This window comes from Ictalurus furcatus, chromosome 23 (genome assembly GCF_023375685.1).
Source record: "Ictalurus furcatus strain D&B chromosome 23, Billie_1.0, whole genome shotgun sequence".
In the NCBI taxonomy this organism is placed as follows: domain Eukaryota; kingdom Metazoa; phylum Chordata; class Actinopteri; order Siluriformes; family Ictaluridae; genus Ictalurus; species Ictalurus furcatus.
In genome coordinates this window covers 12,954,824-13,009,273 of record NC_071277.1, presented here as the reverse complement: position 1 = coordinate 13,009,273, position 54,450 = coordinate 12,954,824, and the positions used below count along the sequence as shown (strand labels likewise).

At 40.1% G+C, this 54,450-nt stretch overlaps 4 protein-coding genes across 5 annotated transcripts in view; 3 read left to right on the top strand and 1 right to left on the bottom strand.

Moving 5' to 3' along the window:
* Window positions 1–609: 609 nt before the first annotated feature.
* On the top strand, window positions 610–28,214 carry virma (vir like m6A methyltransferase associated). 2 transcript variants are annotated; one of them, XM_053611503.1, is made up of 23 exons: window positions 610–683; window positions 3,416–3,528; window positions 6,139–6,225; window positions 6,452–6,500; window positions 9,564–9,729; window positions 9,873–9,992; window positions 10,668–10,871; window positions 11,353–12,535; window positions 14,655–15,188; window positions 15,287–15,441; window positions 16,617–16,699; window positions 17,917–18,010; window positions 20,173–20,714; window positions 21,856–22,091; window positions 22,263–22,742; window positions 22,854–22,992; window positions 23,199–23,315; window positions 24,765–24,925; window positions 25,031–25,127; window positions 25,330–25,496; window positions 25,767–26,113; window positions 26,218–26,361; window positions 27,879–28,214. In XM_053611503.1, the coding sequence occupies exons 1-23, from the start codon at window positions 621–623 to the stop codon at window positions 28,064–28,066; spliced, it is 5,469 nt and encodes a 1,822-aa protein (XP_053467478.1). In that variant the 5' UTR covers window positions 610–620; the 3' UTR covers window positions 28,067–28,214. The 2 variants fall into 2 exon arrangements, with proteins under 2 accessions (XP_053467478.1, XP_053467477.1); XM_053611502.1 differs by having other exon boundaries at window positions 10,668–10,901.
* Window positions 28,215–28,332: 118 nt separating this feature from the next.
* Window positions 28,333–39,955, bottom strand: rnf41l (ring finger protein 41, like). Its single transcript, XM_053611505.1, has 9 exons — window positions 39,906–39,955; window positions 39,654–39,761; window positions 38,211–38,417; window positions 35,851–36,027; window positions 33,992–34,017; window positions 33,817–33,843; window positions 33,470–33,632; window positions 29,665–29,785; window positions 28,333–29,461 (listed from the first exon to the last, which is right to left on the bottom strand). Exons 1-9 carry the CDS (start codon window positions 39,938–39,940, stop codon window positions 29,213–29,215), a joined length of 1,113 nt encoding a protein of 370 aa, XP_053467480.1. The 5' UTR covers window positions 39,941–39,955; the 3' UTR covers window positions 28,333–29,212.
* A 10,275-nt stretch (window positions 39,956–50,230) lies between these two features.
* Window positions 50,231–54,450, top strand: part of rad54b (RAD54 homolog B) — a 22,572-nt gene continuing 18,352 nt past the window's right edge. Inside the window, exon 1 of the mRNA XM_053611887.1 lies at window positions 50,231–50,352. The gene's annotated coding sequence lies outside the window, so the exon portion shown is untranslated. The remainder of the gene's footprint in view (window positions 50,353–54,450) is intronic.
* LOC128599869 (fibrinogen silencer-binding protein) overlaps window positions 54,323–54,450 on the top strand; it is a 3,494-nt gene continuing 3,366 nt past the window's right edge. The window contains exon 1 of the mRNA XM_053611888.1: window positions 54,323–54,450. This exon is cut by the window's right edge and continues 466 nt beyond it. The gene's annotated coding sequence lies outside the window, so the exon portion shown is untranslated.

Here is a 54,450-nt window from a genome sequence, read left to right as displayed (position 1 = left end):
CATGGGGAGAACATGCAAACTCCTAAGAGTGGAGGCGGGACTCTAACCCCCAATCTCGGAGACACGAGGTAAACCTGCTAACCACTATCCAAAAGCCACCGTGCCACCCTAGGAATAATAACTAAATAATAATAATAATAAAAATAAACATGAAAGTAAGGAAAAAAGGGAAGGAAGAGGGCATTACTCAAATGAAGAATTTACACATCCATTAAAGTGAAGAGTTTGTAGGCCGTGCAAATTATACATATCGTAAGTGTTTTTATGTTAACAGAAAGTGAAACTGTACTCAAATAATGTTTTATTTCTGCTTAGAATACAAAAACATGTTTACATTTCTACATTTGTGACTACAGAATCTACACAGAAAAGGAATTAAATTTATAATAAAGCAAGCACTCGGATCTGCTTCAAAATATCCACAAAGAACACTTTCTGGATTAAATGAAAAACCATGCAAAACAGTACTTAAGATAAACAAACTAACATGTTTCCAACACTGCAGAGTTTCACTGCTGTCACTGAATGACCAAAAGAAACGAAGAGGAGTTTAGAAGCTCAGGTTGTGGTGACCCGGAAGTGACATTTTAGCAGGAAGTACAAATGACCGAGAAACAAAGATGGCGGGTGATTCCTCAATGGAGCTTCTGTTTTTAGAAACGTTTAAGCATCAAAGCGCAGAGGTAAATGACAGAATCCTGCATATTTAATTATTTCGCAGGGCAGTTTCAATAAAATGTTGTGTGCAAAGTTCGCGTGCTTAATTTTTTGTCGATGTGCTTTGTAAACAAAGCAAGCGAGTTAGCAGCGTGGCTAAATGCACTAGCATGTCGGGACATCCAAAAGCGAAGACTGCGGTAATAATTAGCATGTTAAAGTGGTAAAAGTACTAATCCCAGTGACCTGTTATTCTTTTAAAGTAAGCATTACTGCTGTATTTAGAGCTCATGGACTTTCAGACTGCGCGTGAATCTGTAGACGGATAAAAATTGATGGCTGTAAACACTGGCAGACTGCAGAGTAGGTAGATAACTGACTCTTGTCTAATTTTTACAATCCATGTGCTGTAATTTACATCGTGGATACAAACAAGATTTGATTATTGCCCTTGCAAGGCACTCTGTCTTCCACACTCTTAAAAGTCACTCATTTTAATACCTGAATGTAAATATACAGATCTGCACATCCTCCATCAGTTCCATCTAAGGGCTGTGTTCATAACTTTCACATGTATTTTGTTGAAGGAACTAGTTTGAAAGTAATGTTCTGTCTCTGAAAGGTTTGATCAAGTGGTATGTTATGTAAAGAGAAAAAAAAAACATGAAAATAATCCTAGAGGACTTACTGACTACGTTTACATGGACAGTAATAATCTAATTATTGACCTTATTCTGAATAAGACAATATTCTTACAGATTACAGTGTTCACATGAGTTGGTTTTAGAATACTCCTTTCATGTACCCGTTTTACATGTTATAGAACAATGATCGATTAACGACACACGTCATTACGTCCCCATGCCACGCCATCTGACGTTCCCACCAGAATTTCACATATTAACGTACAGTTCGTCTTTGTTATGGTACCGTATAGAATTTTGGGTGTTTTTATTTTTAATTTTACGAAAGCTTCAAGTGCAGTTAATTATTTGTCATGCTGTACGTGCAAATAGACGACTGCTTGAAGCCATGGGCTGCATCTGCAAATGCGTACTTACCTACTATATAGTAGCCAAAATGTATGGATTTCTCCTACTATATAGTCGGTAAGTATGCGGTTTCGGACACAGCTGTGTCCTGTCACAAAATGCGGTGAAAACTCCCACACGATCCTAATAGTGTGATTAAGGTGTTTAGATGTCTGTAGTGCGACTAAAACAGGAATACTCCACATGTCCTAATTTGATTTGTGTTTACTTCGAGTATGACTTTAGTCGGATTAAGGTAATCAATAATCGCTGTTTACATGCTAGTTTCTTAATTAGATTATCGTCTTAATCGGTTTAATATCTGACTATTGTTGTCCGTGTAAACGTACTGAATGTTACCTCTCCAAAGCTGAGTATTTTCCAAAATCATGTCCCATAGTGGTGTATTCCTATTATACTACAGCAGTTTGTCCATGATTATAATCTTTAATTTATTAATGAATGTTTTTTTTTTTAATGCATGTATATATTTACGTTTAATGTCGCTGAATGTCTGTGTGAGGTTATTTCCTGTTATTGCTTGTTATCGACTCTTTTGTTCCTTTTTCTTATGCTTAATAAAACAAAAATAATAGCAAAATTTAATTGTCCTGAATCCTGAAGACTTTCCTGTGCTGAAAAGCTTACTGAGTGTAAAAAATAAATGGATAAATTAATCAACACCACCTGACTAATCAGAGTAGAGAATTGAGGAGTGCTGTGGTATAAAGTTGTTTGATTTTTGACCTGCTCTTTCAATTTTATTTTATTTTATAGGTTTGCACCAATCCTACTTATTCGATGCTTGATACAGTTGATATTAGTGCCCTGTGTTTTTTTTGTTTTTTGTTTTTTTTGGATGATGTTGATCTGAAACTAACCATTAACTAGCCATTGTTCAGCCAGTTTCTGTTGTCAAGTTATGCAGGCGTGAAGTCAGGTTGCTTTTAGACAATTTCATCTAATATCTCTTTTGAGGATGTTCCCTGTAACCCGAAAATTTAAGGAACAACACTTATCTCACATTTGACTGTTACAAAGGGCTGTTATTGGAGTTCTGTTTTGATAAACCATGAAATGTTCTTGTGTAGGTTTTGACCATAGCAACTGTAACATATTTTTCTTAAAGAGCAGCTGTTTGATTAAAGCAGAGGTGTCCAATCTTATCCGCAAAGGGCCGGTGTGGGTACAGGTTTTCATTCCAGCCAATCAGGAGCCACACCTGATTCCACCTGTTTAATCAGTTGATCTTGGCTTTCAATAGACTCAGGTGTGGCTTCTGCTTGGTTGGAATGAAAACCTGCACCCACACTGGCCCTTTCCGGATAAGATTGGACACCCCTGGTTTAAAGATCTTTTTATTCGTCGGCTATTTCAAATTATGCACCGCGTCTGCTGTATACTTACAGTAGAAATCATAGCGAGTGCATTAATATGAACCGTGAATCTTTCTCTAGTTTTTCACTAATGTTGTTGGAGAAAATTGAATTTTAGAAAAATGAGTTAGACCAGTCAGTTGCCTAAATACATTTGTAGAAATGGCTTTCCTGTCTATCAGTATAATAAAGTTGTCACTTAGAGAAACATAAAATGGTGATAAACGAGCCAAGAATGAACTGTTTGTTTAATAGAAGATACCGAATATCTTTTCTAGGTCTATCTTGTAGTTGGTTGAAATTCTCTTGTGTAAACGTCATAGTTCTGTGTGTATATTTTTTCTGCTGTAGTTCACAAATGTGGATGTGGTACGGTTTCCGTATGGTGTAATGATCACAGAAGTCAGAATCATCCCTCCAGGTATCAAAGCACACAGCAACCTCCCGGACAGCAGAGCTTTTGGGTAAGAAAACAAATTGTGTTTTTTTGCTGCTGATTTATCTCTGGCTTTAGGACTAAAAATTATTAAATGGCTATTAATGTATACTGAAAGGCAAAAAAAAAAACTAATTACAAAATTAAAAAAAAATAAAATCAAAGATTTTTTAAAAAACATCTATTTACTAAAGTACGGTTTTACTAAACCTTTTTGGTTGGATGATTAATGTACATTTCTAAATAAAAATATGTTCGATGTAACACAATAATCAGAGTTGCTCTTTTTTCTTTTCTTTTTTTTCTCGTGGCTGAATCACGAGTTCTTTTGAGCCTAAAATCAGACCTGACATTCGTTGTTGTTGATTTGTGGATGTGGGATGTTATTGTGCTGGAAGGTGTAATTATTATTTATCTTCAGCTGTCTAACAGAGGCTTGCAGGTTCTGTGCCAAAATAGACTGGTATTTAGCGCTTGCTGTGATTCCCCTTATCTAGACTAGTGCCCCAGTCCCAGCTGAAGAGAAGCAGCCTCATAGCACAATGCTGCCACCACCATGCTTCACTGTGTGTATGGTGTTCTTTGGGAGATAAGCTGTTTTCTTTTGTGCCAAAAATATCTCTTAGACTTATGCCCAAAAAGTTCCACCTTGGTCTCAATAAACCATAGCACATTTTAACTCATGCTTTGGGGTGATTGTATTTAAAATTTTTATATATATATATATATATATATATATATATATATATATATATATATATATATATTTTAATCAAAGTTTTGGTGGGCTTGGAGGTTTTCCTTTGTCAGAAAGGGTTTCCGTCTAGGCCCCCTATGTGTAGCTATGTTTATGTCCAAACATGTGAAGAATAGGATAGATTGTTGTCAAGCACAGCATACTTGTCAGCTGCTTTAATGTTGCTGGGGGTTTCTTGGTAGCAAATACTTCATATAATTTTGGAGGGACGCCTTGTTCTCGGTAATGTCACTGTGGTACCCCATTTTTCCATGGTATATCTGATGTCTTGGAAATTCTTTTGTAACCCTCTCCTGATCGATACCTTTCGACAGCGAGATGCATACCGTGTAAGCTCTTTGCGGACCATGGCTTCAGCAGTCATGTGAAACCAAGAAGAGAAATCCAGAAAATCTTACAGAAACCGCTGATCTTTATTTGGGGTTAAGCAGAATAATGGTGTTGATGGCAGGTGTATACTTACATTTGAATGTGATTGGTTCATTCTGAGCATGCCCCATTATAAGTGTGTGCACACTTATGCAACCAGGTAATTGTAAGTTTTTATTTGATTTTCACTTGAATTTAGTTTTTTGCTAAATCAAAAAAAAAAAAAAGGTGGGAAAAACATCTGATGTGATTTATCATGGTTTCAATTTTTTTTTTTTACATTACAAAAGCTTGCCGCTTTAACTGGGATGTGTAGACTTTTTATATCCACTGGTAATATTAGCGACATTAAAATACTGTAGGTAAATCAGAGGTTTCTGGTAAAATTCTGTTTCTGTAGTTTTTGCGCTTAGGTTTGTCATAATTCACCTTGCATAACTTGTGATCCAAATCATATTGTCCCAAATTTGAATGCGTTCAAAGTAATTAAAATAAACTCCTAAAAGAATTTGGCAGCCCTGCCCTGAACCATTTTAGTCATTGCACAACATCACTGACAGTTACACAGTAGTTTTTTTGTTTTGTTGAGTTAATAAAGTACGTAGTCGTTATCACACGCAAAATTCTGAAATATTACATTAATCTGACTTTGGAGTTACATTTCACGTGTTTTATTCCCTTCGTTGTTTTTACACACACGTCATAACATATCATAAGAAACATGACAGACATGTAAACTCCGTGTATCCAAGACAAGGAACTTGACACAAGCCTCCATCATTAAAGTTAGTCTGGTTTCTTTAAGTAAACATTGTGGTTACTTTAATAGTTTTAGCTGAAAGACCAGGACTTGGCTTTTTGTGTGTCTTAGGTTTCTTCTGTTCTCACTCTTCTTAGGTGTCACATGCACCACACCCCTTAATCTCCTGCTTTCAGTTATGACTCACCTATCTGTGTGTTTGTCTTCTCTTCTGGCTTGGTCTACTTACCTTGTCTACTTTTCCTAATAAACTGATTTAGATTTAGAAATGATAAAAATTTAGCTCAGTTCATTTAGGACCAGATTATTTCTGGTGATGTATGTGGTTATGCCTTTTAAACATGGTTCATGAAATGCATGTTTTGTTCTGTTTGTGAATTGCAACAGTGAAATATTTTGTACTTTCATTGTTTGGTGTTTTGTGGGTTGAGAGAAGCATTGCACTTGTTTCAAACGTTTTAAAATCGTATAAAATCTATAGAATAGTTACTCATTACTCATCTGAGGAAGAAATTAGATAGGGATTAAAAGGAATTAGCTCTAAGGTCTTTGCCAGTGTGGCTATGTTGTATTGTATTGTATTGTATTGTATTGTATTGGTATGTGAGTAGAATATATGTTGGTCATGTCTTAGTGTTTTTTTGTTTGTTTGTTTTTTCTCTCAAACCATAGGAAAGTGCATGTGTATGCTGGGGCGTTGTCAAGCTTGGATTTGAGTTCTGATATGCTTGTGTGTGTGTGTGTGTTTTCAGAGAAACTGCTCCTCATGCATTCCAGTTGGACCTGTTCTTTAACAATGTGTCCAAACCCAGCACCCCAGTGTTTGACCGGTTGGGCAGGTACTACACACACACACACACACACTCACACACACACACACCCAACACACCAGTGTGCAAACACTTATGAATGCCAACAGTCACAACTATTATACACTTATTTAATAGTTGTGTCTTTCCATTTAAAAATGAAAAATGTTTTTTTTTCTACATTAAACTCTTGATACACTTTCCTGAACGTACTCGTCATACCTTTAAAGTTCTACATGTCATTTATTTCCCCTAGCTTGGAGTACGATGAGAACAAATCAATTGTCTTCAGGCCTAATGGAAAGGTGAGAGATATGTAGACTACTTCTTTGTATAATATTCTCTCCCTTTAGTAGATTTTTACGAGCTCCATTTTTTTACATGGCGGTTTACAGGGCTGTGTTTCTGGGGGAAAAAAGCCCTTGTCCTTTAATAATTGTTGCTTATGGAGTGTTTTGTCTTTTTGTCTTCAGTTTAACATGTGCTACACTGACTGGACTTTCCAGCTTTAAGATGTCTATGCAAACTATCAGTTGTTTGCATGCTTGACATAATACTTTTTACCTCTTAACACTACAAGTGTTTCTCAAGTAGTAGATCAGACATCTTATCTTTTGAGATGGAAAGTGATCCAATAGCATAAAATCAGACATGGTTTGATTTTTAAAATTTTTTATGAGACATGTTTCAGTTAACAGAGGAAGAAGAATTCTATGCTGGTAGACATGTTGTGTATGAAGAGAACTACATGTTTGCATATTAGACAGTCCCTTTGCCCCTCCCCTCCACGCTACAGTGTTTCTGAAAAAGCTCAGATGTGCTCCCTTTTAGAGAGAGAAAGTGATGTTACAGGATAGGGTTATACCGTGTTGCTTGGAATTTTCTATATTTCTTCATAAATATAACCAAAAACAACATCAGATTTTCACACAAGGATGAACTTGTGCACTTTAAATGGAACTTTTTGGTTTAAATGAGAAGCGTTATATTTGGAGAAAGGAAAACACTGCATTCCAGTTTAAGAACGTTATGCTATCTGTGAAACATGGTGGTGGTAATATCATGATGTGGGCCTGTTGTGCTGTATCCGGGCAAGGACGGCTTGCCATCATTGATGGAACATTGAATTCTGAATTGTACCAGCGAATTGTAAAGGAAAATGTCAGGACATCTGTCCATGAACTGAATCCCAAGAGAAAGTGGGTAATGCAGCAAGACAACAACCCTAAGCACACGAGTCATTCTACCAAAGAATGGTTAACCCTCTTACCCCTTAGTTCCCACAGTATTATGTGCCACAACCCTATATTCCCCATAGAAACAGCACGCCAACCCTGAGTTCCCAGGCCAAAATTGGCCCCAAAATCAACATTTTAATTTTAACATTTTTAGGCCTTGAAACAACTTATAATAATGTATTTGTGTAATATTACTTTGAGAATGAAGCAGTTCAGTGTTTTTACTCCACTTAGAGCACAATTCTTAACTAGAGAAATGACGAAAAATGCTCGCTAAAATCCTTATACTCATTTAGAAGTACCATACGAGCATCAGCGTGGTCAATGCCTTTGAATAAATTCAAGTAAATAATAAATAAATAAATAAATAAATGCACTTTAGCGCCAAAAGTCAAGTTTCTGGTGATAATCAGACCAGCAGGTAGTGTTTTCACGAATGCACAGAAATGGTCCCGTTATGACTCCAGACCCCTGCAGTGTCAGTCGCACTGGTTGATGCTGAAGATGAAGACGGATCAGGGTCTGAATCAGGAGAGTTTGCGTCTCTCAGTTTCGGTTTCAACATCGCCTGAACTTTCACTGCTGTCACTATCTAGAATCCTCGCTCTTGCCTGTGTAACTGTGTATGTTTTCTTTTTTTTTCACTGTTTTAGATGTACCTGTGTTCACTGTAGGTGTAACTTTAGCTGGAACACGATTAGCTTTTCGCTTTGACATTTTTAGTTCACTTCTACTATTACACCAATATTCACGCTTGGATCTTCATTGTAATGCCGGCGTAATAACGTAATCCTGTCGTGACGTCATGACGTCATCAACCTTCTGGGTTAAAAAATAATAATTAAATAAGTAAGGAATCATAGCAGAATAATGCCGGTACACTGGCCTTACGGGGGTAACGTTTACACTGTAAAGCCGGTATATCAGCCTTACGGGTATTTGGCATAGACGACCAAGCCGGTATATCGTCCTTACGGGAATAGATCAAAGACGGGCAAGCCGGTTTTTCGGCCATACGGGGTAAGAGGGTTAAAGAAAAATGAAGTTAATGTTTTGGAACGGCCAAGTCAAAGTCCTGAACTTAATCCAATAGAAATGTTGTGGACGAACCAGAAGCAAGCAGTTCATGTGAGGAAACCCACCAACATCCCAGAGTTGAAGCTGTTCTGTACTGAGGAATGATCTAAAATTCCTCCAAGCCGATGTACAGGACTGATGAACAGTTACCGGAAATGTTTAGTTGCAGTTATTGCTGCACAGTGGGGTCACACCAGATACTGACAGCAAAGGTTCACATACTTTTGCCACTCACAGATATGTAATATTGGATCAATTTCCTCAATAAAACTATGACCAAGTATAATATTTTTGTCTCATTTATGTAACTGAGTTCTCTTTATCTACTTTTAGGACTTGTGTGAAAATCTGATGATGTTTTAGCTCATATTTATGCAGAAATATAGAAAATTCTAAAGTGTTCACAAAGCACCACTGTATTTTCCTCTTTTGAGCGTGGTCCACAGAGTATTTGGTCATGTTCCCACTCTGTGTTCATATTCAGAATTTGGAACAAATGAAACAACAATAAGAAACATGACCTTATTTTTATGTGTGTAGAAAGGCTTTACATAGACAAAAGAATACAAGAAAATAGGGCAAACGTTGACAGAAATTGACAGAAACGTTGACAGAGTGGATAGCTCACATCTGTAACGGATTTTATATAGTGATAAATGTCAAATGTACACCAGTACACATCGCATTAAGTTTTTCTATTTTCCAGCTTTTAACTCCTGTCTGTCTGTGATCAGTGTTTTCTTTTTGGTTCCTTGTATGATTTCAGGCCATAATTGTCACTGAGCTGCAGCATTGAGTTCAAATTCCTGCTGTCCTCGTGATTTTTAACTTAGAAACGATTTACTAATCCTGAAGATCTACAGTATTGTTGCACAAGACAGTCTTTTCAGTAGGTTTGAAGGATACGTTCGAACACTAAATGTAATAAAGGACACAGTGACCCCAGTTTAGACCTGTGGAATAAACAGGCTATAGTATGGGTCCTACAGGTACAGTATGTGTTATTCGTGAGCTGGATAATAAGATGTGACCTCGCTCGATTGTTTTGTCTAGATAAATACAGATGGGTTGGTGCTGCGCGGCTGGTATACATGCCTCACTTTGGCGGTGTACGGTACGGCCGAACGCTCACATGGCCACGACCGCGATTCTCCGCCCCCGCCCCCTCCACCTCCACCGCAACAGCAGACCCCAACCTCCAAGAGGAATGTCAAGCATGGTCAGTATATCTGTTATTTACACATGCATGAACAGTATTAGAAATAAACAATCCTTCTTTCATTAAGGCTCTGTCTGTCGTAAGTGTATATCGTTTTTATTTTCACATAGTGTATTTGTTGTGTGTGTGTGTGTGTGTGTCAGAGTGGGATAATGAGGAGCAGTTTAATGGCAGCCCACCCAGACCACAACCCAGAGGCCCTCGGACCCCACCAGGGCCTCCGCCCCCAGATGATGATGATGAGGATGCGCTGCCTGTACCAGGTGTGTGTGAAATTTCCAGAATGAAATTTTTTGCCTGTGAACAGTTTTGTTATTCTTCATATGTGATTTTTTTATGTTATTTTAATTCAAAGTGGCACATTTATTTAAAAAAAACTGAAAGAGCAACTTTTCAAGCAACATAAAGTTAGTATATTACTTAGGTAATGGTATGGTAATGGTATGGTAAAAAAAAACTGAAAGAGCAACTTTTCAAGCAACATAAAGTTAGTATATTACTTAGGTAATGGCCTTAGGCTGGCCAAAAAGTGTATAACATGACTGCTTGTTGTAGCAGTTTGTGCATTCCTACGAAATCAGCTAAAATCCACCAGTTTTCTGCAGCTCCTGACTGCACAGCTGGTAATATTATTACACCCTCTCATACTCTACTTAAATTTGAAGTGGTGGAAATGCTGATTTTCCTGTCTTTTTTTTTTTAGGCTATTGGTTCTGGATGATTTAATAGTTTATTGCTATTTTTTAAAAATGATAAATCTGCAGCAGGGAAAAGTTAGTATCGCACAGGCATGGTGGCTACAGTAGTGCTGTAATAGAATGGAATTACCCCCATAAAAATGATATGTACATGCGCGAATACTCATTTTAATTTTATTTATTTTCAAGAACTCATTTTTGAACCGTTCCTTCAAAAACAATAAATCGCTCGTGTCGTAGGCCCGGTGAAGGAGGAGAGCATGGAGCGAGGGGACGATGACTTGGAGCCTGTTTCTCCTGAACGAAACTCCCTCCCTCCTGATGATACATACTCAGACCAGGAACCGGAGGAAGAAGAAGGAGCAGGGGAGGATGACGACGACGATGCCCACTCTGAGGGAAGTGAGCCGGAGGAGGAGGAGGAGGAAGATGATGAAGAAGAGGGTGAGGAGGAGATGGAGGATGATGGTGAAGGTAGGGGAGGCACAGCACGGTGTGTGTCCCTCAGGCGTGTGTGCGGATGTGTTTCTCCCAGCATGCTCCCACATTAACCTGAGAGAGCAGAGAGGAAGTCACTAAAATCACACCTGCATGTTAAACTGCCTCTCCCTGAGCTACAGCATAGACGTGGCACTTGTTTCTATGGGTTTTAGTATGTCCCTGTCCCTGTACTCCGGCTCATACGCATCCTGCTTTGCGTAGAAGTATGGCTGTGTAGTTATTTCCGTGATGAAAGCAAGTATACTCTTGAGATGTTGCATGCGTGCTGGGCATACTTTAATTTTCTTATTAGTTTTTGTTGTTTCACCAGAATTAACTTGTAGCTTATTCTGTGTGTGTGTGTGTGTGTGTGTGTGTGTGTGTGTGTGCGCGCCCCCCACCTCCCTCACCAGTTCTAGATGTTAACTTTTTCCCCTTACTTTAGGTGACGATGGCTACGAACAAATTTCCAGTGACGAGGAGGATCTCGAGAGTGGGGCGTTTAAACTGCCAGCCTTCGACCTTGACTGCACCCCTGAGGACCTCGCATCTCTACCCACTGTCCAATACGATCCATATGAACGGGAACTCCGCCCCCTCCAGCACTTCACTGCACCCCATATCACGCGCTACGAGGCCGAATTGAATTGTCTTAAGGTGACAGACCTTCAGGACCAAACGTCGCAGTGGACCGAGTCTGCCGCTAAGTTGTCAGAACTGCTAGAGGCCTGGAGGGACGGACCAGAGTCGGAGCGTGGTGCAGGCTGGGTAACAGCATTAGAGGAAGTTTCTGCTTTGCTAGTGAAAGGATTGAGCTTCTTGGCGGTTAAAGACCCAGAGGGCCAAAAGGAGCAGCTGAAACTGCTGGTTGAATGGACGTCCACAGCTCTGAGTCTCGACTCGGCCCTGGCACAGCCCATTGCCTTGAACCTGCGCCAGCTGAAAGCAGGCGCCAAACTGGCATCTTCTTTGGCTGACTGTGGTACTCAGACTGTGCAGGCCCTACTGGAGAAAGGAATCATGGGTCTTCTTCTGGACCTCCTGTTTGCTGATCATGTGTCATCCACACTGAAACTCAGCATTCTGCGCTCCCTCGACAGCATCATAAGCGAACCACTTGGCATGGAGGCGTTGATTAGAGTGGGCCAACAAGACAGCGAAGGGACCAGTGGCTACCAGCGTCTGCTCGAGCTCTTTCTGTTGGACCAGACCGTCCGAGTGGCGACGGCAGGTGCTGCCATCGTGCAGAAGGGACATTTTTACGAAGTGCTGACTGATCTTCAGAAAACGGCGGGTGTGTGGGCTGAGCACCATCCTGCAGAAGGTGAGGCTGGAGAAAGAGAAGGAGGTGAGAGGGAGAGAGAAAGCACAGACAGAGAGGGAGAGGAGGGAGAAAGGGAAAACATCGAGGCAGAGCCAGAGAGCCCAATGGACATGGACACGCTGCTGGAATCGAATTCTCTATCAGAGGCTGATTTGGACAAGCTGCAAGGTTTGCTAGAAGAGTTGCTCCACCTGCTGGAAACAGCGCCTCACTGCATGGTGCAGCCACCTGGCAAGGCTTTTCCCACGACTGCGCGCATTACTGGACCTCCGGAGCGAGATGATCCTTACCCAACTCTCTATAGGTGATTCACACACCCCCACGCCCTAGGTGTTAATCAGGCTCATGCTAGCTAAATGTAGCTAATTCTAGCGAGATGTAGTAAACCTCTGCATAAAACTTTCTGTACGACTTGTAAAATGTGTATATCTCCTATTAACTGTTTAATGAAGCTTTATTATAATTGTTGGTCATTTTTGAGATCGTTAGGACCGTGTTAGCCAAATCTATTGGACTTGCGCACACACACACACACATACATTTTTGAAAGACATACAGGCTCTGGTATGTTTCCTGATTTCTGCTCTTGCATGAAAGCAGTGTTTAGATTATTAGTCTAGGATTTGTTATAACCAAAGGTACTCAATGTAAGATTATTTCTTGTAAGGCCTATGAGGTTTAGTGTCCTCCATATTGTTAATCGTGGACATGCAGACCTGTTACAAGACCAGTAAGGTCTGGTATGTTCTGTAAGTAAGGTCTGTTAGATGTTAATAAATGCAGGGGGCATTCAGTTTTATATACTGCATTTTTTAAAATGCTGATTAAATAAATAGAGTTTATTTCAGTTGCATACATGAATTTACAGAAAACTGTTCAAACCTCAGACTTAAAAGTAAGTCCAAAAGAATCTGTAAATTAAAACGAATAAGACTAGCTTTTCAATTAGGACAAGAGTAATAGTATTCTTTAAAAGGAGGAGCTTTGTCTGTGTCTGTGGTAGGCGATGCACTGTTATGGCTGAGAGTTTTGTGTACAGTTGAGGTCATAAGTTTACATTACCCCTTGCAAAATCTGCAAAGTATAAAAAATATATTTTTTTAAATAAGAGGAATCTTAAAAAATCCATTTTGTTTATTATTTTGTACTGCCAGATGTTTACATATAGTCCACAAGTAGGGATGGGTGATATCATTTGCGATATACCTGTAGAAATTCTCCCCACAATAAGAATTAGTCTTCCTGTGATAATAATGATAAAGCCTAGTTGATGACGTATTTCTGTGTGCGACCCATTCGCAGCTCACGTGCAGAGCGAAAACAGGTACGGCGGAAGGCGGATATGAAGCTGAGGACGAGTTTATCGCTAAACGAGGAGCTACCTCTACAATCTGGAACTGGTTTTATTACAGAAAATCAGTTTTACTTTTAGGTCAATGTTTGTGTTTCTGAGGCTCTCAAGATCACAGCTGTCACTTGTAGCCAAAAACAGTGGTGAATTGTACTATATTTATATCGTCACTGATATCGTTATTTCAGTAAATACCAGAAAATATCGTGATATAGTTTTAAGTCAATATCGCCCATCCTTATCCCCAAGACACAATAATAACTGAATTTACACAAATGAACCCGTTCAAAAGTTTACATACACTTGATTCTTAATCCTGTGTGTCGTTACCTGGATGATCCACAACTGTGTTTATGTTTTGTGAAAGTTGTTCATGAGTCTTTTGTTTGTCCTGAGCAGTTAAACTGCCCACTGTTCTTCAGAAAAATCCTCCAGGTCCTTCACATTCTTTGCTTTTCCAGCATATTCTGCATATTTGACCTCTTTCCAACAGCGACTATATGATGTTGAGATCCATCTTTTCACACTGAGGATGACTGAGGGACTCGTACACAACTATTACAAAACAGTGCAAACATTCACTGATGCTCAATAAGGCAACACGATACATTAAGTGGCAGGGGGTGTAAACTTTTGAACAGGACGATCGGTGTAAATTGTTATTTTGTTTAAAGATCTTATTTTTAAGAATTTTCTTTGTAGCATCTGAAGGGCAGTGCTAAATGTAAAAAAAACATGATCCCTCTTATTTTCAAGGTGTGTGTAAACTTATGACCTCAGCTGTAAATCGGACGTGCTTTGAATGCACTTGGTAATTTACGGGTGTCTGGTATTTAATAACAGACGCATGTGAGTGTGAAGATATTCTGTGTTACTAAAACTTTTGTAAAGCTGCCGAAATTCTTCGTTGAGTTTTGAGCTGTGAAATCATTTACACACGACTTTACTGAAAGATTAATAACCTGATTGTCATTTATTTGATCATGTTTGCCAGATATTGGATATATCTACAAAGTCTAATAAATCTGTGTAAAATTTTTTTTTTTTTTTTTTTTTTTTTTTTTTTTTACAGGTATATGCATGCTGCGCACTTTTTGGAGTCATTGGCGGTTGTCTTGACCTCTCCGGCCACTTGCAGCCACGTGGGAGTACTGCAGGCCGTGCGAGAGCTGCTGCGCTTCTTGTCCCAATCCCAGCAGGGACTCTTATTCCTCCTGAGCCAGCACGAGCCCACTAACATCCTGCTGCGTCTGCTCACACCTCTCACACACGTGGCTCCCCTCACACACCTAGCTCACCTGGCCCCAATGACCCCTCTGTTGGAGCCAGAGGGGGAGGAAGCTGCCACTGGCACCGAGAGCTCGCTGGATGATGGCTTTTGGGTGTGGTTAATGCAGGCCTTGCACGCCTTGCAAGCTGTCGCCGAGCTGAATGGCCTGGAGCTCGAGGAAGGTGACAATCCAGAAGTACTGTCCACACTCCACAGCTTGTATCTGATCAGTTTTAGCAGCACGGGACGAAATGCTGTCTCACACGTCCTCAGCCTGGACGTTAATCTCAGCTGCCTGGTCAACCTGCTCGAGCATCATGCCAAAGAGGGGCAAGGGTGAGCACACATACACACACCCCTCAGTAGACACAAGCAGAACAAGCTGGGGTTTCTCCTGCATATATGCGCTTCAATGTATTGATTTTCATTTTTAGGGAGGGAAAAGCCAGAAAGTCTGTAACATACAACTATGCCTGCATGCTTGTGCTGCTGGTTGTCCAGTCCTCTGCTGAGCTGAGAATGATGGAACATTTTGCGGCTCCGTTACTCACTATATGCAAAGCCGACGAGAACAATGCAAAACTTCAAGGTGAGACGGAAACCTGCTTCCCAGCAGCTTAAAAATCTTACCAAAGCCATTCAGGAATCTATACTATGGACAGACTGAACATGAAGGATGTGAAAATGTTTTATTTAAGGTACTATGTTGTGAGATTTTGAAGTGTTATTATAAAGTATATTCAATTCAAAAGAATGTTTTTATGCTAAAATATTGAGTCATTAAGTCGAAGTTCACTGACGTATATCAAAATAAGGACATAATATTTTGAGAAAAGTTATTAATTTGAAATAATGACGCTGCACTCAAAATGTTTTCCAAAATTCGTAATATGTAAAAATAAATAAATAAATAATGACGACATAGCACTTCAACATATTTTTTCCACAACAGTTGTTGGAAATAACGTTAAGTCAAAGTAATAAGATACTATGTGTTGAACTAATGAAGTAACTTGAAATAATGTTTTAGTCTAAATGTCTAGTCTAAATGTCTAGTCACGATTAGTCTAAATTGTGAGATTATAAGGAATTCGGTCGAAATAATGGGTTGTCAAAATTGAAATAACAAAATAACATGTTGAGACAATGACAAGACGTTCTACAACCTGTATTCAAAATGAGTTTGGTCAAAATAAGAAGATAAGTATGTGGAAATAATGAATTAAGGCATTATGTATTATTTGTCTGTATTATGTATCTTGCACTTCAGGGCGTGTGTTACTATACAGTAAAGAAAAGCATAAATCTCATGTTAACTTTGTAATAGGGCTGGGCGATATGTCAAAAATATCTTCTCATGATACTTGAGGACATTACATACATGATGTGTATCACGATATATAATTTAGCTAACAAAGTTTTTATTACTGTTTTATCTGCAAAACAGTAGTCAAATAAACCACATTAAACTGAGTTTCATGCTATTTTTCTTTAATGCCTACAAAGACAAAGAAGATAAATGACGTCAAATCGACGGCATCCATTCAGTAACATTTAATTTGTAATTATTAAGAATGTAAAAAAAACCCCAAACCAAAACATCACCATACCAACGATATCTCAGAAAAGTGTATTGCATAATCAATAATCAGGATAGCGATATTATATTGATATATCACCCAGAGCTACTTAGTAAACAATCTATAATTGATATTGTTTTTTCTAGGTTAATTTGGTGATGTGACTTTTTTTTGTTTGTTTCAGAGTTGAGTAAATGTCTGGAGCCACTGGAGAAACTACGTTTTGATATGAGCGGCATTCCAGCCCTTATTGACTACATCAAACAGGTCTGTTTATCAACTACAATAGAACATGGTATAAGACTTTAAAATGATTTACTGAAAGAAAGGAAAGTTGGATATTAGAGCAACACCATATTTTCAGCAGAGTTAGGGTGTTTTTAAAAAAAAAAAAAAAAAAAAATTATTTATTTAATATAAATGTACTTTGAGCCTGTCGTTAAGTACATAACCATATACTCACTGGCCAATTTATTAGGAAAGTCTGTATGCAATTCAATTTCATGCAATTACCCAATCAGCCAATCATGTGTCAGCTATGCAGTTCATTAAATCATGCAGATACAGTTGAAGAGCTTCAGTTAAGCTTCACACCACTCATAGGAATCAGGGTCAAAATGCTGTGCTTCAAACGTCTGAGAATTTCACTACGGTATTTTTGTCGGTGCCAAACTGGCTGGTTTAAGTATTTCAGAAACTGCTGATCCCCTGGGATGTTCATGCACAGCAATCTGTAGAGATTACACAAAATGTTGGGGGGGGGGGGGGGAAGAAGCATCCAATAAGCGGCAGGTGTACGGGCAGAAACGCCTTGTTGATGAGAGAGGTCGGAGGAGACCAGACTGGTTTGAGGTGACAGGAAGGCTACGGTAACTCAAATAACCATTCTATTCAATTGTGGTGAGCAGAAAAGCATATTAGAAGGCAAAAAAAACACCAAACGGTTGGACTACAACAGCAGATTACATCTGTTTCTGGTCCTGTCAATCAAAAAGAGGAATCTGAGGCTACAGTGGCCTCAGGCTGGACAGTTGAAGATGGGGGGAAAAACAGTGCCTGATCTTTTTTCAATCTTCAATCAAATCTTTCAATCTCTTCAAAACCTTTCTTTTTTTTCCCCCTTTATTCTGATGTTTGATGTTAAATGTTTTATTAACTGAAGTTTTTGACCGGTATCTGCCTGATTTTATGCATTGCTCTGCTGCCACATTATTGGCTGATTGGAAAATTGCATGTGTATCCTGACTGTTGTAACAGGACATCAGGTCTCTTGGGTTTAAAGGGGAAGGCTAATTACATTTATATGTGCACACTATAATCGTCCACTTGTTTAAAAGATGTTTAAAATAAGGTAGCGCCAGTGTTTGTGTATAATTAGGACTAATGCATGTATTTATACAGTGAAACGAACCAGCAATAATATATTGTGGGCAAGCTACTTAATGACTAGCCATGCATAACTGAGATTCTGTTCTTTGTGTCAGAATCTGGAGAATGTAATGATGCCAGATGGAGTGGGCCTTGTCACTGCTCTCAGAGTGCTTTGTCACATCGCCTGTCCACCAGCTACTGTGCCAGGTGCGCGCGCACACACACACACACATGCAAACATCTTCTGTTTTTGGAACTGTATGAAATCTTTATGATAACCAGGCAAGGCCAATTCTTGTATTTTTGCTAGACACTAAAGACATTTGGATTGTAGATCAAAAGATGAATGTGAGATAATAGTTCAGAATTTCAGCTTTCATTTCCTGATATATATATGTGTGTGTGTGTGTGTGTGTATATATATATATATATATATATATATATATATATATATATATATATATATATATATATATATATACACACACACACACACACACACACACACACACATGTACATACATACACCCCCCCCCCCACACACACACACACACAGTGCCCTCCACTAATATTGGCACCCTTGGTAAATATAAGCAAAAATGCTATGAAAGCTTTATTGTTTAACCTTTTGATATTTTGTTAAAACATTCACAAACATACTCTGCTCTCATGGATATCAAAAAATTGAAAAAGAGAGAGAGAGATGTGTTAAGCAACTTGGATCATGTTGAACCCACCCATCCTTAAGTTATCAAAAATATTGGAACGTGTGAATAACAGGCGTTTCCTGTTGCCCAGATGTGCCCTGTTAGATTGATTTGTTTAAATTAATAGCTCTGATTGTTTACTCTTGGTTTGAGTCCTGGGTTTCTCCTGTAAGGTCTGCTTTTGTTGATAAACCAACATGAAGACCAGAGAGTTGTCTATAGGAAAAAAACAAGCCATTCTGAATCTGAGAAAAGGGAAAATCTATCAAAGCCATTAGTCAAGCTTTGGGCGTAGCCAATACAATAATTTGGAGTTCTGAAAAAGAAAGAAATCACTAGTGTACTGACAACCAAACAACGAACAGGTGGGCCAAGGAAAACAACAGCAGTTGATGATAAACATTGCAATTTTTAGGCAAGGAAAAATATTGGAACATGTGACTGACTGGTGTTTCCTGTTACCCAGGTGTGTCCTGTTAGGTTGATTGTTCATACAATAAATAGCTCTGATCATCTACTCTTGGTTTTAGCCGTCAGTTTCACTTGTGAACACTGCATTTGTTGTTAAAAAGGATAAGCCAACATGAAGACCAGAGAGCTGTATATGGGAGAAAAACTAGACGTTTTGAAGCTGAGGAAAGAGGGAAAATTAGTCTGAGGCATTGCACAAACATTAGGCATAGCCAATACAACAATTTGGAAAGTCCTGAAAAAGTAAGAAACCACTGATGTACTGAGCAACAGACACAGAATGGGTCGGCCAAGAACAACAACAGCTGATGACAGAAACATTGTGAGAACTGTGAAGAAAACCCCAAAATCAACAGTCGGTGACATCACCAGCAACCTCCACAGGGCAGGCGTGAAGGTGTCACGATCCCCCATTCGAAGACGACTTTGAGAGCAGAAATATAGAGGCCACACCACAATATGCAAAACACCCATAAGCAGTAAGAATCAGAAAGCCAGATTGGAATTTGCAAACAAATACAGAGATGAACCACAAAAAGTCTGGAACCAAGATTAACCTCTACCAGAGTGATAGAAAGGACAAAGTGTGGAGAAAGAAAGGACCTGCTCATGATCCAAAATATATGATCTCATCGGTCAAGCACAGTGGAGGTAGTGTCATGGCTTGGGCTTGCATGGCTGCTTCTGGAACATTCTCACTAATCTTTATTGATAGTGTAACTCATGATGGTAACAGCAGAATGAATTCAAGAGTTTACACAAACATTTTGTCTGCCAATTTACAGAGAAATGCATCTGAATTAATCGGGAGGAACTTCATCGCGCAGCAAGACAATGATCCAAAACACACTGCCAACTCAACAAAGAACTTTATCAGGGGGGAATGGTGACGAATTGGTGATGACGGTGGGTTGCTGACTTGATGGAGTTATTGAAGCAAGGGATATGCAACCAAATATTAACTGTTACTTACTTTAAGATGATCTGTTCCAATACTTTTGCTCACCTAAACATTGGGTCGTCTGCCAACAAAGGTTCCGTGTTTGAAGTCGTTAGCTTGGTTGTTCTAAGCCGTTCCAGTACTTTTGGAGGGGACTGTATGACTGTATTATGACGCTACATTCTTTAAAATAAAGCGGTGTGTGTGTAGCACTAGTGAACATTTATCATAAATCTGTTTTGTCTATATAGGTCAGCAGAAGGACCTGAAGTGGAACCAGGCCGTGATCACACTGTTCAGCGCTGAAGGAATGGACACGTTTATTAAAGTCCTCCAAAAGTTGACCTCTGTGTTACTACCCCCCTGGCGACTGCATGGACCCTTAGGCCCGACGCCACAGCGGATGATGATGATGTCACTGGCATCCTGTGCGCTGAGGCTCATGCGAGCAATGCTAAGCGAGCTGTTGCACGGCGGCGCGTGCGAGTTCAGGGATGTCCGTGTCCCGGCCGTGTGTGTTACCCTGCATACGATTGCATGCTCCACGCCGTTGGGACGCCTGGATGCCGAGGAGCTGCGCCTGCAGAACGACATCACTGATGTTTTACTGACTTTCACACACGCTGTGAGCAAGCAGGAGACAGGCTCTGAGGAAACCGTGGCAGCGAACAGCTGGTCTCTCATGCTGAAAGAGGTGCTCAACTCCATTACTGCTGCACCAGAGAACATTTACAGCAGCCTCAGTCTGTTATCAGAGCTACTGCCTTTGCCGCTGCCCATGCAGACCACACAGGTACTAAACACATACAAGTGATGCTAAACAATCTCTGTCTCTCTCTACGATGCTAAACAATCTTTGTCCCTCTCAACGATGCTAAACAATCTCTGTCCTTAGGCGTGACGAGAAGCAGAGTAAAACCCATTAGCTGTAATAAAATCACTTTTAACACACACCCTCACGTGGCATATTGTTTTTACAAAACGGCAACAAAAACAATATGATCAAATCCATTGTTAAATACATTTTACTTCATTTATTATTCATTATATTTGCAATAAAAAACATTTCCGACATGTAATATCACAATATAACAGGTATGGTATTCGGGTAATGGTTATTAGGGTATTCTACAAAAGAGCAATAGGTGCCTCCCAAATCACATACTTGTGCACTATTCTACACCATTCTGTAGTATAAATAGTGTGAGTGGTACCCGGATGATGCACATATTCAGTCGAAAAAACTAAGTGTGGCATGTTGGACACTCACCGGTCGCAGCTTTGCTTACGCAGCGGAAGAGGGGCGGGGCTACCAGGCATTGACGCTGGCTCAAATTTGCTCAGAATCAAAAATGGTTGTGTTGGGCATAAACGGTTACATTGACATAAACAGTCAAATGAAGAAATAAATTTTCGTATTCTGCTAAAGCTAGCCGCGTCGCATTAAGTATGTTTGACATCATTTGCCATCGACTTGGAAACGGCCTATACAGTGTATAGCACGTCATTTGAGCCACAGCTAACGGCTTAGTTAACAGTTTTATAGGTTTAATTCTTGGCAAATTGATATGAAACTCAATTATTGTGGTCCGAGGTGTGTGTATATCAAGGATAGAACAATGGCTTTGAATACGGCTCAGCCAATCAGAATTTAGAACCGAAACTATTTTAAACCATTTAATGACTATATAAAACTGTTATATAGTCCACTAATGTTTTGACATGCAACACCACAGCTCATCGGCAAAAAAATGTGAGCCAGAGACTTTCTGCCTTTTTGTCCAGGGCACTAACATGGTGCTTCAGGACAGGATAAAGATTATGGCTACATAAATAGACGCTTTTTTTTCACTTATTTTCCATAGTCTGTAGTAAGCTCACAAGGTTTTGCCATTTAAAGATGATATACATTGCTGTTTCTGTCTATATGGCAGGCTTTGTCAGCCCAAGACATCGGAGTGGCGATGAACACGCGTAAGCTGTGGAGTATGCACCTACATGCTCAGGCACGCACATTACAGGAGATGTTGCGGTGCGTGTGTGTGAGCAGCTGCCCAGCTCTCCTGTCCGTGCTCCGGCGAGTGTGTGTGCAGCTCTGCGACCTTGCAGCACCGACTGCCACCCTCGTCATGCGGACCCTGCTGGAGCAGCTGCACGAAGAGATACAACTGTAAGTTTATGTATCAGGATTGCACATGCATAAGTGAACAGGGCTCACGTGTGAATTCGTTGGTATTCCATTTAGGAAACGCCTGTGTGTGTGTGTATTTAATGTTTTAAGATTTGTGTGATCCCACACAAGATGTTAGTCTACTCACATTATTGTTTATATTCTGTTTAGGGAAGCCGTGACTTCGCAGTTGACAAGGCTACTAGCTCTGCTAGACTCACTGGTGTCTCAGCGCTCCTGTAAGGCAGCCATGTTGGCTCTGCTGGGCGGAGCCTTACGCGGCGAGGTGCGGAGCGAGGGGCGGCCTGAAGACAGACCAACCGAGATGCTATCGATACTGCTTGCGATGCTCATCTCACCGGTGGACGCAAACCTATCGGTGCAACAGAACACTGAACTGATAGCCTCGATCATCCAATCACTGTGTGACCAGGACATTTCTCTGATTGTGAGCGGCTCAGGGGAGGTGTGTGTGTCTGAGGCAGAGCAGTTGGCTAATGCCTTGCCTTCAAAGGACATGATGCCGTCTATATGTGACAAAATGTTGGAGGTGCTGAGACACACACACAGCAGCTACACAGTTCAGCTCACTTGCCTCAGAACCATGATGTTCCTGACTGAACATGACTATGGGCTCTATCACTTGAAGAGGTAACAATGTGCTTTTATTTAAGTGTGTATGCGGCGTATATATGCAGCAGTTCACTGATTGCTGACCTTGGTTTTTGTTATATATGCTTTAACATGCTGTTTATGTTGCAGCTCACTGAAGAAGCACGGTGCTGCCGTGGCATTGTTGCTCCGGAGAGAAATCGCATCTTTTAACAAAGAATCGGCTGAACTGATTTCGGCGCTGTTGGACTTCCTGCGGCAGATCCTCAACAATGACTCAACAACAATGGTGAACAACAGATTTCACACAATCTGTTTCACACAATTCTGGCGTCTAGTGAAGCCAGAATTGTGTGTTAACATTACGCTTCATGTATGTATGTGCGAGAGAGTGAGAGAGAGAGAGAGAGAGAGAGAGAGAGAGAGAGAGATGGGGGGGGGGGGGGGGGGGAGAGTGTAGTATGTGTTTATGAGAGCCTGTTTGTACTGTAACAGGATGAAGATATGGACTCCCGCTCTTTGGCTTTGAACGTGAGTGATATGAAACAGCTGCTCCAGTGGAAAAATGATTCCACTGAACATCCACTTGCAGAGTTGGAGAAACACATCACGGTATGAAGTGCATCGGTATAAGAGCTGATTTGACGTATTTTCCGATCCGGAAATAAATATGTTCCAATCTCGACAGTGCCACAGCCACCCATGTCCGGGAGCCGAGGCGAAACCAGCCGTGCTCTCCGAATGAAGGGAGGGCATGCTCTCTCTTCCTTGACAATCAGACTTGCACTAGCTAATTGCAGGCATCTGTGACATCTTGTATGCAGAAGAGGGCCGATAGCACTTTCCTCACCGTGTGTTACTGCCCTGTGATGCTGAGCAGATATTCAGAAAGATGTATTCGGCTGGCTTCACGTGTTACAGAGGAAGCATGCGTTAGCTCTTACCCTCCCCGGTTGACAACTGTTATATGATCGGAGAAAGCTGGACAGGTGGGTGGGAACGGTAAGGGGACCAAATTTGGCGGGAACAAAAGAAGAACATTTTACACTAGACGTGGTGAAGACACTCTTGGTGCGCTGGTATAAGAAGCGACAAAGACGTGTGTCACGTTGTGAGTGCTCTACCACGCTTTACAGGACACGAGTCCGACGTGTCAATGTAGGTAGAGTAGAGTGTGGAGTATTTAGTTCTATAGCAGTATTAATGTGCCTTGATATATAATTAAGTTACACGTATTAGGGTTTTTCCTGCTCATGATTCAGTGTGTTTTTTGTGATCGTTGCGGCCAAAAATGCTTGATGTAGCTGCAGCTTTTTTTGAGTTTTGTGTGCTTTTCTTTTTCAGAAAACTATAGGGATTGTGTAATCCTGGAGGGACTGAATTTAGCAGCCGTTCCTGAGTTGAAGTGCATGTGTTAGAATAGTTCAAATGCTAAAATGTGCAGTACTCCAGGACCAGGGTTGGGAACATGTGATTTCAATTATGGGCCCAATATAGCATAAATGCTGTTTTTTAATATGGTTTCTAGCCAGGAAGACATGCCACTTAGATATACAGCAACATATTTAAACATTATAAAATAATGTTTATAATAATTATAGTACTAATAATGTTGAGTTTGATACATACAAATCTTCGATATGAGCTATTAATTGTTATAGTCGTACAGTTTTCTTGGTTGTGAGCTTCTGTCATTTTCCATCAAATGTATTGCTTGAACGTGGACCGACGTTAACGTCGACCAACAAATCAATATTAAAATTCATTGCCAACTATTTTTATCATCCAATTTTATCGCTTTTGTCTTATTATTAGTAGTCGCAGCCCTGTACTGCCCCTAGTGTTGGTACTGCGCCACACACATCCATCTTTCTCATTTAAAACAGTATGCTGAATGAACTGCCTCCTCATCTTGCGTACATATATGCGTGCTTTTAAAGCAAGTGTAAATCTGGCATAATAAAGAAGTGCGGTCTGGCTGAGTGTGATTATTTATTTATTTGTTTTTGTTTTTTGGTTGTGTCTCTCACATCTAATGCTTGTGTGACCAAACTATCCTAGGAACTCCTTAAAGAGGATGATTCGTTGGAAGCTCTGCTTGAGAATGTGGTGGGTCTCCGACAGATTGTGGAAAGTACTGGAGAGACTATGGGCCAAACAGAACCTGAAACAGAGCCAACTCTGCCTTCTCCAGAAGCACTCCAGACCCAATTTAACAACAGGTAACAGCAGAGGAAGTCTGTCTCACCTGCTCGTCGAGTTCTTGTTAGTACTCTAATGATGTTTTTTGGTATGTCTGTGTGATTGTGTGTGCTCTCTCCCCAAAGAACCGTATATATTCTCTCTGATCTGTTGGATGATCAACTGAGGGCTCTTTGGTATCCTCCATTCCAGTCAGATGACATGGAGACAGACCAGGACATGGTGAGGGTTTGTTTTATTTGGTGTTCAATTCTACTCTATAAAACAATAGCTATAATCCTGGTACATCTGTATTATGTGAGAAAAGAGGCTGTGGCCATTAGAGGACAAAACAGATTTCCTGCTGATTTACTTGGAGATGAATGAGGTACTATGCTTCTGTATTTGTACTGAAATATGTGGAGTTTGTTTTGTTGCTTTGCAGGTTAAAGTAGACCTTGTCGCACTGGCGCAGCAGTGCTGCCCTGATCTGAACCTGAAGGCCGAGTTAGACCGTTCGATCCTGAGCGAGCCGACTTCACCAGGCCACAGCAAACCAGCAAAGGGCTTTAGACTGGGGAAGCACAAACATGAAACCTTTATCACGTCTAGGTACACACAAAACACATTCACATGCACTTTCATTCAGTGGTCAGAAATACAGGTATGGAAAAAGCTTTGCAGAGTGCATACAGAAATCCGAGCAATCACCCAAGCACAGGAATGAATGTGATTGCTGTGTCTGACCTGTTTAAAGGAGCACACCCAAGGGGAAAACATACCAGGGTTCAATTTAAACAGACTCAACACTGCATATGTGAAAGTGCCCTTCGTGTGCATAGAATAATCCTCAATAATGATTCCGTATGAATCTCTCGGCAGCGGCAAATCCGAGTACGTGGAGCCGGCGAAGCGTGCTCACATCATGGTAGCTCCTCGCGGACGTGGTCGTGGCGCTTTCAACCAGCTCTGCCGGCCGCACGACATCTTCAGGCAGCGCAAACAGAACACGAGCCGGCCCCCCTCCATGCACGTAGATGACTTCTTGGCTGCAGAGTTCAAGGAGGTGAGCCTACCCACAGGCCTGCCTCTACCCAAACGCCCTCTCAAGGGCGGCGGAGCCAAGCCACCCACTAGAGGCCTGTTTACCGGTGGAACCAGAGGACGGGGCTTCCAGAGCCACACCCGCTTCTTCACTCCACCTGCACCCAAGAGTGCACTGCTTGCCAGTATGTACAGCTGATAAAACTCAAACACATCCAGATTTTGTTGTTGCTACATTTTGATCGTTTTTGAAAATTGACATTTGCGGGGTTTTTTCTTCGCACCGAAGGTAATTATCCTCGTCGTGAGGGTGGGCGGGGCTCCGCTTGGAGTGCTCCAGTGACTGCAGTTACTCACAGAGGGACATACAGCGAACCCCGAGGAGCACAAAGTAACTTTACGAGGCCATTACCATCGAGGCAGCCGCCAACAGGTACACTCATGTAATACCCGTGTAGATATTTAATAGCTATACGGCTAGGTAGATTCGCATTACTTTTTTCATAATTATTTAATCATCTTGTTTGGCTGGAGGGAATTTGTGTCAGTCTTATTAAAGATAAGCAAGGTATTTGAAACTCCCAGATCCACCTGCAAGTAGAGGGACACAGTAAGAATAAGTACTGTGTGCACCACGTCATTCAGTGGAAACTAGGTCTAGCATGATGACGTTGAGATGTAGGCTGCGTCCGAATATCCCTACTATGCTACTACGCAGTCGGCTAAAAGCAGTACACCAAAGGAGTCGTGTGTCCGAATTCTCAGTGTTCATAAAACAGTAGGTGAGAAATACCCAGATGACCTACTGCTTCCAACACGATTCTGTAATATTGAACCACAGGACATTGTAGATACTGCACTATCCCATAATGCAACAGGACTGGCTCGGATTCTGACAGTTCAGACAGTAGTACGTCCAGAATTGTATTCATGCTTACCACTTATACTGATCAGTACATACTGTATCAGCAGTCGAGCAGTGGGTACTGAATCGAATGCAGTAGGTACTGAATCGAATGCAGTAGGTACTGTCACATTACGTGATTTCAGACGCAGTCGTAGTCTAACACAGTGGTTTTCAGAGTGGGGTCCGGTAACCCAAGAAGCATAATTGCATAGTCCCTGGTTGCAAAATGTTTGAGAACCTCTGATCTAGTAGATTATTACTTGCTAACATGTATGATAAGTTGTGCAGTCTACTGATACTAACTGATACTAAAAGTACATACACCATTAGAGATTTAGGAAAAGAGAAAGTAAATGATGCGTACCCCGAGACAGCATCCAGTTCCTCGATCCGATCCGCTTTTTCTGCTGTGTTTAATGCACTGTCTATGTTTTCTTTTTAGATAGTCGATTCGTTCTCAACATTTGGTCCAGTCCCCAAATGGCACGCCCACTGACCGAGGGACGTTTATCGCAAGCTTCCCAAAAAAAATCTCCTCCCAAACTGAATGATCATGTACCATTTATTCAACCATCGTTCGATAAGGTCGTTCTCCCCAAACTGAAATTAAACAAATTTTCAGCTTTTCCTTTGCTTCATCTGTGCTATGTTGTATTATCACTGAGGGGGGCTTCTGTGATGGCCCGTCAGCAAGTCAACAACTGATACACGCCCATCTCGCCAATTTCTACAGAAATCGCTTATCCTGACGATAAATATCGCAGACGTCCGCAGTAACAAATACTGTACAGACACGCATCCTGAAAACCAATCCCGTCTGAAAAAAGTAGTAATAAACTTTCAGTACCCTGAATACATGCTTTAAGGTTAAGCAATTCTCAACATTTATTCTCATGAATATTGCAGACATTTTACATGAGACTAATGCCTTTGAGGTTCAGATTTTTGAAGCTGGTCAGTAAACTAAAATAACAGTGGTATCAGTGGGGGGTTTTTTTGGACCTATATTTTTATTTTTACTGGTTCTTCTGTATTTTCCTCAGGTGCATACCGTTTGGCTCCACGAGACCGCGCCCCCAGAGGAAGAGGCACTGGCCTTTCCTGGTTAAGTGGAGGAGGACTTGGTGTAGGAGGTGGTGGTGTAAGTAACAGTGGGCGTGGTCAAGGGAAATTTAGCAGCAGTGGGAGCGGAGGTGGACGAGGCCGGCACGTACGCTCGTTCACCCGCTAATAACTGTAAATTATCCAAGACTCAATTATACAAGTCTAAAGGACCAACCAGGATGAAGACTTAGAGAATGAGTGGATGCATTTATTGTAATGTTGTATTTGTTTTTTATGTGCGTGTCAAAAGCTGATTAAAATTCTGTGAATATCCACTTGTGTTTTAATATCTTTTAAAGCGGACATTTGAATTTAAGCAGTTTAAAAGCGTACATTTTTATATGGAGCTCTTTGCTAGGAAGTGCTGTTTTCCAAGAAAGACATTGTGATGGATCCTTTGCAAAGTATTTTATTGTGAGCCAGTTTGAGAAAATAGACAAATAATGTGAAATAAATCATTGTGAAAATATGTGAAGGTTCCTAATTATTTAATTTGTTTTGGAAAATCATTTAGAAAACTGCTCAGATAATATGAACACCTTATGCATTTGTGAAAAATGCCACTGGAGTATTGAACCATACAGTCCCCTCTGAAAGTATTGAAACGACAAGGCCAATTCTTGTTTTCGCCGTGCACTGAAGACATTTAAGTTTGAGATCAGAAGATGAATGAGACGATAAATTTCTTGATATTTACGTCTAGATGTGTTAAACAATTTTAGTTTTTGCCACTTTTTGTTTGAACCCACCCATTTTTCGAGTGATCAGAAGTATTGGAACATGTTGACCGACAGGTGTTTCTTGTTGTCCAGGTGAACCATGTTAAATTGATTGTTTAAACAATGAACAGCACTGAATACTCTTGAGCCCTGGGTGTACATGTGAAAGAAGCTGTGGAACAGTTTGGTGATGACGGTGGGTTGCTGGCTTGATGCATTTATTGCAAGCCAGGGATATGCAACCAAATATTAAGTGCTATTTACTTTAAGACTATCTCTTCCAATACTTTTGCTCACCTAAACATTGGGTGGTCTGCCACCAAAGGTTCCGTGTTTTAAGTCGTTTAACACATCTAAATGTAAATATCAGGAAATGAAAGCTGAAATTCTCATATATCGTCTCAAACCCAGTGTTTAACAAAAACAAAAGAATTGGTCTTGCTGTTCCAATACTTTTGCAGGGGACTGTAGTTGGTTAGCAGCATGTATCTGCACCAAGAGAATCTGACAGTTAGCAGGCCCTCGAACAGCTGTGCAGTCGTGTGTGCTGGTGTTCAGAGAACCGTGATGTCTCTGCTCTTCTTCTTGAGGCAGTCTAATGTTGGGCCATGTGGATTTTGCTTGCGATGCTCCTCGTCATGACGCGTCACTGTTTGTGTGGCCGTGCCTGGTTTAAGAACCTCATTCTTCAGACGTTCCAGAAGCTCTGCTTTCTCAAGCTCCACCCTCTGCAGCTCTTTCCAACGAGTTTGCTCTGCTCCCAATAATGCACACACGTCCGACACCACACGGGACAGTTGGCCCTGAACACAAAATATGAACGGCTGTTACAAAAAGTGAATGCAAAAAAATGTTAATTAAATAAACGGTGACATTAATTTTTAATTGACAGAAAAATCTCTTACAGTAACCTGCTCACACACTGTTAATTGTGCACACTCAAGCAGGATCACCAGTAAAAGTAATATACGCTCTGTGTGTGTGTGTGTGTATATATATAGAATACCTTGAGCTCATCCACCTCGTTTTTCAGTAAGTTCTCCTTTTGCACCATGTGTCTCCTCTGAGAATCCAGCCGGGACTCCATCTCACGTCTCACTTCCACAACCTTACAATCCAGTTCAGTCCTATAAAACACACACCCCTTTAATATTCTTTAATATTATATTCTATATTACGATCTGTTTTTAGAATTCTGATAATGATGAAGGTAAATCTGAAATAGAGAACAGATACGAGTCGATCCGGCTTACGATTTATTTTCTCCTTTTTCACAAAGAACTCATCAAATTTAAAGGTTTAGTATTTTTATCACTAAAAATCAATATATAAATCATATATATACTTCTTTAAATGAGAAAATCACCATGTGGGCATTATAAGGAAAAATTTTGTTCCTGATCGATTAAAAGTCCTCTAAGTCATGTTTGCATATTTTACACATACAGTTCTGCCCAAAAGTTTGCATAACCCATGCAATCGTAATATTGTTAACAAAATAAGAGGTATCATAAAAATCCAATGTTTTTTATTTAGTCCTGTCCCAAATAAACTATTACACATAACAGATGTTTACATATAGTCCACAAGACAAGATTTATAAAATGTACCCCATTGAAAAGTTTACATACCCTTGATTAATAATACTGTGTGTTGTTATTATCCATGACTGTGTTTATGTTTTGTGATAGTTGTTCATGAGTCCCTTGTTTGTCCTGAGCAGTTAAACTGCCCACTGTTTTACTTTTCCAGCATATTATGCATATTTGACTCCTATCCAACAGCGACTATATGATGTTGAGATCCAGCTTTTCACACTGAGGAGAACTGAGGATACTCGTACACAACTATTACATAAGGTGCAAACATTCACTGATGCTCAAGAAGGTAACACGATACATTAAAAGCCAGGGGGATGTAAACTTTTGAACAGGATGATCGGTGTAAATTGTTATTGATCATGCAGTTGGCAGAACATTATGCGATGTGGACAAAACAGTAAAAGATTTTTTTCATTGCGTTGACCTGAAAATTCAACTTTTTAGGAAAGCAATGCTTTTCTATAGTCCAGTTATAAAAGTTTGCACATTGTAAAACTGATGAGCTTCAAGTTCAAATGGTGGCGGCTTGTATGTTAAGGAAAGGATAAATAAAGCTTATCAAATGGATAGTAACTGACAAAAACACTATTAAACTCTGAAGCCCTAAGAATGATTCTAATAAAAGAAACCAATGAGGGCAACAGTGTACTGTGGGCTGGTGGGATGCAGCAGTATCATCAATCAGCAACATCAGCTAGATTGTTATAACACAAATCATACATTGGGCCAAACAATACACTTTACATTTGGAATGAAAGCCATTGAAGGTTTAAGCCTGACGTAAGGAAACCGCTCATACGCTTGTTTTCATTAAGAAATGTTGCATTTCACCATCTTCCTAGTGCCACATGCTAACTATAGCCCATCTGAAGATTTAGTCAAATTCCCCTGAGAAACCCCACAGAGGACATGGTAAGTTTATTATTGTCCACATTTTCAGATGTCCTTGATGAACGCAGTGGATACCTGCACTTAAGTCAGCTAAATATTGGCAGGGACGAGGCTCCTAATGGATGTTGTATGATTGGATAAAGCTGGCTGGTATAAACGGTCTAGCAGGGTTAAGCCTTTTAGTAGAACGTTTCGATTTTTGCTACTATATTATTTACAATTAACAAATGTTTTTAAAGTGGTTTATTTTGGACCTTTTTTTTTTTTTAAAAGCACACCACCACCATCAGTGGTCATAAGGAAAATACACAGCATCATATGAGGACGTGAGGCTGGGGCTGATTTCTTTCTAGCCCAGAGTGTAGATTGAGGAAACCTATAAGTGTCAGGAGATTACCAGGTGATCTGATATTTTTCAGCCTGCTCTGCTGACACATCCCTAACACGTCATTAGCACTGATTAAGAAGGTGCATGTGAAATACAGTTACGGGTGTAATGAATGCAAATGAGGTGGAGTATTTACTCTAACCTCCTTTTTCCCCCACAAAATGCCTGGAAGAGAAACTGAAAGTGGATCCAATAAGCGCATGTTGTCCAATCAGCTATAAACTTAGCCTTTTTGATTTGAGTTAAAGGGTTAAAATTTTTCCGTTTATCCTGTTTAGTGTTTGGAGAAAATATGGCAACGCAATAGAATTACTAAGAAAAATAGAAATCACAACTGTAGCTGTCTATCAGCCTTTAACTGTGTGTGTGTGTGTGTGTAATAGTGCCCACATCATTCTTATTGTGCCACTGATGAGACATTTTTTGATCTAATGCATTGCTCAAAGCCCTAATAGTTTCGTTGTCACACTGTTGATAGATTTTAGCCGTTCTGATATCGCAACTACCCATCACTGATGATACACTTTTTTGCCTGTACAGCAAGAAAAAGTATTAGCTGTGATGACTAAAATGTGGACAAATTTAGTACAGACAAAGAAAATACTCTAGTTACTATATGCCTAGGTACTCTATATTTGTATAGTACACATATACATTTTGATGTAGTACAGTATTAGGAGTTTGGCACTATTCTGATTAGTATTGAGTTCCGTAAACGCAACAATCCAATTGCCAATCCAATTCAGATTCATTCTGATTTGAGTAGATTTTATGCTGAATCCCACCTCTGGAATATACCTGTTTTAATCGGAAATGCGTTGCATGTAAACACCGTATTCAGAAAATCCACTGAAAGGAGATATATGCGAATATTCACTCCGCAAGGAATTGTGGGTGCTAACAGATGCTTAACTGTAGGCTAGGTATTTAGGAATGGCAACTCAGGTTAAACGGACACATTTCTGGGGTGACAGTAAGACTGATTTTTTTAAAAAATCAAAAATTCTAGTAGTAATAAAATGAATAACTGAGTATACTCTATAACCAACGGCAGCATCTTGAATCTCCTGGGAAATAACAGCGGGAAAGGAAAAGAGCATGTGTACACTGGCATACTTACAACAACCATGTATACAGGAATATTGTAATGCATGTATGCATATAAACATGGTATTCGGAATATGGCTGCAACCCGAATATTCCCTTAAATGTAATTTGATGTGCATGTAAATGTAGCCAATGTTCTTGAAATAAAATTCTCCCTCTATTTCAAGGAACAAAAAACACTCTGGGATCCACTTTGTTTTATTTTCAGTTGTAAAGCCATTGTAAACAAATGGCTTCAATTGGATCATTGTTTACTTTTGTGGAACCAAGAACAGCAGCAACACCATCAGATGTAAAAATCGACAGAATGGTATGACACTGAGGCTGATGCCTTTTTAGCCCAGACTTTACATTCGGTTATGTCAAGTGATTACACAGACTGAAACACTCCCTAGATTTAGTGTCTATTGGGGCTAATTTATTTCAGCCTGCTTTACTGCTTTTTGACACATGCTTTTGGAGAAGAAACTAGAAGTAAATAGACTGAGCAAACATTATAGTGCAATCAAATGACAAATGAGAGAACTATTTCATTTAAACGGTTTAAAAGAGCTGGTTAATGGCAAGCTTTTTTGTTTAATATGCTTGCTGTTATTCGGAAGAGAAACAGATTTGACTTCATATATACCAATCATGAATAGTGTTACTGATCAATTTTTCAATGAGTGTGTTCCTATGTGTATGCGTAATAGTTATATGCCTACGATGAGACCCTAAGGCTCAACCTTAATAGTTTTATAATAGTAGCACAATATAAAGAGTTTTGAAAAAGTAAACTTGGGAGTAAGTAATGCTCATCAGAGAGATCACCTACGAGTCTCTACCTCAGCAAGTCCAGCTCAGCTCGGAGTTCAGAGATGCAGTTGTGCTGAGCCTCGTCTGCCTTTGACAGTGTGTATCCACACCCACTTGCACACACTCTGCTGCGGTACTCACACACACACAAGTGTGCTTCCAGAGAATGCTGAGACACTCGCACTGGACAACCTGAGAGACGCAGTGAGCAGAAAGAAGCATTGGCTAGGACCTGGCTTTGAAATTCTTACATTTCATACATGAAGGCAAACTAGGGCATTTTAACATTCATGTGCCTGGGTTTGTTACAAATAGAGTACAGCACAATGTGAAATCTGTGAATATGCAAGATAGTGACACCAAGATATAAACCTACCACAGCGGTAACACAAGTATTCCTCCCCTGCACACATAAATAACAAATATTTCCATAGTTAGAGTTTTGTTGAATATGAAATTAAAATCTCTAGATGAATTAGGAAGACTAACAAGATGTACTGATGTATCCATTTCATTCAGACAGGATCATTAAAAGTGAAAAGCACACTTACCATCCACTTTGTTAACACCTGTACACCTGTACATTTATGCAATTATCCAATCAGCCAATCATGTGGTAGCAGCACAATACATGAAATCATGCAGATACAGGTCAAGAGCATCAGTTAATGTAGGAAAGAATTGGGGGGGGGGGGGGGTGTCTTGGTGACGTTCACTGTGGCATGCTTGTTGGTGCCAGACAGGCTGGGTTAAGTATTTCAGAAACTGCTGATCAGGGATTTTTACACACACAATCCTCTCTAGAGTTTAAACAGAATGCTGTGAAAAACAAAAACCATCCAGAGAATGGCAGTTCTTCCGGCGCAAACCCCTTGTTGATGAGAGAGATCATGGGAAAATCGCCAGGCTGGTTCAAGCTGACAGGAAGTCTACAGTAACTCAAATAACCACTCGCTACAACTGTGGTGAGCAGAAAAGCATCTCAGCATGCACAAAACATCAAACCGTGAGGTGGAAGTTCTACAGCAGCAGAAGACCACACAGAGTACTAGTCCTGTCAGGAACAGGAATCGGAGGCTACACTGATGCACAGGTTCATGGAAACTGGGCTTTGGAAGATGTTCTCTTGGCCTGTATGTGCATTATATCATGAACTGTGCTGCTACCATATGATTGGCTGATTGGATAACTGCATGAATAAGCAGGTGTACAGGTGTTTGGTGAGTGTGTAAAGGTGCGTAATATCTTGAAAATAGGTCAATCTATGTAATCTTACCTAACATTTCTTATTACGAGATCATGATAAAACAAGGCTTGGACTCAACAACAACCCACAGACTCAACAACAACCCTGACCAGGATAGGGTTGTTGTTGAGTCTGAGCCTATGCCTTGAACACTGGGAGCAAGATGAGAGAATTCACCTGTGAATGGCAGGGATGGCACCTCAGGGCACCGTACACACACATTCACACACTCATTCACAGTGTGGCCAAATATAGCATAGTCAATCAACGTACAGGCGTCATTTTAGGAAGTATTGGACACAGAGGAAACTCACACAACACACTCCACACAAAATAGTACTCCACACAAGATAGTAAACTGAGCTCAGGATTGAACCCATGACTCTGGAGTATTAGTTTAATTTAGTATGAGTAGCTTTTATTTATAAAAAGAAGTCTGAATTGAATGGCTTAGAATTAGGCTTAATAATCCATCCATCCATACATCCATTTTCTGTACCGCTTACCCAACACAGGGTCATGGGGGAGCCTGGAGCTTATCCCAGCAGACTCGGGGTACGAGTCCCTGGACAGGGTGCCAACCCATTGCAGGACACAATCACACACACCCATTCGCACACTACGGACAATTTGGAAATGCCAATCAGCCTACAACGCATGCCTTTGGACTGGGGGAGGAAACCGGAGTACTCAGAGGAAACCCCCGAAGCACAGGGAGAACATGCAAACACTGCGCACACAGAGCGGAAGCAGGAATCAAATCCCCAACCCTGGAGGTGCGAGGCAAACGTGCTAACCACTAAGCCACCGTGGCCCGCTTACAGTAATAATCATATAATTGTTTATTCCTATTCGCGTAATGTGAAATATTACATTTTCAACAACATTCAAAATATTTTCACTGGATATCATGCCTTCAGTGTGGTTTGGTTACTCGTCGAGCTAAATGTTATATTATACTATGTTCAGGGGCCCTCTTCATTAATAATTGAAAGTATGATTGCTCTGGTAGTTATACTTTGTGGTCACTTCATTCCATAGTAATCACCTGGCACGATTGTGTGTGTGTGAGTGGGTGTGTGTATGTGTGTGTGTGTGAGTAAGCGGCAATAGCACATCATCTGACACTTGCTATCTGACATGAAATATTGTATATTAATCTACCTGATGTTGTGTGTACGTGTTCGATGTGTGTATGTACCAGCACTGCTACAATTATACAGAGCAAAGTCACACTGTTCCTCATGCCGATGAATGGACTCCAACGCACAGATGACCTCACATCCTTGTGAGCGATACATGCACTTCACCTGGAGCCTCGCCAAGTCATTCCGCATGTATCTGTAACACAGGTTATGCTGTGAAATAAATGTTATAGACATATACAATCAACATCACACCTTTTTTTTGAAGCTCTGTTGTGTCTAAACTAATTATGTAATGATGATGCATACGTATCTGGCCAAGAAACAACTGAGCAGCCAACTGTACAGTGACTTATGGTCTCAGAAAATGGGTGGTTCAAATATCCCTCACTGGCACCTGGGACAAGAAGGGTACGTGTCCGGGCTATTCTTTTATTTGACCAGCAGATAAGTAGGCTGAGTTGGCTAGCAGTCACTGGCTTTTTTTCTTCTCTCCTACGTGCTACTGGCTTGACTTTTGCTAGACAAGTTTTAATTTGGTATGTACTGTATATTTAAACACAAAGTGCTCCACGGTGGTACGACGCTCCTCAGTGCTGTAACTATAGTGCACACTACTTGTTCTGAATCCCACTGCACCTATTGCACTACACACATCAGCTTTTACTAAGAGGATTAATTACCATGCATAGATGACACATGACCATTTCTGAATCAGGAACATGTAGGTTTGAGGGTAGCACACGGTACTTGTTCTGAATCCCACCACCTGCTGCACTACATACATCAGCTGTGACTAATGATGTCTGTCTGATGAGACAACTCAGAGAACTTTTTTTCTGAATTAGGAACACACAGGTATGTGGAACCACTGACCAAAAAAAGTGCAGCGCTATGCTGTCATATAACTCTCCTGGTAATGGAAAGTCATGTATCAGTTAAACATTTAAAGAAAAAAATTAAGACTCTAGCCTGACTTGAATAACATCTTTTATGTGTGATGTGAAGGGAAAACATCACAGCTCATAGACAACAATTGTGGTGCTTCAGGTGATTTCTTTAGGGGATTAATTCAATGATTATTGCCTTGACCCCAACACGTGAATTAATATATTTGTTTGTGTCTGTTTTAATGCATTTCATTAGCACTTGCTTTATTTTCTATTTCAGCACAGCTCTGTCAGTAGTTCAGACTGTAATATTAATGATAGGTTTATATTAATGCACTAGTTCTAATACATTATCATTCCTATAGTAACAGCTCATTCACAGGGATTTGTATGGCCCCATAATCTAATAATCCATCCATCCATCCATCCATTTTCTGTACCGCTTATCCAACATAGGGACGCAGGGAGCTTGGAGCCTATTCCAGGGGACTTGGGGCACAAGGCGGCGGACACCCTGGATCCATCACAGGGCACAATTGCTCACACACTCACACACATTCACACACTACAGACAATTTGGAAATGCCAGTCAGCCTACAACGCATGTCTTTGGACTGGGGGAGGAAAGTGGAATACCTTGAGGAAACCCCTGAAGCACGGGGAGAACACGCAAGCTCCGTGCACACGGGGCAGAGACGGGATTTGAACCCCCAATCCTGGAGGTGCGAGGCAAAACTGCTAACCTCTAAGCCCCCCGCCCCATTGTTAAAAGGTTTATTTAGCATTTATGGAAGGAGTCTCCAGTGTCACAGCTTTGGAACAGTCAGAAGGTTTCCTGACATGGGAGAGTCAGATGAGTTTGCACCTTCTGGATTCTCAGCCACGTGACAAGCCGTGTTTTATCTCATTTACTTCAAGCGAGAGAATGCAGGAGAGGCTGGTGAGGAAATGACTATTGTGAATGTTCCATAACATTAAATGGTTAAAAAGTGTATCAGTAAATTTACATTTGTAATCGTAACCAAGTCACTGTGGTAGAAGCAGAATAACACACTTCGCTGTTATACGGAAATTATAGTTATATAAAAACATTTTTTTTCGTCCAGCACAGTGGTCAGTCATGTATTATTCTTTATGTTAGCTACCACTTTAGCCTTGTCAGTTAGGTTTCCTAGCAACAAATCATGCTCTTTTCTCAAGCACATTTGAGCTTCCATTTGCCTGGTGTACTAGCTAATGAATTTCTAATTTATTCACCCTGATCCCTGATTTAAAGTCGATGATGTGAACCTCTAAGTCATTGTTTAATTTCAAATCCATAGTGCTAATGCCAAACCATATGCATACTGTATGTATCATGCACAAGAATGGAGGAGGCACAGATTTACATCTTCTTGTTGTACTAAAAATGTGATTACGTGGTCTAGTCATGGCTGATCCCATGTTAGCCATGACGCTGGGCATGTTCTCAGTTGATTTGTACATGTACCTGTGGAGCGGCCGCAGGTTTGCGCTGCTAAGGGGGAGCCGGTCCTCGGGGCAGTTCCGATGGTTCCCAAGCCAGGCGTGAATGCAGGTCCTGCAGAAAGCGTGCTCACACGGAGCCTGCACAGGATCCTCCAACACGTCACGACACACACAGCACAGCAATCCTTCGTTCACGTAGCCCACAAAACGCTCCGACTCATAACCCATTCTGCACACAGGCAGACACACAAATACTGGGGATTTATATGGAGTAAACATGATGCAAAGGTACTTGAGACCAATTTAAGACAAATATTCTGAAAATCATATGGCACAGATGCCTCGAGGACTTTAACCAACCTTAAATGCTTTAACCGAATTTCAATGTCCCGCTGAGACATGACAAGTCAAAGAGCCAGGACTGCAGGGAAATGCACACGAAATGAGATTTGTAAACACTGGAATAAAGTTGGCTTGACGTTGGAGGTTCGATATTCGCGGATATGCGGAAATTAAGGGACCGTCTCTAAAGTTACATACGACATTGTTAAACACGATTCTAACTTCAATAGCATTGGAAGGGAATGACTAACAGTCATATAACCAACTTGAAAGTGTTCATCTAGGTGTCAGGTATAATGCACACCTCTTAGATTTTTTTGATATTTATCAAAATAAGCTATTAAATCATATGTAAATATTTCCATGTATTTCACTACAGAATGGGCCCATACACAAAATATACCATTATTTAAAGCTCAATAGCATTTGAAGGGAATGACTTACAGTCATATAACCAACTGGAAAGTGTTCATCTAGGTGTCAGTTATGATGCACACCTTTTAGATTTTTGATATTTAACCCTACAATGCATGAACCAAAAAAAAATTCACGAATGCATAAAGTGGGTCAAAATGACCCGTACTGGATTGAATGGTTTTCTTCCAAAAAACAGGTGTCCTATTAATGAAATAATTTATATATATACACACACACACACACACACACACGTATGTAAATTTATATATATATAAAAAAAAAATATATATATATATATATATATATATATATATACACATACATATGTGTATGTATGAATAGCATTTGTATATATACAATATACATACATATGTATGTATGAAGATATATATATATATATATATATATATATATATATAAATATATACACAGTATCTCACAAAAGTGAGTACACCCCTCACATTTTTGTAAATATTTGATTATATCTTTTCATGTGACAGCACTGAAGAAATGACACTTTGCTACAATGTAAAGTAGTGAGTGTACAGCTTGTGTAACAGTGTAAATTTGCTGTCCCCTCAAAATAACTCAACACACAGCCATTAATATCTAAACCACTGGCAACAAAAGTGAATACACCCTTAAGTGAAAATGTCCAAATTGGAGTTTTGCAAAGCTTGTAAAATGGAAAGAAAAACCTTCTTACCTGTCAGACCAGGTGATCCCCCCCTGTCTTTCTGTTTCACGCTCTCTTCTTCTTACAAGACCAACGAGGATAAGCTTTGGGTTGCCTTGGGAACAACATGGCTGCCAGCTGTTAAATGGAGACACTGAGATATCAGGGTCAAAATTCACAGTAGGAGGAGCTTCTACAACATGAGCTTTTTTTTTTAATGCATCCTCATATTCTAATGAAAAGCTATTCATAAAATAGAATGTGTGTGTAAACCAAATATACCTGTAAGGTGTGGTTGTTGTTTTTTTTTTCTGCATTAAAATGATTATCCTTTTTCTGCTGTGCAAAACACACAAGCACTCATGATACACAGTGCAGGAACCCCACAGGGAGTCTCTCTCCCATGCTGGGATCACATGACCCAAGTAAGGCTGCTGTAGTCCTGGTGATCTTACACCTGTATATCACAAGACAAACATAACAATAAGCATCAAGGGACACAGCAATTCCCAGAAAATCTAGCTCTAGCATGCCCCAGGGAAAACAAGGGCATAAGGCATGAAGAGAACACACTTACACCTTAACCTCTCTTTCTGACTAATAATCTTCAAGGTGAGCCTGAATTAAAAACATGTGTGTAGGTGACTATCTGCATGCATGTTTGGTTCATCTAAAAGATAGAAAAGTTCAAAACTTCACCTTCATTTCATCTTGGAGATTCTGAGTCACTTTCTGATATTGCGTCTGGTCCTACACAAGCTATGTTTCCATCCATGTTATTTTTATTGCGTATTTTAGGATATCACATTAGAAAATGCCGGATGGAAACACTAGATGTGAATAAAATCTCCAAAATGCGTATAAAAAATGTATGAGCTCAATTGAGGTGGATAATTTTTTTTTATTCAATAAGAAGTCATGAGCATTAACTACAATGGAAACCCATTCACCGAATACATTCCTCAATGCACATCAAAAAAAGTCATGTGACTTTGCCTCAACAAATCATGCGATTGGATAATTGGCTCAGAAAAGTAAAAATGGCGGAGAGCGAGACGCACCAGTTTCCACGGAAGTGACGATTTTGTTCTCTTAAACACGTCAGAAGGAAATGGTGCTTTATTCGCAAATGTTTTATCTGATGTTCAAATTTTTCACATAAGTTAAATCTGCAACTCCAGTTGTCCAGTTTGGGTGAGCCTGTGGCCACATGCGCCATGGTTCTCTCATGAACACGTGCCGGAGATCTATGCGGAAATGACGATATTTTGTGAATAAAGACATCATTTTAATTTTTTGCACACAAAAAACATTCGTATCGCTTCATAAAATTGTAATTAAACCACTGGAGTCACATGCATTACTCTTACGACGCATTTATGAACTTTTTGGAGCGTGAAAGTTTTGGTTACATGGACTATAAATGGGTTAGCACGTTTGCCTCACACCTCCAGGGTCGGGGGTTCGATTCCCACCGTGCCCCTGTGTATGCAGAGTTTGCATGTTCTCCCCGTGCTGCGGGGGTTTCATCCGGGTACTCCGGTTTCCTCCCCCAGTCCAAAGACATGCATGGTAGGCTGATTGGCGTGTCTAAAGTGTCCGTAGTGTATGAATATGTGTGAGTGTGTATGTGATTGTTCCCTGTGATGGATTGGCACCCTGTCCAGGGTGTACCCCGCCTTGTGCCTGATGCTCCCTGGGATAGGCTCCAGGTTCCCCCGCGACCCTGAAAAGGAGTAAGCGGTTGAAGATGGATGGATGGATGAATGGATTCTATATGTAGTTTTTGTTGTAAAAAAAAAAAAAAAGAGACCTAAAATAGGATGACCTAAAACAACATACAGTAATTGTAAAAGTAACATTTTAGTTCAGGGTTGGAGTGGATCTGGAGTCTATCCCAGGAACACTCTGGTGTGAGGCAGGAATACCCCTTGGGCATCCAATTTATCATAGCCAGTCCACCTACCAGCATGAGAACCCACAGGAGAACATGGGGAGAACATACAGAATTCCACACAGAGAGTAACCTGAGCTGAGGGTTGCACCACTCATAATTCATTAATCAATTCAAATGTTAAATATTTACTTGTTATTTCAACATTTATTCAATCATATCTGCATTAAACTATTTGTTTTCTATTCGTTTATTTCATACTGAGGCCTTGATGTGAAATAATTCCATCTGTCAACATCCATCAAAATGAAGGAGGAGCATTATCTGAAGTTGGATAAAATGTTTTTTATTTTATTTTATTTATGTTCTGTCAGAACTGCATCTGAGAAGTGTTTGAAAAGCACTGGTGTGTCAGAACAGCAAGGCGTGATATGTAAGTTTTTATTTTTGTAATGATGGAACTTTCTCAAATGTTGGTCATCTTGCCTTCTGGTAAACATCTAAAAAAAAGATGTCCACCCACTCCTTTAAGTTCCATGGCCTTGCCTCCATCCAACCCTGTCCCCAAAGTGCACGTGCACAGTCAAATGATGTAATGATGTAGCATCATGATCGATCCATGATCCAGGGCTGTAGAATTTTGTAGAATAAGCTTGATGAGCAGCTGCTTGGTTTGATATTACAGTGGTGATTCTGTAGCCCACATCCAGGCTAACAACACAAGATTTCTGTCTAGCTACTCTATATGGTGTAAAGGACTGCCCAACTTAGATATGTTACTTTTTAGACCACTTTAGTGACTGTATTTCAAAAAAGAGATTAGCAACAAATCAAGCAACTTTTAGTTAATGACTGTCCTGTATTCAGTACAGCTCTCCAGCTCACATCACACCTGCTGTTTTATGAGAGAGCAGGCTTGCTTGACTCACCACCAGTGTATAAAACCTGACTGAATTGTGCTGTTCACTCCATTCAATCACTGATCACCACTGTTCCCTCTGATCAATCACTGATCACCACTGTTCCCTCTGATCAATCACTGATCACCACTGTTCCCTCTGATCAATCACTGACCACCATTGTTCCCTCTGATCAATCACTGATCACCACTGTTCCCTCTGATCAATCACTGACCACCATTGTTCCCTCCAATCCATCACTGGTCAAGATTATTCCCTTCGATCAATCCCTGATCACCACTGTTCCCTCCGATCAATCACTGATCACCATTGTTGCCTCCAATCAATAACTGACCACCATTGTTCCCTGGACCAATCACTGCTCATCATTGTTCCCTCGACCAATTACTGATCATCATTGTTCTCTCCGACCGATCACAGATCTGTCCCATCTGCGCACTTCTTTGTTCTTCATATTAAACTCGATTTACTAATAACAAAAGCAAGTTATTCCATCCCTATCTTCAGAAAATCTTCCTACTTCATGTAACATTTTTTGATATGCAAATGATTATGATTCAGTGAATATGCAAATTAGTCCATGGCATCCTGTGTCAACTTCTTAAGACTTTGTGAGCATGCCATAGCTCCTTTCCCCTGAAAAGACTTGGCAGCACTACCTACCACACAAAATAATTACTTCTCATCCAGCAAAGTGAGCTAGGCATCAGTTTCCAAGCCCTCTCAGGTATCTCGGTGTTTAAAAGCCACAGTCTTGTCTTTCTTCATGCTGTTTATGCCACACTCTTCATTATCATCAATATTAACTCCATGTTAACAGCAGACACTGCCAGTCAGAGGTATAAGTTTACTTAAGATAAAGTTAAAACTGTCACTTGGTGAAAGTGTTTCAGACATGGCTGCTATCACAAATTACATTGTGATAAACAAGAAAAACAAAGTTGACAAAAATCCACAATCTTCACCTGTACTTACATATATTTGGATTTCTTTTATTACTGTATACTTTCCATTATACCAAATACACTGTAAACTCATTCCACACCATGTACCGCATTTATTATAGTGATGTCACCTTTGATACTAACGCTCTGAGGCATGTGTGGGGTAACCCCCCCCCAAAAAAACCCCAACAACCTCGGTACACTTTATTTCACATGTGACCAATGTCTGAAGCTCCATTTGGGCACACAACCACAGGACTACTTTAGAAACTGTTTCAACAGAAACAAAAGATATTTTAGAAATATTTAGTAGTTTATGAGATGGCTAAGAAGCAAGGAAAGGGGAGCAAAGAGAAAACTCATATCAACATATAAAGTTGTCTGTATATAAGAAACTTGTATAATTAAGCTTGGTGGCAAAATTAAAGCCACCAATGTTTCACTGTTTATTTAAATCCACATGAGCTTTACCTATGAAGTAATGGGCGATGGACGAGCGCTGGGTTAAATGTAATATGTTTACGCGTGTTTGTCAGTAGGTTCATTATAACTAAGGAATAAATCATTTGGTGGTGTGATGTTATAGGAAAATAATCAATGTTACTATTGTTACTATTGAGATAGTTACTATTAAGAGGCTGGTTCTGCAGCACCTCAGGCCTATGGTGCATAACTGCCTGGATCCACTGCAGTTTGCATACCAGGCTGATATTGGTGTGGAGGATGCTATCATCTACCTGCTTCAAAGAGCTTCCACAAACCTGTAAGGATGATTTTCTTTGATTTCTCTGGTGGTTTTAACATGGTTCAGCCACTCCGGCTGGCTGAGAAGCTTTCTGTGATGCAGGTGGACCAGGATCTTGTGGCCTGGATTACAGACTACCTCACTGACAGGCCGCAGTATGTGAGGCTGCTTGTCAGACGTGGTGACTAGTAACATTGGAGCACCCCGGGGAACTGTACTGTCTCCATTCTAGTTCACCCTCTATACCTCTGACCTCTGCTTCAATTCGTGAACGTGCCACCTATAGAAGTTTTCGGATGACTCCGCCATTATTGGCTGTATCACAGATGATAAATAGGAGGAGTACAGAGACCTTATCAAAAGCTTTATAAGATGGTGCGACAACAACCACCTCCAGCTCAACATCGGGAAAATTAAGGAGCTAGTGGTGGACTTCCGGCGCAGCAAGAAACGCCTGTCGCCATAAGTGGGGAGGGAGTGGAGATAGTGGACACCTACTAGTTCCTAGGGGTGCAACTCAATAACAAACTGGACTGGTCAGACAACACTGAGGCCCTCTATAAGAAAGGACAGAGCAGGATGTTCTTTCTGAGGAGGCTCAGGTCCTTTAATATGTGCACTAGGCTGCTACTGATGTTTTACCAGTCTGTGGTGGCCAGAGTTATCTTCTTTACTGTGGTGTGCTGTGGAGGTGGCATTGGGACTTGTGGTGCCAATAAACTGAACAAGTTGGTGAGGAAGGCCAGGTCTGTGGTAGGGATGGAACTGGACATGGAGGAGGAAGTGACTGAGAAGAGGATAAGAGGGAAGCTGAAAGCTATCATAGACGATCCTTCTACACTGTGCTGAAGAGGCTCAGGACCACATTCAGCCTTAGATTCATCCAGCCACACGCCTCCAAACCTCTGGGGGGCTCTTTCCTACCATCAGCCATCAGACTCCACAATGCAACAATACCCAGTACCTCCTACTCCACTGACTGAGTCTCACAGAAACACTCAACAGTTAACTATCATTCCACAGATACTGCACATGTATATAAATACTGAGGATATTACACATGTACATATACAAACAGAACTCTAGCATATGTACATACACACAGATCTGTTTTATTGTTCCTATTATTTCTATTATATAGGTATTTATGAAAATCATTTTTGATCTTTCTTTCTTTGATGTTACTCATCCTACTTGTGCTGCTGTGTCAATTTGAATTTTTCCTACAGGGGATCAATAAAGGTACATCTTATCTTATCTTATCTTATCTTACTAACTCAAAGTGGACTAGTTTCCTATAACAGCATGTCCCGAAGTGTTGTATTCCTCTTATACCACAGCAATGAATCTCAGCTTGTGTTTTTATTAACTACCAAGGAACTTTTTTTTAAACTATTCCTGTTATCAGCAATAAACAGTCATTCCCTCACAAGCTTCTCGCTTTTCTCTTTCTCTTGGAGTTAATAAAACAAAAATGCAGCTTAGCATGTTATCAAGAAAACCAGAAAGCACAAAGTCCTCTGTCCTGAAGACTTTACTATGGTGGAAAACTTTCTGACCGTTAAAAAGCACGGACATCATTCCATAGATGTTAAACAAACATCTCCTGTCCCCTGCAATGAGCTGTTACTATAGAAACGATAACGTATTAGAACGAGGGCATTAATATAAATCTATCATTTGATTTAAGGTCGCAATTATTATCAGAGCTGAGAAATTAATAAACATGTTCTGACCAATTGCACGGGATACCGGTACTACGGTTGTATCGCGATACTAAAGCTTCAAAATACCACCGATGCCACTGTATTTTTTAACTGTAGTATTATAATTATGGTAATACTGTAAGTAATGTTGTATGTGCAGCAGTTAATACTAATACTGTCGCTAAAAAGACACATCACTGCTTTTGCAGAATACACAGAGGTTAGTGACACTTAACATTTAACCTAAATTCTTTACCTTAATCTTTAAAGATTTCCTGTTCGCTAGTAAACTACTGTTTATTTGTATGCAAATACTAAAATTAGCCAAAGTGAGCTAACATTATGCTAACCGCTGTGTTTAAATTAGCTGTGTTTGCTAGTAAGCGAGCTAACGTTCCCAATTTTATGATGTTTTTTTTTTTGGAGTTCATTTCCAAATTCAGTTATTTATTCTTAATGTTGTGTTCATTCTGAATACTCCGAGGACATTTTCCCTTTGCATGATTTCATTGCTCTAGGGAACAATAGATGAAATATGTGGAACATTGAATTAGTTGCTTGCCAACTGTATGATTGTTTCTGAGTTTGTCCAATAGCCAGTTATTCATTCTCATTAATAAAATATTCAAGAGGAAAATCTGGATTGTCTGTTTTCATTTGATCAAATATCTTTGTATTTCTGTAAACTTGGTTCATTTTGTGGATTTGAATTATGAATTAACACAATATTGTGTGGTATCATGATACTTCAGCTGGTATTGTATCGTAAGATATGTTTATGGTATCGTGACAACCCTACACTGTTCTAGATATATGCTATTACCGCATTGTCTTTATACAGCGTTATAATAATGTTATCAGTTGATTAAAAAAAAGAGAAAATAACGTTACAATGCTTTGAAAAGTATCCTAAACCCTATGGAGGACCAAACCTGCAGAAATTACAAACAAACAAACAAACAAACAAACAAACAAACAAATAAATAAATAAACAAATGTAATAGGAAAATAAATAAAGGAACAAAGGACTAGATAAAACAAATATAATTCAATTTAATCCTAAATTTATTTTTGTATTACTTTTTTCCTTCATTTGCTATTTTATTTTTTTTTTATTGTTTTTAATTTTAATTGATTTATTCTTTTGTTTATTTTCCATTTAATTTCTATTTGATATATCTCCTACCAGAGCATCCAGTTCAGCGTATTCCAAAGTTGAGAACAGGTGGCTTACTCCAAGAGAATAAATCACAAACTTATTATTAACCACACAACACACACAGCAATATAAGAATAAATATAAAAAGAAATAAAAATGTTGACTACATGTCATAATAAATAATAAATATATATAAAAATAAATGAATGCATAAATAACTAAATATAAAATAATTACAAAAAAATAATAAAAGAATAAATAAATAAAAGTTCAAAAGAATACAAATTTAAAAATTAACTAAATACAGAAATAAAAATGAAGGAAAAAATAATTAATTAAAAATTCATTATATTTGTTTTATTAAGTCATTTATTCCTTTATTTGTTTTCCTATTATTACATCCATCCATCTATCCTTCTATCTATCTTTAATTTCTGCAGGTTTGGTCTTTCAAAAACCCCCACTTCCGCTAGCACACAGTAAATTACTATCTGCACTTTGTGCAAACCACTATCTGGCACTAACCTGCACTTTTTCCTTTAAAAATAAATTATATATATATATATATATATATAAAGCTTCGAATAATGAACTCAACATTTTGGAGAAAACCTCGGTTAGTTTCGTTTGAGAAGTATCAAATCAATGAGCTCAACATGGACACTTGCCCTCTCCAAGATGACAGCACAGTTGACGTGTCTGGTTTTGCCAAATGAGGCATCTGGTATTTCAACTTACCGAAACTGCTTTAAAATATATTTCAAGCTCCATGAAGAGTCCCTTTACACTGTTGCTCATGTATATCTTACATATCTAGTACTCTAGTGGTATTACTTAAAAAAACAAAAAACAAAAAAGACCCTTTCTCTCCGCATTTTCCCCTCAACCAATCAAAACTATATACGTCATTTCCGGTTGAAACCGCGCATTTTGAGAGGGACGCAGCCTTCATTAGCGTTTTAGTGGTTAACCTAGCTGCAAAATAATGACTGAATCGGCGTAAATACAGAATACAGACAAAACAGGCAAGTTATTAGTTTTGACAAGTAATGTTTCTAAAAGATTTGTCATATTAAATGCTTGTAGTGGAATCAGGAAGTTACAGTTCTCTGCACGCGCTTCTCAGTAATGTAGCTGTTTACTTATCTGTCTGAGTGAAACACGTGCTTTTACACTAATTACTTACTTTGTATGTTAGTTAGTTAGTTAGTTAGTTAGTTAGTTAGATAAACAGCTTTGACAGACAACTTTACTTTATGATTCATTTGTGTGGAAAAAACATTCACCACATATCATGTTGCCTCTGAAGAAGACTTTGATTGACACAGACTCATATTTAAAAGTATCATTAAATCAGTCTGATTTTTATCTTCAGTAAGTGCTTTATCAGGGTCAGGGAGGATCTGGAGCTGTTCCCAGGAACACTGAGCGTGAGGCAAGGATAAACCCTGGTTGCGATGCGAGGGCATCATGGTGACTCACACAGGGACAGTTTAGAGTAGCCAGTGTACCTGACGACATGTTTTGTTTTGTGAGGTGGGAGGAAACCAGAGAACCAAGAGGAAACCCGCACAGACACAGAGAGAAACTCAACGAATGTTAACCCGAGCTCAGGATCGAACTGTGGATCCTGGCGCTGTTAGGCAGCAGCACTATACGCTGTGTGGTATCCTATACACAGTGTGCACAGGATACCTCTAATGGCTTGTGTTCATTGTGATTATCATGTTCCTCACCAGCTACAACAGGATGCGCAGATCTGCGGCACCGAGTCAGCTCCTCCACGGCAATGCTGCAAAGAAGCCGCGGTTTGTGCCTCCTACCCCGGTGCACATCGGTGCAGTTCCCAACTCGAACCCAGGGCCAGTGCCAACATCCAACACCGTGCCAATGTCGAGACCAGGACAAGAACCAATGTCCGCACTGAAACCAGCACCTGGCAGTGTCCTTAACAAGGTTCTGCTAATAACCTTTTCTGTAAACCTTCTGAGTTTGTGTGAAGGGAGAGTTGCCTTGCACAGCTAGATCAGTGTGGCTATCAACCGTCTGATTATGGATGCAGTGACCTGTGCGTTTTGCTAAACGATCAGCGTCTATGGATATCTGCCATTAGTCAGGACACTGGCTTAATTGTCAGTGCATGTTGAATAAAGATTTAGAAATAATAAATACTTTTATATCACAGTGCTGTTGAACTCAAATCCGATCTGAGGTGTCGATTAATTTAAAATAACAGCAGCTCTGACATTAGTGGTGGCTATAATACAAACGACAGGTCTATATTAATGTGCTCGTTCTAATACGTCATCATTTCTACTGAAACAGCTCATACACATGGACTTGCATGGTGAACGCTCTATAATCTAAGAGATAAAAATATTTAAAAAAATGTTTTGTTCATAGGGCTGGGCGATATGACAAATATCATTATGATACTTGAGGACGTTTCTACAATACGCTATGTGTATCACGATATATAATTCAGCTAACAAACTGTCCACAAAACAGTAGTAAAATAAACAATAAAAGTTCAAATTAATTTCACAATACTTTTATTTAATGGCTACAAAGACAAAAAAGATAAAATAAAATAATATATATTTTTTTTAAAGTTGCGTCAAATCAGCATTCATTCAGTACAATTTAATTTGTATATAAAAAAAACACACACAAAAAAAATACATCACCATACCAACGATATCTCAGAAAAGTGTATCGTGTAATCATTTATCACAATATCGATATTGTATTGATATATCGCCCAGCCGTAATTGTTCGGTAAAGAAAAACGTGTAATCGTTGATGATGTGAAGCTTTCTGCAAAATCTCGTTTGTCAGCGCTTTGCTTTTTTTTTCACCACAGGATAGTCTTCAGGACAGAGGACTTTACTCTTTCCGGCTCTTTAGTAACATGTCTTATTAAGTTCAAGAGAGAAAGAAGAAAAACAGCTAGCCTCTTGATTAAATTACTAGACATTTTGCAAGACCTGTATGACTGAATAGAAATAGTAGCTGGTTTTCAATTTTCAAGGTCCGGCTGCATTTATAGCACACTAGGCCTCTGCTAAAACCTGGAACCACTCGGAACTGATCCATAATCTCTGCACTATTAATTAAAGCTGTTTTCCTGTGCAGGTGCAGAAGAACTTGTCTGAGAGTACTGGAGATACTCCAGCTGTTGCCGGAGTCCCAGCAGTGGGTAGGGCTTTAGCCAGGGTTCTGAGTGTCGTTGCTCAGGAAGAGGGGAAAGAAAATGACCTGGAGTCTCTAAGCTTCCCTCTGGAATCAGGGCAGCTCCCAGATTCGCCCTCGCCACAACAGCTAGATCTACCTAGTACACACACCAGCACCATAACAACCGGTAAGATTCACCATTTGGTTTTTATTTTCTTAATAGTGGAGCTGCAGCAGTTGAGTAGATTAACACCACTGTGATCATTGGGTGCAGTGTTGCTTCTGATCTTATTTATTATTATTCTTTATTTTTTTGCACATGACTGTAGACACTTTTGGCCACTCTCAACTACTGCTGCAGTTATTTCTGATTATATCCACTTGCATTCGTTTCTAATAAACTTCACTGGACCAGTTCCCCAAAATAAATACATGTTGTTTGAACTCTATTAAGAAGGTCTTTCTTTTTTAATAAACACACAAAAAGAAAATTTTTGCCATGTTTAGGCTTCTCATTTGGGTTTAGAAAAGCCAGGATCAGTCAGACTGAATGCAAATCAAGTTAGACTGTTCACTTAAACATGAAAAGAAGGCACAGTCACAGTCAAGTCCACCTAGACTAACGTAAACCTTCAGAAACCCTGCAAAGGGAAGCCATTAGAAAACGAGTGTGTGCAGTGCTCTGTTCTTTCGGGAACTAAAATGGAGCAACCTTATTATTAAGTAGTGGTCAAAAGCTGTGTGCTTTTTCTCTTTGTTCCTCGGTCTTCAGTTCCGACCGCTCACTCCGGCTCGCGTGAGAGTAAAAACGTCCATGCCCACAGCCTGCAGTCCTGCAGGGTTCCAGAATGGACGCATACTATGAAACTTTGAGATACTCGGACATTGTTGCTGCATCCCAGTTCGCTTACTTAAACTATGTACTCTTTTTGTGAAGAAAAAAGTACATACTTATGAGTGTGTAGCAAAAGAGTGCACAAGTACTGGGACATACTAACACGTCATGTAACGGAAGAGAATGTTGTTGCCTAGTTATGCACACTGTCACCGTAAACACACTCCTCATTGCATTTCAGCCTTTCTTCATTCATTATTCCTTATCTAATTTATACTAAATAATTTAATTACCGTTCCCTTGATTTATTTTTCCACATTTCATTTACATCTCTCTAAAAGCATTACACTCGTCCACCATGTTTACAGGCTGCATTCGGCAAAGCAAACTGTCACAAAGCTCCTCCTCCCTAGTAGGTGAATCGGGACACAGGATATGTCTCGCTTTGCTACAGCCACCCCAGACTAGCTCTGTGTCCCACCTTAGCCACTCCAGATTACTGTAGCTCCTTGGCCACCCCAGATTACTGTAGCTCCTTGTCCCACCTTGGCCACCCCAGATTACTGTAGCTCCTTGGCCACCCCAGATTACTGTAGCTCCCTGTCCCTCCTTGGCCACCCCAGATTACTGTAGCTCCCTGTCCCACCTTCACCACCCCAGATTACTGTAGTGCCCTGTCCCACCTTCACCACCCCAGATTACTGTAGTGCCCTGTCCCATCTTCGCCACCCCAGATTACTGTAGCTCCCTGTCCCACCTTCGCCACCCCAGTCGACAGGTTTTGGCTCAGCCATTGGATGATTATATGAAACACTGGAATATTTGTGTTGTGACAGATGCTTGAAAATATTGTTTGAAAGGATGGTGCTCTGACATCTCATTTTTATGGTACGTTGTTCTTTTTTTTTCCCCCACTAATTTGAACATTTTGCACTATTCTTTAAGTCTAGGGCACACCCTACCTGCTCGGATTCTCAACCAAAAATACAAAACTTTTACAATCCCCTTAGCATTTTCATGTTCATCGAGGTACTCCTGTCAGTCAAACAATGTGGGTGGAGCTTAAGGTGTTGGAGGAAGTGAGGAAATCAGTATAAACTTGTGGTGGTGCTGGCAGCTTGTTTTGTGTTGTGGTGGGAAGAGCGAGGCTTCATGGAACACTGAAGCAGTTGAAGCAAATGTGCCGTATTGTGTCGAGGCTACGAAACAGTCTGACACCCATCGTCACGGTCACACCTAGTGGTCACTTGCAGGTGTTGATCTGAGGTGTGTGTGAGCCGATAGTGTTCTCGACCAGTACGCTGCTGTCTTGGGTTCAAATCCTGGGTGAAGTGTCCCTGTCCACATTGTTGTAAGAGCCATTTAAAAATGTGTTTTTTAATGTGTTGAATTTTTAAAATCTGTCTGACAGCTACATGAACTTGGTTTTGTAATAACTATATTACTCATTGTGACTAACTGTAGGTTATTTCCGTCATGAAAAATTAAGATTAATAAATGCAAAACTGTCCAAATTCTCTCTTTGTCGCTTAAGTAATAACCCACAACATCTGTCCATGTCTTTATTTTTATCAGGAAAATTGGTGGGATTTTACGTAAGATGATTAACAAAGCATCCTGAGTAGACTGACCATGGATCAGTACAAACACTATTGAATCAGTTCAGTTTTAGAAACCTACACAACAAAACTGACCGGAGAACAGTTCAAATTATTTATTAAACACTGGTTCATTGGTTCACCTGGAGGTCAACGGCGGCGAACCATGGACTTCTCATATCAGTAATGACGTAACGAAGTCGCGTTTGTTGAAATCACGTGACTTTGATACACGCTCCGAACCACTGAGTCGAAACAAAAGATTCATAAAGGTTTCGAAGCTTCACGAGGCAGTGTTTTGAAAGAGCTCATCACTAGTTTTGCGATAGTTAGAAATGTGGAGAGCGCTTACCAAAAAGGACATTTCTCGACATATTTCCAAATGATCTCGGGCTTAAACATCTGGGAGAGTTTGGAGCGTTCACAAACATCATTATTTGTTAGTGATTTCACACTTGTCTGTTTTTAGCACTCATAATTCTCACTAGCTCTCAAGCTACCGCGCGCGCGTGTGTATATAGTATGTAGATGTTTTGTAATCGATATTTCATACGTATATTTATTTATAACGCACATAAACAGGTGGATCATTGTAAATGAGTTTCTGATTTATTGTGGTTGTCAGGCACTGCGTATTAAACACAACATGCTCATTAGAAAGCTGAATTCGGTTCTCATAGCACACTTTATCACCCTGCTTTATTTCTAATGATTCACCCACCGCAAATCAGATGGAACAGTGCAGTATTTACGAGGGTTAGTCTATAAATGGTGTTTTGTTAATCATTATGGAGCATGCTCCTTGTGGATCTTCCGACACTGTTCAGAGTCCAGCTCTTACCGCCGACGCTATCTCGGTTGTAGAAAAGGGTTAGTACAGGGAAACGTTGTAGACAGACATGGCAGTCGGATCGAGTCCGATTTAAGGATTTCCGAAAATGTCCGTGCTTGAAAATCTAGCGCTGTAATCCAGTACAAACCTAACTTTTGTGCCGAACTGACCTGGCTCCGGTCTGGACATGAACTGATGTGCCCGCCCCGTGAAGGAAATGAACCAATCAGCACGCGCGGAGCATATGATTGACATCCCAATGATCAGTAGCCAGTGAGCAGATCCCAAAGCAGAGCTCAAGCACCAGAAGCGGTCTCCCGAGACGTCCTCTAGAAATTAGACGCAACTGGTGTTTCTCTTGCACACGCCGCAGTTACAGTCGTCTCACAATCATGTCCCGAGGGCGATATTGGATTATGAAATCGAATAATTCTCGCATGGAGTTTCAAAAGCTTTATTAAAGCGGTTCCTGGCTGCGTCCCAATGCCTATACTACCGCACTAAACAGTACACCCGCAGAATACAGCACAAAGCATGGTTGCTTAAAAACTACCGTACTGAACAGTGTACAGTGTTAATATTGGGTTTATCCGCTTGTCCACTAAAACAATTGGCGGTTGAAAGTGCAACGCATTTTGTCTAAGATTTTTAAGCCTTTATTTAGTTCTTTGCAATCAAATGCAAATTTTATATTGACATTTTCCTTGCCCTAGGAGATACCCATTATTTTTCTGTTGTAATGCAGTTGGGTTTGTTATGTAGGTCAGGCCCGGCTTAAGCAGCTTTACTGAACCTGCGTCAGCTTAAGCTGAAAGGAATTTGAGCAGAGCCCTCCCCTATAGGCGTGGGCCTAATCGAGGCTGGCCTAGTTAAGCCTGATTTTTTCCCCCTCACGTTTGTCAGCGTGGAGAGTGTGTGTGGCTGTGTAACAAAACCAGCACAGGAACTCTCGCACGTGCAAGTGTTTTCAAGAGAAAGACAAAGAGACAGATAGTCCAGGGCAAAAAGCCAGGGAGAAGA

What these genes read in the sequence shown, in the direction of transcription:
- rnf41l (XM_053611505.1), bottom strand. Translation starts at nt 39,940, where the DNA reads ATGCAGAAAAAAAAAACAACAACCACACCTTACAG. An exon ending in GGGATCACCTGGTCTGACAG is followed by an intron (nt 38,418 to 39,653) that starts GTAAGAAGGTTT and finishes GCCTGTGTGCAG; the next exon opens with AATGGGTTATGAGTCGGAGC. An exon ending in ACACGTACACACAACATCAG is followed by an intron (nt 34,018 to 35,850) that starts GTAGATTAATAT and finishes ATAAATGTACAG; the next exon opens with GTGTACAGGTGTTAACAAAG.
- virma (XM_053611502.1), top strand. Translation starts at nt 621, where the DNA reads ATGGCGGGTGATTCCTCAATGGAGCTTCTGTTTTTAGAAACGTTTAAG. An exon ending in TCTTCAGGCCTAATGGAAAG is followed by an intron (nt 6,501 to 9,563) that starts GTGAGAGATATG and finishes TGTTTTGTCTAG; the next exon opens with ATAAATACAGATGGGTTGGT. An exon ending in TTATTGACTACATCAAACAG is followed by an intron (nt 16,700 to 17,916) that starts GTCTGTTTATCA and finishes TCTTTGTGTCAG; the next exon opens with AATCTGGAGAATGTAATGAT.